Genomic DNA, 65,973 nt, shown 5'->3' on the forward strand with positions numbered 1-65,973 from the left:
CATTCCTTTAACTATTAGAATATAATAAAATAATTTTTCTCATCAGTTATTATTTATTTTACATTCCGTATCTTAAAAAAAATAAAAATTATCAAATATAGGCACGATAGTCAATAGTAATTAATATATAACAAATCTCAAAATAAAAAGCACATCCAAAATTAAAAACAAAAACTATATTTAAAAAAATAAAAAAGAAGGAAGAAAAGAATAAGATCGCTGTCCACCTCATGGAATCGATGGTCCGGCCATCCCAAGAGGAGCAGCTACCACTTTGTGGGTTGGATTCACCTTGGCCGGGGTAGACTGCCACCATCCCAGGTAGTCTATTCCAGAGTGGTTGGACCGACGACCGAGGGACCACCCCTTATAATCACGTGCCGGTGAACTTCTAGAAAGGGTCAAAGCTCAAGACGGCATCTTTATATTCATCTGCTTTATTATATGATATAGTTTTCCTTGCTCGTGTCTCAGAATCTGAAGAAGCCAAACAAGACTTGGCAATGGCATGTCGCCACGACCAATTCAGTCCAATCCCTCTTTTCAGCCACTCCATTCAACAATCTTTACTTTTCAGTGGAAGGCTCGAGAGTACCCATAAGATTTTCTGGCTCTCCTTGATTCCTTCTGAGATAAAAATCAAAACTTTAGAGAGACAGAAGAAAAGAAATCCAACCCATAAAGATTCTCTGGCTCTCCCTGTTGATTCATTTGGAGATTAGAAGAAACTTCCGAGAAAGAAGAAAAGAAAGCCGGAAAGAAGATAATAGAATGGCCTGCTTTGTGCCCTTCAGCAATAGAAATTTGGATCTGAGCTTCTTTGTCTTCAGGCCAACAGTTGTTTTGGTCGATGACGTTGTTGACGCGTTGAAGCAGTTCTCTTTATGCACTGAGAATCTTGGTTGCGTACAAAATTCTATTTTTAAGAGCATTCATGGAAATATGGTGAGTTCACCTTCATTTTTCACTTCCTTTCAGCTTAATATTACTTGTTTCTTACCTTTTCATTTTGTTCTACTTTTTTCACTTCACGTACGCTTTACTTGAATCGAATTTGTTTCAATTTCTTCTATTTCTTTCCCATTTGAGTGGATTTGGTTTTTACTGGAATTCTTTCTTATTTACACTCGCTATAAAGGATAAAATAACATATTTTTTATATTATTCTTAAGGTTAAATACACATTTCACCTGTGTTTTCACACCGTCGAAAATTAATCAAACTTATAGGTAAAAAGTACCATCATATTCAATCATAACCATTGAGATAACACTTGTTATTCAAAAAAAAAAAAAAAGAGATAACACTTGCATCTCTCAATTTTACGTATAAACAAACAGATAACAAAAAAAAAAAAAAAACGTGACATGAACTTACCATTGGTCTGAGAGAAAAGTGTTATTTGATAGTTGGTAGAAGTCGGTAATTGCAATAGTTTGTACTTTTCCCTATTTCTCCATTTCCCAAGAAAATTAATTACTTGGTTTGTGGTTTATTGCTAGAGTGTCACTAAAAGTATCATTATTTCTATTATGGGAATTGCCAAGTCAATTCTGATCACCGATTGAAGGTACCGAAAACAGTTTTAATCTTTTTTTAAATAATTTGTTTTAGTATTTTTTTTTTCAAAATACTAAAAATAAATGCACACAAATGCTTTAAGAAAAAAAAAACAGTGATCGGTATACTTTGTTGGTACCGATCAATCGGTTGGAGTATCATTTTCCTTAGGTAAATTGGTATAAAACATCTTTTTTCACTTTGAACTAATCAACCAGATTTTCAGGCACATAGTTCAATTGTTCATTGAGACTAAGAAATGACGCATGATCATGTCTTAAACATTTCCTCACAAACTCTCAGTTGTTCCCCCTTCTAGAAGTGCTTTTAATTTCTGTGATATTTCTTCTGTGTCACTTCATTCAAGTGAGAAAAATCAAGCATTCACATACTGGTTTTTGGAGATCTTAATTGATTAATCTTGTGTTCAGATTGTATGGTATGGAGCATGGCTGAAGAAACCTTCTGAAAACAAAGAGTTATTATGTTCTATCCTTGTAAGTTTTAGTTATTATAACCAACTTTCCTTTCCACTTGTGTTTTACTTCTTTGCTTTATTTTAATGCAATTCACTTCAAAAGGGACTATAAAAGATCATCTTAATGAAATTACATAACCTATAAGTCTACAAAGCAAACAGCAGGGCTTTAGGGTAATGAAAAGGTGATTATGACTCTTAAAAGTTCGTATATTCTTTGCTTCTTACTACATTACATTAATGGAGTATCATGGAGATTTTTTTTTTTTTTTTTATCATTAAGAAAGTTTATTGATCATCAAAACTAGGCATAGCCTGAGTACACAGGTGGTACACAAGTGAGAAATGCTTAATTCAAGCCTACGAACGAAAAAAGACGCATAAAGTCATTAAAATTACCCCCATCTAATACAATAGTCTTAGCCCAAAGTAACACAGTTTGGAAAAATGAATCTCTAATCCCCTCCAATGAATGTTCACTATTTTCAAACATCTTCCATTCCTCTCATTCCATATACACCACATAAGACATAAGGGTACCATCTTCCAAACATCCACTACTTGACGGTTTCCCCGTGTTTCGCTCGAACAAGCCAATAGGTCCACCACCTTTTTGGGCATCACCCAAGCAATGTCCAACCTTAAGAAGACTTCATCCTTTGCCACATCGCAATGGAGAAGAAGATGGTTTGTCAATTCGCTATTCTTTTTGCACATGAAGCACCAATCCATTATGAAGAAACCACGCTTCCTTAGCTTGTCTATGGTCAAAATTTTACCATGAGAGGCCAACCAACCGAAGAAAGCAACTTTTAGGGACACTTCACTCTTCCAAATGCGCTTCCAAGGGAAATTCTGAGAAGAGTGGGTAGACATAGCCTTACATAAAGAATGAACCGAAAATTTCTTGTTCCCAGGATGTGTCCACAACAGTTTGTCCTCCACACCATGTTCCAAATTCAATGCGTACAAGGTGCTTTAGAAATCAGAATTGTCTCCCACTTCCTAATCTTGAACTGCTCTGGTAAATGACACATTCCACTGCAGTAGGCCATTTGAAGAGTCCATTTAATCAGCAATAAAGGCGTCCTTATGCAATGCAATTCTAAAGAGAGAAGGAAAAGCCTCCTTTAAGGCAACATCACCACACCAAACATCAACCTAGAATCTAACTCTATTTCCATGCCCCGCCACAAATCTAAAATTACGAATGAATCCTAGCCTTTCCTAATAAATTTCCATACACCCACACCATATGATCCTCGCCCTTCATTAGAAATCCAGCCTCCCCAAGTACTTCCGAATTTGGCATCAACCACGGTCCTCCATAAAGGCTCGCTTTCTTGGTGGTACTGCCACAACCATTTTCCAAGTAAAGCCTTATTGAAAATACTCAGCTTTCTAATCCCCAGGCCTCCACAAAGTAGGGGGTGCAGTTCTTGTCCCATTTAATCAAATGGAACTTTTTCTCGTCCCCCAATCTGCCCCACAAGAAAGCACGGAAAATTCTTTCTATCCTATTAGCCACACCAGCCGGGGTAGGGAATAATGAAAGAAAGTACGTAGGTAGGTTAGATGATGTGCTCTTACTAAGATTGACTCTTCCCCCTTTAGATAAATACATTCTTTTCCAACCTGCTAATATATTCTCAATTTGGTCAATCACGCCATCCCATAGTACTTTGGATTTATGAGGAGCCCCCAAAGGAAGACCGAGGTACTTCATAGGCAAAGAAGATACCTTACAACCCAAAATTTCAGCCAAGTCTCCAATATGATTTACCAAGCCAACCGGAACCAGTTCCAATTTGGACAAATTCACCTTAAGGCCGGAAGTAGCTTCAAAACAAAGCAAGAGAGCTCTCAATGAACAGATTTGATTAGGATCCGGCTTGCAAAAAATTAAAGTGTCGTCAGCGAAAACAAGATAAGATACATTGACGCTCCCAGAAGAAGTACCGCCCTTTGAAAATCCAGATAAAAAAGACCCATCCCCGGTTGCCTTTATCATTCTACTCAGTACATCCATGACTAAGACAAAGAGAAGAGGAGATAAAGGATCTCCTTTTCTCAATCCACGAGAGCTGTTGAAAAAACCCTTAGATCTAGCAGTTGTGATGCAATACTTCATCCAATTGCGCCACCTCTCCCCAACGCCAAATTTGCATAGAACATAAACTAAGAAGTCCCAATTAACATGATCAAAGGTCTTTTTCATATCTAGTTTGCAAATGATACCTGGCGTGTTGGATCTAATTCTACTGTGAAACATTCATTTGCTATTAGTACCAAATCCAAAATCTTATCCCCTTAACAAAAGTATTTTGAGGCTTCAAAATAATTTTGTCCATGATCGTGCTCATACGGTTGGCGAGAACTTTGGATATGATCTTATACACTCCACTCACAAAACTTGTAGGGCGAAAGTCTTTCATCTCCACTGACTCTGCCTTCTTCGAAATAAGGGTTATGAAGGTTGCATTAAGGCTTTTCTCGAATTTCATGTGTGAGTGAAATTCGGCAAAAAATTTCATAACATCCTCCTTGAGAATGTCCCAACATACTTAAAAAATTGCCATGGAAAATCCATCTGGTCCCGCCGCTTTGTCGTTGTCCATTCCTTTTAGCACTTTAAGCACCTCTACCTCTTCAAACATCCTTTCAAACCAACCAGCACATGATTGATTGATCGTATTGAATGTCAACCCATCAACCTTAGGCCTCCACTGAAATTGTTCCATTAGTAGGTTGTCGAAAAACTGCACTATGTGGTTCTTAATGTCGGATCTGTCTAAAAGCACATTACCATTCGAATGCAGTACCTCAATAGCATTAAACCTTCTATGAGAGTTGGCTTCTCTATGAAAAAAGCTGGTGCACTTATCTCCTTCCTTCAGCCAAAGGGCTCGGGATTTTTGTCGCCAAGAGATCTCTTCCATGAGTAAGTTTTTCCAGATCAGCCACAACAACAATCTTTCTTGCCTTCTCCTAATCTGTGAGAACCCCGACACTCTCCTTTTCATCCAAACATGCAAGTTCCTCAAAAAGAATCTTCCTTTGATTGTTGATCTTCCCAAATTCTTTATCATTCCACATTCTCAGGTCCTTCTTCAAGGCTTTTAAGTTTTCCAGCCAACACAAAGTTGGGTGTACCAAAAAAATCATAAGAGAACCACCACACTCTCACCTTCTCCACAAAACCGTTAGCTTTCAACCTTATGTTTTCAAATTTAAAATATCTACGTCCCTCATGAAGGCCCCCACAATCAAGCAAAATAGGGAAGTGGTCCGAACAAAGTCTCAGGAGTCTCTTTTGGCATAAATCTGGAAAATGGGCCTCCCAAGACGAGGATACGATGAATCTGTCCAGTCTTGACCAAACCCTCCCATTGGACCATGTAAATTCCCCCCCCTCCCCCCCAGAGGTAAATCGACGAAGTCAAGTTCGAAAATAAGATTAGAAAATTCTGCCACTGCCTGATTGATACAGGAATCCCCCGACCTCTCACTCGGGAAATGGGTGACATTAAAATCCCTCCCAATACACCATGGCCCATCCCACCAGCTACATAACTCAGTAATCTCCTCCCAAAGGAACCATCTATTGCTGTCCAGATTAGGACCGTATACACCAGCAAAGGACCACTTGTAATCATCCACATTTTTAAAAGAGCGGGCCGCAAAATGTTCCCCAATATGCTCCTCAACTAGATTAACGATTCTCGTATCCCACAGCAGAAGAATTCCTCCCGATCCCCCTTTAGAAGCGAGATAAACCCAGCCCATGTGAAGGCATCCCCACTAATTTCTAACTGTTCTTCTATCTATGAACTTCAGCTTGGTCTCTTGAAGACATATGATATCAGCCTTCCAGTTTCTTAGTAAGTTTTTAACATAGAGGCGCTTACCCGGATTATTCAGCCCCTTTACATTCCAAGATAAAATTTTTGGTTTCATAAATCACATATATTCACCCTACCCTTACTCCTTCCTCTACTTGCACTACGTTCTCGATAATTAATAGAGCAAGCTAGTATCTTTAATTCCCTTTTTTTTGGCGTAGGATCTAGCCAAGTGAGGTTGGCCCGATTCAATAGCAATGGGGAGGGCTTTGAATTGATCTCCAAATCCCTCACAAGAAATCCCTATGCATTCTCGCATTTCATCCACTTTTTGGAAGACCCAATTTGACTGAGGGCTGGTTTGTTTTCATGACTAAAACCTAAAACTTTGAAAACTTTGAAAACCTCTCATCTCATCATTATAACTTTCTCAAATCCCCACACAATAAAATAAACAATTCAATTTTTTCAAATTCCAAAATAAAAATAATATTAAAAAATATATTCTAACAATATTTTATTCAACTTTTTAACTTTAATCTCAATTCATCTCAGAAAACAAACGAGGCCTGAGAATTGGCCCAATGTGAACCTGGCAGCATAGAACACAAGGGGCTTGGGTAGGAGCACCTTCCTTGGGTAGTCTCATAGACCCTTGGGTAGTGTCACAAACCCTTGGGTAGGAGCACCTTCCTTGGGTAGTCCCTTCCTCTAGCTCCCTACAAACCAACTGCATTTCATACTCCTACACAAACCCCTCATTCGCAACTTCCAAGATATTCTCAAAAGGGATAGGAGCACCTTCATTGGGTAGTCTCATAGACCCTTTGTTGGATCCATCCTAGGTAGGAATACCAACTAGGGGGCTACACCAATTGGGTGTGGATAATGCCAAGGTGCCAACCTCAGTTTGGGGTTCCATTTGAGGTTCCCGTGTAGATATATTAACAATAGGACTTCCCTCTACGTCAAACAGTGTCACCAGCTCATTCTGGCCTTCTTCTTCAACCCGAGACCCCCTCTCATGGCCACAATGAGCATCCTTAGCTTCTTCCTCCGTTGGCGACGTCGTCTCTGACAAACTGGCGACCAGAGGCCTACCCACTAGGTCGTCTGCTCTCGACAATGAGTTCTGTGTGTTCGTCGACTCCTTCTGGGTTGCCCGACGTTCATTCTCGGCTCCTTCCTCAGTCAGCGGCATCCACGCTGGCAAGCTGTTGACCAGAAGCGCACCCAATAGGTTGCTTGTTCCCAACGGTAGAGTCTGTGTGAGCATTGGTTCCTTCTGCCCCTCCTCCACAGCCCGAGTACCATTCTTGATTTCTGATTCCATCGGCAGCCTCAATATTGGCAGCTTGTCGCCCTAGGTTCCACCCATGAGGTCCCTTGCCCCCGACGATGGGTTCTGTGTGGTTGCAGGCTGGTGGTTGGAAGAGGACGGCCCATCTTTGCCGATGGGTCTGGGTTGTTTAGCCCGCCAGTGCTTGGGCTTTACCTTTCTCGGCCTATGTATAACGGCTTTGGCGCAGCCCATTTCTGTCCAAACCCAAGCCCAAGCCCATAGTTTTTTATCCACCCTCTGAATCATAAGATTGACCAAATTTCTCAATTGTACTCTTGCTTAAAAGAAGAAAGCTTGTCAAACCTCTCCAAGGGTCCTCTCTCGGTCAGGGAGTCTCTTCCCATTTCAATGTTAGTTCTACAGGCTCAAGTAGAGAACACACATCTCGGTCCTTCCTCCACAACGGCTATCTCCTTTTTCTTTGAAAACCCAGAATTGCCGCTCACCCTTGGTACCAAAGCTACTGCATTTCCCTAAGCATATACCTCCTTACCATCGCTGCCGGCAGCGAGCCCCGATGACCGGATCATCTCTGCATAGGACTTAGGAAGAATATTCATCGGTGCTTTCTGGGTTAGATTTTTGGATTTAAGCAACCTTGCTCCCATTTTCCAAACTGCCGTAAGCTTCCCTTGGTGTCTTCACCATTTTTCTCCACCCTCTCCCCTCTATTTCTTCAGGTATGAAAACAAAGTTTCTTCTGCCACCTCTGCCATATTCCACCAACTGCCATATAGCGACCTTGAGCATTGGAGCATATCTGCGCGATGTAGCTTCTGTTACCATCCGGTGAGGTTGCAAAAAACTCCTTGTCTCTAGTCAAGCATTCCTTAAGGGCTCTAATGAACCAGTTCAACGTAGACCTCTCCAAGATCAGTAATTTTGTAACCTTCCAACTTCTCTCTATTAAGCGAATCCATCGACTACCTTCCTCCGACAATTCGAATACCTTAGATTCTATAAGAATTTGGCTTGTGAAAACCATGATAATCACGTTATTACACACCGAGACTCATCATCAGTAAGAAAGTGTACGAAGAGAAAAAAGAAAGTGTATGAAGCTCTATTCAGGGAGATTTTCAACCTTTAAACTGGCCTTTGTGACTCAAAACATGGAGGAAAGGGAAAATTCATTAAATTGCTTTATTAATCAAAGTGGGAATTGCCTGATGATAGCTTCTTTTGTTAAACGTTTTGTCATTTCACATTTGCTTTCATTTCCCTGTTTTTTGCACATTCCAAGTGTCTGAATATTCTTCTGTTCTAATACCCACTTTTCTCTTTTCCTAGATGTCAATGTTGACAGATATATCAAACATGGCTATCTTAATTGAGCATGGCTTCTTTGATGCATATGCTGGAGAATCAAGAGATGCCGCCTCGGCCATAATATTTCACACAGGTGACACAATATCCATAAATTCAGCAGTTGGTTCTGCTGCTGATCACCTAGATGACCTCTCTTATGCAACCTTAGCGTTATTCAAATCTGCTTTTCTAAAGATGGAAGGTGTTGCAGCTGGAGTTTGCTTGAAATCCCAAGAGAGGCCAAGAGTGGTATGTCTCTTTGTGTGGAAGTCAATCCGATTTTGTTACTCATGGGTGCTAAACTCAGATCATAAAAGGTCAATGCTGCCTTATTTTAATCGCTTTTCTCTCGATGTCAAGTACGACATGTTTCGGGTTGTCTATGTTAGTGGTGACAATGTACCAAGTTTGCAATCTTTCCCTGCTTCTCAGATGTTGGAAAATGCAGGAGGAAGCAAAGAAGAAGGGCAGGTCATACAAAATTAAAAAAAAAAAAATGTTGTTAGGATGCAAACCCCTACTGCATACCTTGTTGCAATGTAGATAAATTTTGTTGGCTCATATCGTCCACTCGTGTTGAGAACTAGTGGAGGGTGGAAGGGTGACATATTACTTTTGTAATTGTATTAGACATATATGGAGAGCTTAAAATAGGCGATATTCAATCCTTCTTCAAGAGCGAAAGGCCATGCCAATAGCTTAAAATGGTGTCCATATTGCATCAATGAAATAACACGTACTCATTTGAGCTTGCGAGAGAGATGTCTTCCATAGGATAGAGATACCCTAGGAGTTCGGTCAAGAACTCAAGGGATCCAAATCGGTCTTCCATATGAGTTCTAGACCCTGGCATGATGGTCTTAATAGGGGTAGTGGGAAAAGTTTGAATTCTCTTAGAAGGCATTGGCGACCTCTCTTGCCTTGACACCTTGCTGATAATGTTGACAAAAGGTATAGATATCTAATAATTAGATTATATTTCATGAAAAGGAACAAGCTCTTCTGAAAGCTGTACTATCTAATTCGGATACTGCATCTAGGACTTGTACAACTTTAATAGGGACAAGCTCTATGATTTAGTACTTTTTATCTGCCGGCTCAATCAGATAAATAATCCCTATCTATTGTTTTGTTATCAAATAAATTACAGAATCTGGGATCAAATCCTCTACATCAAGGAATACAAGTTTATGGAAACAATTAGGAGGAGCCGTCTATTGTGTTTTTTGTGTGGAGTCTAGTTCTCTTTGTGTGCAATCCAATTTAATAACCTAAGAATTTGTTGTGGATTTTCAACGAGGCTTTTTGACCCATTTTGACTATTGATCTGGCTCGCTAATTATGATTTATTATATATTGTATTAAACCCATATACGATCACGTTTTATCTTTAATTTTTATTTGAATAAAATTCTCCGTAGTCATATTGCTGACCATGTTAAATTTATGTCATGAGTGGTTGATTGAACTTTTTGCTTTATTTTTTCTCTTATAGTTTTTAACACTGTTATCTCTTGCATGCCATGAGGAACATACGGTCAAGCATATACGCCAGTCAATGTGCTCACATATTTATAAAACCAACAAAAAGTTGAATAATACTCAAACTCTAAACCAGTGCGCATACACACACACACATACATATATATATATATATATATAGAAAAATGATTTATGCAACTGGCTTGTATAACTGCCAAGTAGTCAACTTAATAGTAAGTCTAATATTGCTTAAGTATGACTATTGTATTACTTTAACTTCTTATATAAAGGTTGGTCTAGGAGGCCAAGACAATTCAAAATACAACTATAATGAGTGTATATTCTTTTTGAATGTATAAATTTAAATTTATAATTTAAATTATATTATAATTTGATCTAAAAAAAAATTTAGACCCAAAAATAATTTATAGACTCAACGGATCATTAGGTTGAGCGGGAGGTGGGGCAGGGGTTGGAAACCCTCCCCCTGCATGCAAGGCAGGATGCAGGGGTGGGTCCACCCCACCTCGCACCATGCGGATAGTACCCCTAGTTCTTATTGTTTCTTTGGTCCGAGAAAGCGAAGTGCTCTCTCTCTCTTGCTGTTTGTACAAGTAAACTTTCTTTCTCAACCACACACAAACACTACCTAACAACTTGTGATGAATAGGAGCGTAATTATTCCTCTTTCTCTTATTCCTGCAAAAACCCAACAACAAAGTTGTAAAATAAAATGAAAAGAAAGAAAAGTCAGTGTTAAAACGAGTATTCTCATGTGGTTTGATTAAAAAGGAGAATAGAAGTGGATGTTGAGAGTTGCCTTTGTTAAAAGCAAAGAGAGATGTGAAGAAAAATACCCAGTGTTGAATTTATCAATAAAGAAACTATGAGAGTTGTAGAACAAAAGCTTGCAGAAACAAAAGCAGCAAAAAATAGAAAGAAGTAGAAGAATAAATTAAAACCGGCTCTGAAGCATGAGAATACCGGTTACCCATGAAAGAAGGTCGTCTTCTGGTTTTCCTTTGTTACCAGTCTCTTCTGGGCTTGGGACCTCGCCTTTTTCATTCAGATGGTCTTCTTCCCATTTTTCAAAAATGCAGTTTTTCTCATTTTTCATTTTATGTTATTTTTTTAATTTTTCTCAGATGTTATCACGTCACACACGATGACACAGTAGTTCCGCATGGGCGATTGTACCTGAAAGATTTATGAAAGGTATTGTTCAATGATACAATACCGTGGGCAGATTCTCATTATATACAGAGTTTACATTACAGAGTTTGGAAGCTAAAAGTTGTACAAGGAAAGAAAATCAGATTGGAAGCTAAAAGCTGTACAAGGAAATAAAATCAGACAGCAAAGAAAGGTAGCCGAATATACAAGAGACAATTAGAAAAAATTGAAAAAATCAAATCAGGTAATATTACGCCTTGAGTGCGTGTCCAGAGGAGGGCTTTAACTCTTCTCACTAACATCCCCCTGCAAGCTAATGGGAGGGAGGCCGACCAGAAGCTTGTCCTTGAGAAAGAAAAAACGAGTTGACGTAAGACCCTTGGTGAAGATGTCGGTAATCTGATCCTAAGTAAGAATAAACTGAACAGCAACGTCCTTGTTAACCACCTTCTCACAAATAAAATGGACATCAACTTCTACATGTTTGGTCCGTGCATGAAAGACGGGATTCGAAGCAAAAGCAATAGCACCCAAGTTATCACACCAAATAGTAGGAACATGAGAGAGGGGGATAGATAGATCCTTTAACACCATACGAATCCAATACAATTCAGCCACAGTCATAGCCAACGCTCTATATTCGGCCTCCGTGCTGGATCGAGCGACAACGGGTTGCTTCTTGGCACACCAAGAGATAAGACAGGGACCCAAGAAAATTCCAAAACCTGTAGTAGAGCGACAATCATCGGGATCACCAGCCCAATCAGAGTCACTAAAAGCTTGGAGACGAAGACTCCCTTTAGAAACGTTTAAAGCATGATCAATGGTACCCTTGAGATATTGAATAACATGCTTAGCAGCCGTCCAATGAGTAGTAGTAGGAGAATGGAGATATTGACAAAGTTGATTTATGGAGAACGCAATTTCAAGATGCGTAAGAGTGCAATATTGAAGGGCCCCAACAATCTGATGATATTCGATAGCATTAGGGAGAGGATTACAGTAGCTGAGAGTTTGGAGCCAGAAGTACAAGGAGCCGAATATGGCTTGGCGCCAAGCATATGTGCGCGATCCAAAACATCCATACTATATTTTGATTGGTGAAGATGTAAACCGGTAGAATCACGTGTAACCTGAATACCAAGAAAATAATTAAGAGAGTCCAAATCCTTCAATGAGAATTCAGAATGCAACTGTGTGATCAAATTCTGAATAAAAGGAGCATGCGATCATGTGATAAGAATATCATCAACATACACCAAGAGAAAAATGTGAATATCGACGTTGTGATAAGTAAAGAGAGAATGATCAGCAGAAGAGTCCTGGAAACCAAGATCCAATAAACACTGTGAAAAGCGATTAAACCAAGCTCGAGGAGCCTGTTTTAATCCATAAAGAGCTTTATTAGGCCGACACACATAGTCTGGATGGTGAGGATCAACATAGCCTTGGGGTTGAGAAATATACACTTCTTCATCAAGAGTCCCATGGAGAAAAGCATTAGAAACATCCAACTGTTTAATATCCCAACCAAAATGAACGGCTAAGTAGCGAGTTTGATAATCGGACTAAAAGTCTCAGAAAAATCAAGGCCGCTGATTTGATAGAAACCTTTGGCCACGAGACGGGCCTTCCGTCGGTCAAGAGAGCCATCCTAATTTTGTTTGGTTTTATAAACCCATTTGGTATCAATGATGTTGTGGTTGGGAATTCTAGGACAAAGTGTCCAAGTGGCATTTTTCACCAATGCAGCATATTCCGCATCCATCACTTCTTTCCACTCTACCGAAGTTATGGCTTGTGAGAAATTCAATGGGTCCTTAGGTAATGAATTGGTGGCTAAGGCAGAAATAGGATGGCGTGTGGAATAATTAGAGAGAAAATCCAAAAATTGTTTTGGCTTAAGGGAACCTGTTTGTGATCTTGTTACAATTCGGTGAGAGATATGATCTTGGCTAGATTTTCAGGAGAGATCAGGATTGATTATTGGAGGGGGATTGGCTAGTGGGTTGACTAAAGGAGATTGAAGAGAAGTATGTGTGGTTGGTGGAGAAAAATTAGGTGTAGATGAAATGGAAGGTAGATTCGTGGGATTGGAGAAATTGGTGCAATTTAAATGGAATGAAGAAGAATCGGATTCTAGTAGTTGAAGGGAAGCAGGTTCTAAAATATTGGGATTGAGATTGATGTTTGATGGAGTCGAAAAATGAGGGGCTGATTGGTTCGAAAAATGAGGGCCTGATGAATCCAAATTATTGGGCAATAAAATTGAATCATTTGCAGGAAAGAAAATAGGACTAGGACTATCAACGTGAGGATCTACTTCCTTTGGTGGAGTGAGGCGTGATTTATCCTGTGCTGGAAACAATCTCTCATCAAAGACAACATGTCATGACAAGTACGTTCTCTTGGAAACAGGGTCAAAACAACAGTATCCTCTATGATTAGAAGAGTAACCAATGAAAATACATTGTTTACTACGAAAGGCAAGTTTATGATTATTGTAAGGACGAAGAAGAGGATAACAAGCACAACCAAAGGATCGTAAGGAAGAATAATCGGGTGGCCTTTTAAAGAGGAGACTGTATGGAGACTCATTTTTTAGAATGGGAGTTGACAACCGATTAATGAGAAAAATTGCAGTAGAAAAAGCATTAACCCAAAATCTTTTAGGAAGATTACATTGGGCTAATATAGACAATCCAATTTCCATAATATGACGATGTTTTCTTTCCGCTACTCCGTTTTGATGAGAAGTGTATGGACAACTTAAACGGTATAAAATCCCATTTGAATTTAAAAATGAAAGAAATTGATGTGAAGTGTATTCCCCACCATTGTCGAATTGGAATTGTTTAATTTTGCATGAGAAGAGATTCTCAACCAACAATTTAAATTTTACAAAACAAGGAAACACATTTGATTTATTTGAAATAGGATACATCCATGTAAATCTCGAATAGTCATCAATAAAAATAACATAATACCGACAACCACTTAGAGATGAAACAGGAGAAACCCATACATTGGAATGGACTAATTCCAAGGGACTAACCGACATTCTATGAGATTAAGTGAATGACAATTGTTTACTCTTTCCTAATTGACAAGAAGGACAAACAGACTCGTGAGTCAAAGAACCAACAACAGGAAGCTTGAAAGAGGATAAAATATGCTTGGTCACTTGTGAAGAAGGGTGCCCAAGTCGAACATGCCAAACATCAAGAGAAGTTTTAGCGCCTAAAACTTGCACACTTGCACGACATGTGTTTTGAGAAACTTTATCCAGCGTAATAGGATAGAGACCACCTTCACTTGTCCCCTCCAGAAGCATTTTTTCTCTTTGTTTTGTCCTTCACACAATAATTAGAGTCGGTTAGGATGAAAAAACAATTATTATCCACACAAAATTTATTAATAGAAAGTAAATTAAGCATAACGTTGGGACAATGTAATACGTCCTTAAAGAAGAGATTTTTCTGTGGAGTGTGAATGGAAAAAGAACCGGTATTGGCAATAGCAAGACCCGATCCATATGGCCATAGAATCCTCACCACCATAGACTTCCTGCAAAGTCAAATTGGCAATTTCATTAGTAATATGCTGATTAGCACCCGAATCCACATACCAAGTGTTGGAATCTGCAAAACCAATGTTGCTTTGGGCAACCATTCCAGCAAGTTGAGCAGGTGGATGACGGCCTTGGTAGCTATAATCCATACGGTGATAGCAATCCAAGGCTTGATGATTGGTTTTACCACAAATCTGGCAGGGGGCGCGAGGTGGCGGATTACTAGTGTTGGAGTTGGGATAGAATCCTTGTGGCTTAGTAGGTGGTTGCTGTTTGATATTTTGAGGTATGGATTGGCCTTTCCGTGGAGGGTAATTCGGTTTTGAGCGCCACTACCTTCCCGAATTAGGATTCTTCCCAACAAGCATAACAAAATTCGGCTGTTCATGGGATGACCTTTGAACCTGATTTTCAATCATAATCTCATAGGAAAGCAGTTCAAATTCAAAGTCATCAAAATCCATGGGATAATGGCGTAAAGCAAAAGACACAGAAGTGACAAAGGGAGTAAAAGCCAAATTTAATCCACTAAGAACATAGGAAAGCAGATCACTCTCATCCACAGGCTTTCCTACAATGACCAATTGATCAGCCAGTGATTTTGCGGTAGTTAAAAATTCAGTGCAATTGGTATTTCCTTGCTGCAGAGTTTGTAATTTTCTTTTAAGTCGATTAACATGTGCAAGAGAATGAGAGGCATATTTCTTGGCCAAAGAATCACATACCTGTTTGGCAGAAGTAATACCAAAAATAGAAGAAATAACCTTGTCTGAGAGAGTAGCATTAAGCCAACCAAGAACAAACTAATCTTTCTTGTGCCAAAGAGCATATTCAGGATTCACAGTTTTTGTAGGTTATCCCTCAGAATCAAGAGTGAATTGTTGTGGGCAGGGCTTCGTACCATCCACAAACCCAAGCAAATCATTACTGCGAAGAACATGCAACAATTGAGAAACTCAGTTAAGGTAGTTCGAGCCATCCATCTTCACCGAAACAAGCTGAGAAAAATTCGGTTGAGAGAAAACCATAGGAGCAGCTGAACTTGCGGAAGCCATGGAAGAGTTGTAAAAATTTATCTAGTGTGAGCAAAAATGCTCTGATACCATGAAAGATTTATGAAAGGTATTGTTCAATGATACAATACCGTGGGCTGATTCTCATTATATACAGAGTTTACATTACAGAGTTTGGAAGTTAAAAGCTGTACAAGGAAAGAAAATCAGACTGGAAGCTAAAAGCTGTACAAGGAAATAAAATCAGACAGCAAAGAAATGTAGTCGAATATACAGGAGACAATTAGAAAGAAAAGAAAAAATCAAATCAAGTAATATTACGCCTTAAATGCATGTCCAGAGGAGGGCTTTAACTCTTCTCACTAACAGTACCTTTACTTGGAACTCCTTCGAGAAGCCTATAGGCTATATATATTATAAGGACTACAAGGGTTACTCTATACTCTATAGGAGTATTTATATTCCAACAACTACACGAGACAAATAGAGTAAGAAATTTAGGGTCCTTTTCATATAATATTATGGATAGGGTGAGTTTTCTTTTTTCTCTTTTGAAGAGTTGGCAACAATAGGTAGGGATTTAATCCCATTTACATGATGAATGATCAAAATACATAATATATTTCTCGATAAAAAGTTCAAAGCAAATGCATGCACGTCGAGTAAACAAGAATGGAATGTACAAATTAAAGGCAATATGTATGGATGGGAAGTGTAGAGATTGTCTTAAGCTATAATCCGAAATATCTACCTATTCTAATCATTAATTGCCATTGGAGATCATAAAAAGTGGAGGAAGATTGATGCGCAAATGATTGCCATCGAGACTGGGATATGCGTGAGAATGATGCGTGATGTGTGGCTTCCAATTATGCTTAGAAATAGGTAGATTCGAAACTATCTGACAAAAACATAAGGAAAAAAGAAATATTTTAGTCGAATTTTATAAAAATAAATTTATAAATTAACTTGGTTTAATGTAATATATTAGATCGTAAAGATATAACGTATCATATGAATACATGTCAGTTTGAAGATTTATTTGTATGACATATCTTTAAATTGTAGCACTTTTCAAAAGGAAAAGAAAAGGGAACTAACAGCGAGAGAAGGGCAGAGCCAAATGTTGAAAGTAATAGGAGTTTATTAAGGAATATCATTAGTTTATAACTTTTTTACAATTTTATGTTAAATAAAACATAGCTATTTAAAATTAAAATTTATTTTTAATGAAGTGATTGTATTAGTTAATTATAAAATGGATTGTAAACTGTTAGGTACAGTCCACTTTGCGCACGAAAATTGCAGACGAAGTTGATGTCGTTGACGTCAATCGGTTTATAAATTATAATAATAATAATAATAATAATAATAATAATAATAATAATAATAATAATAATAATAATAATAAAAGCAAGAAGAAGACGTCACCTGGAAACCTCTTCCAAAAAGGGATCCTAAATTTCTTACTCTATTTGTCTATGAGTGATAAGCTGTGCTATAAGCCAGTTTAACTCCCTACTACTTAAATAACTCTCCCCATAATTTGCTTGTGAAATTCTTTTCCCTATCAAACACGATAGAGTTGGGTAGGCCATGAAGATGGAATATGTGTTTAATAAAAAGTTGGGCTAATGTGGTTGCTGTATAGGGGTGGGATAATGGAATGAAATGGCTGCATTTTGTTAAACGGTCCACCACAACCCAGACACAGTTGTACCTTTGAGACATGGGTAAGCCCTCTATAAAATTCATGGTGATGTTGGTCCATGGTTTGAAGGGAATAACAAGGGGCTGTAAGAGATCACTGGGTAGTGTGTTATCTGGTTTTACACACTGACACACATCACAATGTTGAATAAACTCCTTCACATGAGATTTGAGTCACTGCCAAAATAATTCCCTCCTCACTCTGTGTAAGGTCTTATCAAACCCTGAATGCCCCCAGTTGGGCTATTGTGAAGTGCATCCAATAACTTCAGTTTGAAGGTTTGGACTTGGGCATGTAGAGCCTATGTTTATAATATAGCAACCCACTCTGCAAAGTGTAATGGAGATTCATTTCCCCGTTAGTCATCAACTTCTGAGTATTTGTGTCAACAGAATAAAGCTCCTTTAATTCATCAACTAACTCCAAAGTAGGGACTGAAATCATAGTTAAGACCATAGTCGATGTAATCCCTTCCACAAATCAACGGCCTTCCATCTTCCCCGTACTTTCACTTGCCAACCCTAGCCTTCGACAAACACTTAATTCTTTTGCAGCCGTTACTTTCACAACCTCTTCAACTCGCTGCATACAATACTCCTTCACAGCCCCCTACTGCCAGATGTGTAACACTTTCCCAGGCCCTCTTTGATGTCACATCAGCACCGTAGATAGTTCTTCCGCAACATAAATGGCTCTGATCATTTTCTTTCTAAAGTCTCTTTCATTTGAATCTAGTGGAATGATAAGGCAAAATGGAGTTTTATTTGAGTTTATGGAACTGTTAATCCCTCGTTCATTGTGCGTGGACAAGGAGATGGTCGAGAGGAGAACGAATCGCGCACTCGTAGGTGATTCGGGCGTTTGGGTTTTGGAGAAGGTGAGCAAAACGCACTGCATCACCTAGGCCTTTTACATGCACTGTTTCATTTTGGCATTCTTTTCTTTCCCGCCTATATTACAATGCACCATTTTCAGTTTTTAGCTGGCATGTCCTTGGATTCGTCTGCGAATTTGTCTGCCAAAATGACTGAATATAGAGTTTTTCAATTTTGAAAATAATTATAGTTGTATCATTCATAAGGATAGGTGAATAGAAAGAATAGGTAGGAGAAAGAAAATAATAAAGAGAAAAGAAAGTGTGAGAGGTGTGGGAGACCGTTGAGGGGATCCTCTCTCCTCTTTGAAACAGCTAAAATCATTAAAGAGATGACATCGCGAAGGAATAGTGAAAGATACATAACTATTTTCATAATTTTATATACTATTATATTTTTAAATAAATGTATGTTTGCAAAATGATTTTGTTGGAAATATTTTCAAAATAATTAATTATATGTTATATTTATTAATAATATTTTCGGGTTGATTTTGGAAGTTGTGAACTATTTTGGAAAGAGAGAATATATGAAAATTTTATAAGGTTTATAATATTTTGGGTATGTGGTCTTGACATCCTAGGTTTATCCATAGGGTTGGGGTTCAAGTCACCCCCATGACAAGAGTGGTTTTTAATTTTTCTCCATGCGTGCTGCCCAGCACCAAGGCGTGCATGTAGTGAAGCACTGCAATGCATGGGCTTAAGGGCGAGACGCACTTCATGCGGGAGTGCATGTGTGAGCAACGCATCAAGGGCCCCATGCACGAGGTGCTGCAATGCATGGGAAAAACTAATTTCTTGATGCACGCACGCTATGATTCTAACGCTTGAAGGGGAAGCAAGACAACAATTGGAGCAAGTTCAACTATTGTGTTTTATGGCAACAGACACAACATATATACCTATTCCGAAGAGTTTTTAGAAAAATGAAAAGTTTTAACTTTTTGTTCACATCATTTGACTATCTATAAATAAACCCATTGGCCTGCCATTTGAGTATTCCAGAATTCAATTTCAAAATTCTCTCTTTTCCAAATTTTTTACTTCTTCAAAACTTGTTAGAATTTGTTTGTTTTCGAGAGAACAGATTTTTAATTTCTTAGTTGAATAAAAAAATTTTAGGGTATTCGGGGTCTATTTTTATGTGTGCATAACATAGTTAGATAAACAGACTTATTCTAAATTTTATTGTATCTTAGAAGCAAATTCACTTGTAATCCTTGTGCATATCGTTATTGGTAGTGGCGAATATTGTCTTAAAGAAAACGATATTGTAACGTGCCTTGAAGCAGACTTTCTCTCACTATTTTTTGTTTTGCAGCCCCTTTTGATACCAACATATTTATCATTTATTTAAAATATAGTAACGTAACAAATTGTGAAAATAATTACGTGTTTATATATATACTAGGCGAGAGCAACGTGCAAAGCACGTTTGCCTAAATTTATGAAATGATTATTTGTAAAAAAATAGTATATATTTTATAAAAATGATTGATTTCACTTAATAATTTAAGGCATAGTGAAGAAAATAAAAATATTAGTTCAAAATATTATACAATCTAATACATGTTTATAACATCTATAATTTTAGCAAAACTTCTTGCGATAAGTTTAATAAAAGTCTAACAAAAACAGTAGTTCAAAATATGTCGTTTGATGTTTGTACTATGATTCATCATTTTGTGTCAAAAATACATACCGTGGTTGAAAAATGCTTTGGTTTTTGCAATGATAACAAAGGAAGCTATTATTGTAATCATAACCAGTTCGTTTTTTTACAGCCAATTCATAATATGTAAAAATATAACTGGTGCAAGTCAACCACCATTATTTTTACCTTTATCCAAAATTTTGTTTCCTATATTATATTATAAACACATTTTTAGATGAAGTGATTGTATAAATATTTTAATTTGTTAGTAACAATAAGATTTTACCTCCATTAATTACAAACTTTTTATCAACTCAGCGACATCAGAATTCTTACTAACAAATTCTTCTTGTAGCATCACCGATACAAGTGATTCATTATTAATCCAATGAAATGGTGCTAGGTAGCCCAGAAACTTGACATTTTAGTCTGTATTTTATTGTGTTGGACCGAATAAAATTCATAAACCGTGATCATTTATGTACCTTCTATTTGTCAAACCAATTCCTACTGGATTTTTATAACAAAAACAGCTTATGTACACAACCACTTTCTAAGGAACATAATTTACAAAAACTAAGAATTCTTTTTACAGAAGATGAATTAGCAGTTGGCAGCTTTAGTTTAATTCAACCTGAAGCTTAATAGACATGTACAGAAGAGTGAGAAGAGCACCTTGTGGAAGTGGGGCATACCTAATTCCTTCTTCAGACATGTACAGCAGCATCGCCGTAAACCATGTACGCAACCTACACCACTACGGCCAACTCTTCCTCTGTTTTTCTGCTACAAAATAGAGCACCGAAAGTTTTTCCATACTCCGAGCCACTGCCCAGCCACTACGATGCAGCCTACTACCTCTGAACATCCACCGTGCAACAGCAACGCCACCTCCTGCGCATCACCAGAAAACTTTCGCATGTCCTCTCTTCCATCATCCAGATTTCGGGAGGATAATATCCTGCTGCATGGACCTAATTCATCCTGCGGATGAGCTCATTGATGTAATCTTCAAGATTTCCGACTTCACCTCCTTCAACATGGTGATTTCTCTTCTTCTTCAAACCACCCAGGGGTGCCTTAAGCTTGAATGGCCATAAGAAATTATTTGCCTCCTTGAAGTGGGGTCCAACCGTCATAATCTCAGGGATAAGATCTTCCGTGCAAATGATTCCTTGCTTACCCAAAGCCTGTTCGACGATGGAATTATCAGTCAAAGCAATTCTCTGCTTGTTGAGTTTTCCATATCCCCTTTTGTAAATCAATTCTTTGACACTCTTCAAATTCGGATACCCGTAGGTCACATAAGGCTCAACTCTGTGCAGCATATTCATCGTTGCCTTGTTTACTTTTAAAAAGACACCATTGAATATCTGTCGCAATAATGCAATTTCCATACCGCTTGAGTTCTTTGCCAGTTCATGAACGAACGAATCAATGCACGCAGATATCGATGTCCTTAATAATGAATTGAAGTACATGCAGCATCTGCCAGCCAAACTCATGATCATAATAACTTCCATACACACGGACGGATGTTAACTTTAACGGAAAAACAACAAAAAAATCCGTTAAACCAAGAATTTCTGTTAAATAGCCACTTTATATATATAGAGATATATATTTGTCTAGAAGAGAATCACACGAGAGAATGGATACTAATAAAATAGTGAAAAATAACAAATGAAAATATAAAAAAGAGTCCAATGTTATTATGTTCACATTTTTATAAATCTTTCTCTAATATTCTTTATATAAAAATTATATAATTAAACAAATAAATGGAAAATAAATTGGATAAAAAAATAATAAACACACAATATTTTTTACAAGATATTTTTATAATTATATTTTTGAAAAACATATTATTATAAAATAATTTATAAAAATAACCTCATTTTTCCTCACTTTACAATTATATATTGTAAAAAGTAAAATTATATATTGTAAAAAGTGTTTGTGTCATGTGTAATGATATCCTTACACTTTATTTACTACTGCTTTACTATATAGTTTTTTTTTTTTCCTTTTGCTCTATGAATTTAGATTAAAAATCTAACATGGCTTCATTGCATAATTTAGAAGAAAATAAATTCAATCAACTAATATGATTATGTAAATTAATTAAAAATAATTTCAATTTTATAAAAATTGACTCGAGCAAAAGAATGTCAATTTTTATAAAATTGGATTTATTTTTAATTAATTTACATAATTATGTTAGTTGATTGAACTTATTTTTTTTTTTTTATAATTTATGCAAGAAGATTGTGTTTTAGAATTTTTAATATAGATTCAAATAATAATATAAAATTAAATAATAAAATGATAATAAAAAATGCGGAAGATTTAACTAGTTAATAAATTGGATACAGAACAAAAGAGAAAGGAAAAAACTACTTTGCCTCACAAAGCTTACCACTCTATTTGACCGTTTTGTGAATAAATAAATAATAATAATTTTTTTTACTTAATGATTAAGGAATTGATTTTTAATGAATTGATGTATTTTAAATATTTTTTAAAAATATTTAAAAATAATAAAAAAATGTGAATAAAAAAATTAGATAAAAAAGAAACACTAACTTTACACTAGCGGTCACTTGCAGCGGTAAGCTGCAAGCGGCACGCTAGCTTTATTCAGAGCATTAGCATTGGACTCACTAAATTTATTTTCAAATTTTAATGAAAAGTACATATTTTTCATATATCTAAAGCTTCCTTATCAATAACTCTACATTGAATTAACTATTGAGTTCATTAAAAAAATAATATTAATATTATTTTTTTAATAATAATAGTTTATTTTATTTTCATATTTTATAATTATACTAATCATATATTAATTAATAATTTAATTTGATTCTTACATTATTATTACAAGACGACTGGAGATTAAACGTGAATAAAAAAAATTATTAGAGATTAAAAGTGAATAAAAAATTAATTTGATGAGTGAATAGTAATCCTTTAAATTTAAAAAAATATATCTATTTATTGTAACTCAAAATTTTATATTTGTTTTTTTAAATAATTTAATGCATCCCTTTTAATAAAATTTATTATATTTTATATTTAATTAAATTTTTAATGAAATCAAAACCAATACTTTAAAAAAAAAAAAAAAAAGGAATGGGTCAATGGGCAAAACGTACTTTGGTCAGATTATAGAATTCCGAACCCCACGACCTCTCTCTCTCTCTCTCTCTCTCTCTCTCACTCGGCAGCTTCATTCAATTCGCATCAAAACAATGAGTCTGCGAATGTGATCTGCAAAAGCAATCTCTTTGACTGAAGTGATGACTACAGTAGATGTCACTCCCCTTTCACGTCGAAGTCGTCATTTTCCGTGCTAGTCATTGAAGCTAGGAAACAAAATGAAGCTGATTTGAATTTATTTATTTTTTATTTTCTAAAATCACTACGGTTAATAATATCTTCCTCCTGATGTATTTGGAAAGAGATCGCTCGAATTCTCGGCAATTCCTCGGCTGGTATGGGTGAGCACCGAGTGGTCAAAATGGGGTACAGTCACAGAACGTTCTGTTCTGCAGAAGCCCCACTGGATCATAAGCCAGTGAGCACACACGTCTGTCACTGTCAGTATGTAAGACTTGAAAAAAGCACACTAAAAACTGTACCTTTCACCCACCCTCTGCAATAAGATTTCTTTCTTTCCTTACTTGCTCATGCTAAATTTTAGAGAGAAAAAAAAGTGCAGAGACGGAGAGGGAGAAAGATCTAATGGAGTACGAAAGGATACACAAAGTTCAGGTACGGGCTTGTTCTTGCTCCTACTAAAGGAAGATCAAAGACCCATATCTTTATTTTTCTGTCTTCTTGCAATCATGGCTTTTTTAAAATAATTAAAAAAAACCTTTCCAAATTGGAAGTGCATTTTTTAAATATATAGTTGGTTTTGTAATAAGTAATGCATTGTTTTTTTCCAGTTTTGAGTGTTCTACAATGGGGTTGGACTGGGAATGACAATGTGAGTATAAAAGGTGATACTTTGGTTTGGTCTTGAAATGTTCTTGCAAAATATGAGAAGTTATGATTTTTTATGTTTTTATCAACTTTGAATGTCTAGTTGGGTCGATCATTCAGTTTTTCCGTTGGGGACTCTATGCAGTTTTGCTCCGTGCAATTCTTCATAAATTTAGATGTTTTTTTTTTCTTTTTCAAAGTTTATTATGAATGGAACGCTATCTGTTGTCATGTTTTTTTTTTTTTTTTACTTAATTTACCATTAATTTGTAGGTTTATTTTTGTGCAATCCTCAAAGTATTTTCCTTTTTGATACCATGAGCATGCATATACACACAGAATGGCTAAAACTAAAACAAAAATAAAGGGAAAAAAAGGTGGTTTTTTTGTCACCCCCGACTCTTGCTTTGCATATGTTTGTACACTTTGACTTTTAGTTTTCTGATCGGTAACTGTGACTCTGTTTTTTCACAGAAGTCGATCACTCTTTCTTTGTATTTGATTGGGAATAAAATGGTGCAAAATGGTTTAAGTAATTACTGGTTTTGCCATGCATAAATAAAGTTTTTGAGAGTTGAAAAGCTTTGGGACTTCTAACGAGTTGTAGAGTTACAATACAGCCATACAGGTTAAGGTGGTTTGGTTTCTTAATTGCAGACAGGTATAATTTCTCCAAGTAAGCTGAGGATGAAGCTCACTGGGCCTCACCATCATAGAAAAACGGGTGGATCAAATAGTAACTCTGCAAGAACTTCTCCTTCCAGGCTTGAGGATTCCGACTTTGCGAACAACAGCCTGTTAGGCTCCAATAATGGAGGTTTTGATGAAGAAGGTCTGCTACTGTTATTATTCATATTTCTTCCTTTATTGATAAACCAGATATAATTTGGTTCACGCCGGAGCACTAACATCAAATTAACTCAACTTGCTTTATGTTTTTTCATCGTTGATTATAGATAGATTGTGTATGCAGTGAAGAAAACATTTGTATATACACTTCATTACTGATTTAGATGTATGCCCTCCAGTTACATCTCCCATCTTAGAAGTTTCGTGGTTGAAGTTATCCAGTGAGCCAGTCTTCAAACAGACTTCATGCCAGCAGAAAGACTCATTGCAAAAGGAAAATGGTGTCTTGGGTCGTATTAATATGCATCAGTTTTCAAAGTTTGAAAGTGGTAATTCAAGCACAATTCATCCTGTGAGATCCATAGAAGAAGACAATCTTGATTATGATAGCAATGCTAGCTCATCTAGCTTTGAGTTTCATAAGGGTGAGAGATCGGTACACAATCCCTATACAATATCCTCATCGAGATCCATGCCATCAAAGTGGGATGATGCTGAGAAATGGATAATGAATAGGCAAAATGTACAGGCTCAATCTTCTAAAATCTCACAAAACCAAGCAAATCAATTGCCACTGACAAATACTGTCAGAGTTGCTCCAGAGTCTGCTAATTATGATCATAAGGATACGGTAAGCAAAACGGCAGAGACAAAGACAGTTGATTTCTTTCAACATGTTTCACATATGGGGCTTGGAAAGTTCTCTTTCGTTTCCAATGGGAGTCGCCCCATTTTGGATCAAGCAGGTGGGAATGCATTAACTGATCCAGGCCTTCTAAGTGAGAATTTGAAGGAAGTTGGTCATAGGGATTTATCATGCACAAAAACAGAAGATATGACAGGTATGAAAAAGCTTTGATTGTTCAGTGTCTAATTCTAACTAGCTGTTTTTCGTATATACGACATTTGGGCTATGCCTATTGTTATTACCAATAAACACATTATCTTAAAAAAGCTTTCATTTTGATTATATTAAATGGTAGATTCAGAGTTACAAACTAATCAAAATGCTGATTTATTATAGACTAGCCTTGCTTTTGACAAATCCCACCCAGAAGCACTTCTATGAATGGTTTCTCTTTTAGTATATGCAGGACATATCTACAATGTGCCCTTAAACTTGTCTCACATGCATCGCATATTTTCCTAGGTGCATAATAGTGGGTGATGATGTTCTTACTAACATTCATATAGCTTGGCACTTATTGAAGAAAGTTATCTATGCCTTAGGTTGGTGAGAAACTTAGCAATTTGGATTTGTTCCAAATAATTCTGGCAGTTATTAGACTAAGGGCTGACCATGTAGGTCTGATCTGGTCTCATTGATATGGTGTTCCAATGCTACACCTAATTGGTGATCTCAAGTTAGATACAACTTGTGGTTCTATGTATTTGCAGATGCATAGTGTCAGATATATGGGGAGAATGATCTCAAACTTGTAAGTGTTGCTAATACGTTTGTTAATCTATATGTGCACTCCCTTGTTTCTTCCAGCTTGCCTTACATTCTTTTCAGTCAAGTTTATATATTCATTATATGTAGCAGAAGAAGTGTTTGATCAATTTTTCATATTGCTCGACTATATAGTTAATGACTGAAAAGTTCCTTCAGTAAATTGGAACTGAAAAGGTTCCCTAGCAAAGATTTATTCATGTACTTAACTTCAGGATTTGATGATCTAACTATGCAGGCTCTCCTGCCATAAGATCAGTCTCAATGAGAGACATGGGGACAGAAATGACCCCTGCCACAAGTCAAGAACCTTCTAGGACTGCTACTCCAGTAGGGGCTACAACTCCACTCTGCAGCCCAACTTCCTCAATCCCATCTACTCCTCACAGAGGTGCACCTGCTCCCACACCTGTGGAGAACACTGATGAGGAGTCACAGAATCCAATGGAAAATAGACAAAAGGAATTGTCAGAAGAAGAACTGAAGCTCAAGACAAGGAGAGAAATAGTAGCCCTTGGTATCCAGCTAGGTAAGATGAATATTGCTGAATGGGCAAATAAGGATGATCAAAAGAAAAAACCTCGTGCTCAAACTATTAGTATAGGGGAACTTGAACGGATTGAATTTGAGAAACGTGCAGCTGCATGGGAGGAAGCTGAAAAATCTAAGCATATGGCAAGGTTTCTCCTACAACCCACATGCTTTTTTATGCCAAATACAGTTCTTTTGAAGCCAGAAGACGTGCATATTTTCCTCTAAATGCTATATTGATACGTTCTAATTTGATGAGATGACGTTAAATTTGCTCAGATACAAGAGTGAGGAAATCAAAATCCAGGCATGGGAAAGTCGGCAGAAGGCAAAAGCAGAAGAAGAGATGCAGAGAAAAGAGGTACTGAAATTCTCATTCTTCTTGACTATATTTACTGAACCGAAAATGCTTTACCTTGTGTGTTGAGATCTTGACCTGCATTCTTGTATGATGGAAGTGTAATTAGACCAGAAATATGGTTATTCAAGCTTGGGAAGAATGTAGGTGGTATCCAGTTGACCTAATACATACCATGATTATCTAAAATCCCTAAAATTAAGAAAGAAAATCTTTTAAACTCCCTAACTTCAATTCATGCCTTAATCTTATATTCCTCTGATGGTATGCTTTTTAACTTGGGCAACTGAATGATCAAGATTAAAACAAAAGAATTTGAGGCATATTTGACTTATTCACTGCTTAGCTTTTATGATAAAACTTCTTAAGACACCTATGAAAGATTGAATGCTAGACACTCCACCTTGTAAACGTTCAATGTAGAGAAAATACCAGTCAACTATTAAAGTTGAATCATTCATGACTTCATTGGAATAGTAATCTTTCATTTAAAATGCTTGTTAGAGAGTGTGACATGTAACGATTTTCAGTCACAAGTTCAACAAATGAGAGCCCAAGCTCAAGCGAAGATGGTGAAGAAGATCGCAATGACTAGGCAACGATCAGAAGAAAAACGGGGGGCAGCTGAAGCCAGAAAAAACCGCGAGGTAGAAAGAACTGCAGCCCATGCAGAATGTATGCGACATAAAGGGCGCTTGCCATCTACACATTACATCTGTTGTGGTTGGTTGTCATGAACCAGAACTACAAATAGAATGTAAATGCTTCATATAGTAATTACTTTGCATAGAATTCTTGACCCCCTGAGAGTGTAGTACTGATGTTTGCTGCTCAACCTTGTATTTACCAAGTAACTTCAGTGTGTAAGCTACCATATGAACGAAATTTGTAATGTAACCATGGATCTGTCATATGAAAGAAATTTTGGAATTCAACCGTGGGGCCAAGGAAGTTTCAGTAGCGAAGGAGAAATATTTACACAATTCACTTACTATTTTGCTTTTATGATCATTTGGTTATACCAATTGGTTGTAATAGGAATTTATTGGGTGGGAAACATTAATGCAATACACTTGGGAGCCCAACAAAGCTGGCATTCTGTAACATATTCTGCAAATAACTTTGGTTCTTTTTTTTTTAAAGGACTGTATTCTGTGCAAATAACTTTAGTTGTTGTTTGATCCGATCGAGTCATCTGTCCCCTCCAAGTGTCCATATAGGAGAGTACAAGTCTCTCAGAAATTCTCTTGGATGCGTTACATTAATGCACCTGCTAAAGGAAGCACCAAAGTAAACCTTTGTTATGGTGTCTTAAAGCAAAACCAAAGTATGCAAGGCTACGCCATATTCTCATAATACCATATACCCATTTGGTAAGAAACTGTTGCAACATTTTCGTTACTGATTTAGTTCACAGACGTAGGACGACCCTTTCCACAGACTGTACGATCTGAATCGATGCCCGGATTTTGCAGCCTTTGGTACGTAATTAGTTCATTGTTGAGGGCAATAGTTATAAAACCAGTACTGAGTCACCCTCTACCACAAGCTTCTTGCTACTTCTTCAACTGCAAGAGGTGCTGGCTGCTGCAGCTTCTCGTAAGTTGGCAAGTTGCATGGGATGAGTACTGGAATTGAGCTTTCATGGTTTGCCATGGAAATAACTATCTTTATCAACAAACAGTAGTTGTTGAGCCAAGATAAAAATAAATTATAAACCAAGAAAAAAGAAAAAATATTTGATAATTTTTTGATTGATTGTTGGTTTCGGTTGTTGTTGGTGTTGGATATATATATATATATATATATATATATATATATATGTTTTTCAACTTTTTTGGCCAAATTTCTGCAGACTGCATGTCTTAAGTTATCTTTAGCTCAACCTAATTAATTCAGTACTTCTTGCATGGAGTGGCAATATCTTTCATTTTTGGTGTACGTGTCCGGCATGCCAGCCTATTATGCTCTATAAATAATTAATGTTTCGAAAACTGTACTTTCAATAGAAATTAATGAAGAGAAATCTTGCGTTATTGGCTGATACTCAAGTTATATATATATATATATATATATATATATATATGTATCAATCTGCATGCTGCAGGTATTTGCTTATTTTTTTACTTTGGAAGTAAACAAAATTATGCTCGTTAGCACGGCCACTACGTTTTTATAATTTCTTACATCCAGTCCAGTCCACTTTGCATTTTACTATGCATCATCACACTGACACAGTTTCCCAGCTCCCAAACATTAATTTATTGAGACTGCATGAATGCCGGTGCATGTGCAGATCACTGTTCTTGGAATTGTTATTATATTTGGCACCCAAACTCAACATAATCTACACCCCAAGGAATCCCTTATGCATCACTAATCACAAAGCAAGATATATGGATTAAGATAAAACTGAACTCGAAACTTGTTTTACTGATCAGTTCAGTTCAAAATAAGCTCTTAACTATCAATCTGCAGCTAGCTAGCTAGCTAGATTCCCAAACCACAGTTTGAGATTTGGTGAAGTACTGCATCTCTCGCACATGTTAAACAAGAAAGAAGGGTTTCTGGTGATGTTGTGCTTTGAAAGATCATCATGCATGGGTTCTTCAATTAGATTATTGTAAAAGTGACATTCAAAAGAAGGAAAGTTCAAGAAAACGTCCCCACCAATAATAAAAAAAGAGGGTTTTGGTGGGGTTGTTGGAATGCTAACCCTACCTTTTATTGGTACTATTCTTGATATATAGTGCCTTACCTTGTCACCATTCCATCCATCAGAAGGTCTGTCTATTGCTCACAGCCACACAGCCACAAAGCATACCAAAAAAATTAAAAAAAAAAAAAAAAACTCCATTCTTTCATTATTTTATCTATATATTTTATACAATTCGAAGAGAGATAACACAATATATAAACTTCACCGCACAACATTTAAAATAATAAAATTTATATTATATTATATATATATATATATATATATTTCTTTTCGAATGGTAAAAAGTGTCTAAATCACAAAATTATAAAAAGTCATGATACTTCAATTTCACCTTACATGCAAAGGACAGCTAGTGAGTCCCACATATCTAAATGCAGATCTTGACTGAACTTTCCCACCTTCTCTCCCCTTTCCTTCCCCAGTGTTTGATTGGAATTTATCCTCAACAACAGAAACGAAAATATCAAGGAATCTATTACAATCAAGATCGAAGGGTTGAGGAAAAATATGAGGGAAACGATGACAAATGCCTCCTCACCTGTCATGTCTGCCGACTTCACATTGACCCATATATTAGGACCCACAATTAATACATAATATTCCAGCTTGTGTGTAATTTAACATACCCCTGAAACAGCCATGGCTACAAATAATGTCTTTTAATTTTATTTTCAAAATAAAAGGAAAAATAAAATAAAATTGGGCCTAATGCTAATCATAATCACATTTGGTCCTATAAAAGGTCATATCATCACCAATTAAATCATTCTTCTTAAATCATATATCAGAGTTCTCTTTGTCAGCAGTCGCCATGTATATTCTTGCAAACAACTAATTAAAATCATCACAGTCAGCATTTTCTTAATTACAGTTTTAAGAAAGAAAGATACATGATGTATAACTCTTTCTATAATTCTTTATATAATATGTTTTAAATTGAGTTTAAATTGAAGGTATTGCGGTAAAACGATGTTAGTTTTATAAGTTATTTTATAAAAATATCTTTCATTTAAAATATAATTGTGTAAAGGGTTGTGAAAAATATTGTATCTGTATTATTTTTCTCTTAAAAATGGGTCTTGTTATTGATCCATTTTTTCAAAAAAAAAAAAAAATGCTAAATGTGCGTACTTACAAAAGAGTTTTGTTCTACATCCGTCACTATTTACTCCGACACCCTACACCTGACAGTTTTTTTTTTTTTAGTGAGATTTTTTTATAAGGTGCGGGGTGTGAGGCAGAGAATAGTGACTGATGAGAAGAAATATTATTCCTCACAAAAAACTTTCATATCCATGTAGCTTTTCATCCTTTTTTTTCTTTTCTTATATTTTATTTTTCTTAATAAAAATAATGTACAGATGAGAAAGTCACGTTTCTTATAAATTTTTTGTGAGTACACTTATCATTGCCCTTCTTCCAAATGGATGATATATAGGTGTGATAGACTTGTCAATTTCAATTTTAAGAGAAATATCATTAGTAAACCTTTTAACTATACTTCTTTTTCTTGAACAGCAATCCTTATCTTATCATAAAGACGTTCTCTTATCAAACATTTCTATCTGATCTAGTAGGAGGGGAAAACGACATTGAAATGGAAAATTAGTGCTTGTGAAAGCATGTACAAAAAAGCCAGTAATATGGATTGAAAAGTCTCAACACTCAGGTTTCCCAGTGAGTGAACTTTCAAGATTAACCAAACAAAAACCTCAAAGCTTTATCGATGGACATTCATATTAATGGAAAACAAAAAAAATCTATTTGCAAACATGTTTTTTTACACACTCAATGCGCCACTGATGTAGATCATACCATAATATAAAAGTAATGGTGCTCTTAACTTTTTTTGTAATCATAATACACAACAAAGAGTTCTGCTATATATAGTCACTTTTACGTACTCTTTACGCACTTCATTGATATGATTGGCCAAAACAGTTATTTTATATTAAGAAAAAAGTGATGCAGCCAATCACAATAATGGAATGCGAAAAAAATACACAAAAGTGACTGCATATAGATTTTTTGCACGATAAATGATGTGTCGGTGTATCAAGTTTGCAAATAGCACAACTCTATCAATATAATTCGAACCTTCAAAATCAATGTCATTGGATGTGCATATAAGCAAGGGAAAGAGTTGAGGAAGAAGATTCTGAGTACTCGGATATTTTCTAGCAACATAGACTGATGAGAAGAAAAATCCAACGCAAGGATGGGGCTTCCAAGGCATGTTTTTCAAACTCGAAAACCTAAAGAAGCAAAGACTGCTGCAATATTAATGGAAGAGAACATAAAAAGGGGTTGTTTTCCACACCAAACTGGTATAGGGACCCATAACATGCATGACACTGGAGTGAATGGGTTTATCCCCCACATATTCAGAAAGTAGTCGCCAAAGCACAAGAAAATGTCAGTTAAATTCAATATCAACATTAGGTTGTGAACAACTGCAGTAACATATACCAAAAGGATTGCAAGATAATAAAAACAACGTTAATCTCCTAATATATATGTATAGTATGTATTTCAAAAGCTTAGAATAAAACATGAAAATATATAATCTAATTACAGTAATTGCTTATACATGCGAAGATCAAGCACCCCTGCCAGACCTCATAAGGTTGGTAGAGATGCTAATAATACTACAGAAGCAGATAATGGTTTTTTCACCGGTTGAATAATTCGGTACTCGGAGACCCCACACATGTTATCCCACTGCTCAAATTTCTTGAGTCCTGCTGGTTTGCATAGTCGTCACAGCTGCTACTGGACAGCCTCTGAATTGGTACTGAGTTCAGAAGCTCCAGGCGATGCTTGCCCACTTGGAGCACTTCTTGGGGTGACAGGATTTTGATACACCACACGCTGTTTACAAATTCCCTGAGTAAAAGGCCTCAACTTATCAGGCTTTGTAAATTGAGAGTGACAGTAAAGAAACTTCCAGATAAAAGAAGATATTTCTATTGAGCTGCTTGACCACCATTTACAGCACATACACTTGTAAAATGCTCTTCAACCATCTTACTTTTGTCAAGTTAGTTTGTTATTCGATTCATTTTGCTCCAATTTTCATATGAAAGATGCCAGAAAAGTTTTGACATCAGATGGTCCACAAGATTCAATTCAAATCTATAGTTTAAAACATAATACTAGGATTATCACACACTTTTATTTCTTAAGGAAAATAACAACAGAAAGATGGAAACTCACGGCCAGGGGTCATCACCGAGGAGAAGAACATCATTCTCCCGGTCAACAAATACAAGCTGCCAGCCTGATCTCAGAGGGTCCTCCAAATCACCTTCAAGGCCAAACATACGAGCTAGCTCACCACGCAACTCATGGTAGCTACTAAATTTGGTGATATCCAGTGACCTCCCAAAGGACCCTGACTTGTAAACCTGTCAATATTTACAAGATTCAGATCAGAGACAAGTAGATCACGTGTATAATAAAAGGACTACAATTACAACAACTCATAACATAAACAATAAACTCAAATGACACAGCACCTTAACAAAGGTTCTTGCTGGTGGATTTAGTTGGCCCACATTTTCTGGAGACTGCAGGAAACCAGATTCATCAATGCAACTGTTAGGTGCCAGTGCTGGATTAAGTGTGAAATCGGTGCCTGCAGTACTCATATAATTGGAGGAAGGGAAGGATATGGTTGTGGAGTTGCTATCACTGGCAACTCCCCTAAGACCTGACACCCCATTTTGCATTAGAAGAGATGACGGCTCTATGTTAACGCCAAATAGAAGATGGCTCTGAGGATCAGTGCCTCCTTGGTCTATCGAGCATTCCCTACCAGGAAAAGGTGGCAATGAAATAGAATTAGGAGACATATTATTCTGGGGCAGGCCCAACTTCTCCACTTGAGGCAAAGCATAATGAGAAGCTGCAGAAGAAAGAAGAGGATCAACTGCAGCTCGCTTTGATGGCCAAGCAGCAGAAGGCATCAAGGGGTTAGGTCTTGAAAGGTTGAGCAGGTGGGATGATTCATCCTGCTGAAATGAACCCAAAAGACTGTGTAGAGGAGAAACAACTGCGCTGGTCACAGGGTTCCCATTTGAATCAGAAAAACTCTGCTGTTGGCATAGTGAAGAAATTGCTTGCAAGGATGGTGGCTGAGATTGAGAGGATGAAGTAAACTGAGGCATTGTAGAAACAGTACTTGAAATCTGTTGGTGGCCAACAAGTTTCGGTTGCTGCTGCTGACTATTGAACAAGTGCTGATGCTGCAACTGTTGCTGGAGAAGCTGTGATTGAGTTTGATCCTGAGAGTGAGATTGATGCTGGTTTTCTCGAACTTGCTGAAATGCCTGCTGAGGTTGAGGCTGCTGCACCATCTGAGGCTGCATCAAAGCAGTAGACCTACTCTGGAGATTCTGCAGTTGCTGGAATTGCAGAAGAGATGAATGTGGTGGTTTAGAAGGATCTACAGTTCTTATCTCTTGAAGTGCAGCAGCAGCCATAGCTTGGTACATATCAGTATTCAAGCCAAGCATGGAAGCCTCAAGCCTTGGTTGCATCCATGGACTTACCCCAATTCCCTGAAAGTTCAATGGTTGGATTCCACGATCTCCTCGTAACCACATAAGAGGTGAATTAATTCCCAGGTCATCATCCTTCATGCCTGGGGGAACAACAACACCAACAAAACAAATTAGAGAAATGAAATGAGAGTTGAAACTTCAGCTGTGACGTTTAAATGGAATGTGCAGCGCAGGGGCCGGGGAAGGAGATAGAAAACAGGAACTATAAACTATTATAGGATGCCAGCATACAATTATTACCCATCTACAGCCCTAGGTAGAAGTAAATTGGCATACCATGGAAAGATGGAAGTCCTGGTTGCCAAGGCCGCTTAAGTCTGAGTGGAAATGGAGATGATGGATACATTGGGAATGTTGTCAATGGTTCAATCTCCCATAGGGACACCCTTGGCTGTCTCTCCCCTGCTGTGGATTCATCCCATCCAACCTGCAATCATCAAGTCAAAGACATTCTCGATTTGATCCAACAATCTGAAGGAAACTTGAGCTACACAACGAAATATTTTAAGAAATTACTAGCATCTTCATACAATAAAATTTGTTTACTCAACAAACCTTGACAGAGCGCCAATGTGAATTTGGCCACCGGACGGGATCTAAGTCACTTATGCCGGTTATCGTACCCATGTACCTGAATAATGTACAACGGTCAGTATATATTTTCACCTTTATATGTTTGGGTCTTCTGAAAACATTTTTCAGATCAAGAATACAATAAACAAATCCAAAAGAAGAAAACAATCCACGGATAGTGAAGGCATTAAATGGGAGCTCAATCAAAAGTGTAACTGTAAACTCCTCACCTATCAAACCATAATTACCCAAGAGCAATAAACAATTGAAAAACCAAATAAATATTCATCGCATTGTTTAATAAAAAATTTCACCCTTTGCAGTACATAAAAGAACACTCTTGACAATCTTTTTTTTTTTATAGGTAATTTAACTTGGTGATTGTATTTCATAGAAAATCACAGTCTGGCCAACACAATTTAGTGATGTATTAAAGTCTAGGAAAAGATAAAGGCACAAAAAGTGACTAACAAGAGTTTGAGACCTACCGACGGACACTTGATTCTTCTGTTTCAAACAGCATCCTAAAGCGCATGCCAACAGAGACACGAGTATGATAGACTGCTTTAACGTATTTGGCCAGCGGGATAACAAATTCTGAAGGGCTAGCCCTGAATGAGAGTTGATGTGAATTTAAAGGAAGCTGATAATTAAAAATTTTCAAAAAAAAATTTTCAAGAATCCTACCTTGGGTTATAGAATATGGTGAAACGGCTGTTTGTTGCAGCTGCATGAGCAGCAGCAGCAAGAAGTCCCAAGTGCATGCTATCGCTGGATAGAACTGATGAAGGCATAACAGTTTGCGGTCGATTAGCTCGCCGGATACCAAGGAGTAATTGATTCTTTTCATTCCTGATGAAGGGAAAGACATCAGTCAGACCACAAAGCACAAATCATAGTTATAAATATTCAAACATGTCTCTATGCCTAATTACACATAATGACCATGATGTGGGTACCGGAAATTATTCTCAAGAAGTCTATAAAGGGAAGTTTTAGCATAACATAGCATTCATTGGGCTTATCTTTAAACCTATTGCCATATATGTGCTGACTGTCCAGGACAACAAATAAGTTACATAACATGGAGCACCCAGAAAATTTTTAGGGCACAGGAATATTAACAGACAATTGTAAGAGACAATGGGGGAAAACATGGAGGAAAAAGTCAATATCAGGAGATTAGCAAAATGCCCACCAGATAAAAAGCACGGAATCGCCAGCAACCAGTCTTTTAGCACTTACAAATACACTCCATCCTGTCGTAAGTAGGTGCCTTTTGGGTTGGCCTGCATAAAGAAAAGGCAATCATTGTTGTTTAGTTTAACTTGCAAACCAATCAAGTTTCTTAATTATGGAGAGTACATACTCACTTCCAAGATACAATAAACACTTTTCTAAAGACCACATTAGCTCGAAAAGTACCACAAAAGTAAAGAAATGTGGTGTATATGATTAGAAAGGATTTAAACCAATACTCACCATCTGCCGCATTTCTTCTCTTTCATACTAGGAACACAATTTCAAAAACTGAAAAAAAAATACAGCATTTTTCATAACAGTTTTCCAAAAAACTTACCACGAAATATATGTCTAAATTTCCATTCATTGTCATGAAGATCCCTTGCGATCAACTCTTGAGCCGGAGGCTGCAGGGAGAAGTCCTGACAGATCGAAACTATGTCATTAGAAACTAAATTAAGAGATTCTAAAGCCCATAATAATAACAAATTGATGGTTAAACTCCATCATTCAAAAGATTTACCAGTGGAGGGAACACTTTTTCAGCTGCTCGACGAGGAACAGAGAAGCCTCCATGAGTGCTTGTGTCACTGGCTGTCAAAGTTTTACAAAAATAATTTGTAGGCTGCTTGCTGTGGGTGGCCAACTCTGCTGGAAGGAACGCATCCTTTTGCTCTTGCTGCAGATTAAGGTCAATATCAAAATAGGAAGCAATCAACAAGTCCAACAAATCAAAACACCAACCAATTCACAGTAGCATACCGGATTCAGTGGTTGCAAAGTCATCTGAGCGTATACTTCATCTGTATCAATATCTGCCTGAAGTTACCAAAATTCAGAATCATTAGGCACTGATGAAATGTTCAAAAACCAGAACCAACCAAGCTAAAATGACTTACATGCATCGTCACATTGTGAAGTTGGCAAATAAGTTGTGGAAGTAAACTTGGGTAATTAGGAATTTGGGTGTCAACTTCCTTGTTGGTTGATGCAGCAACCTGCATTGCAGCATTTAGATATGCTTTAGATAATTTTTAACATTATGTGTATGGATCATTCAACCGATAATGAAGAAGTTGACTTTTAAAGAAAAAAGTTAGCAAGTCTATCTTCAATAATTAGCATGCAACAATTCTAACCTATGGACAGACAAAAAATGAACATATGTGGTCATCAATTACAAAGATTCATTACAAGCAAAAGAACACAAGATAGGGTACTTGAAATTTACATAAGCTCCAGAGGAAGGGAAAAATGATCAGCAGAAGCAGTGTTGGAGAAGGCTACAGATCATGCAAATACTCCTATGAGCTATTCTCAGGACTTGTTCAACTCTAAGGCAAGCAGCGATATATGGCAAATGCAGTTAGGACACCCCCCTCCCCCTTTGGTTTTTTGAACCATCCTTAATGGTAGTGTACAACTAAAAAACTTACAATTTTCCCCCATTATTTACACATTGCTGACTATAAATTTGTGAATCCTTTAATAGTGATATTTAATTTACGATTGGCCCCATTATTTTCATGTAAGGCACCTCTTGGTTTTCCATTGGTAGGTTCTTTCTTTATGATGGTGACACCTCAATCTACATACAATCCCTCCCTATAACAAACCTCTCTTTCAAAGGTAGTAGTTAGTAATTAACGTGGCTCAATAATTTTAAACTCCAAACCACTATATCAGTATGAGGTGTTGATCAACTAATGCCAACAGCTATATGCGTGTAAATACAAAGTGCTTATTAATTTTATAATTGTGCAACCTAGAGAGGAGGTGAATCAACTTGAGAGATACAATCTTGTTGCTCAATTGTCACTCGTACTAGCATTTCTCGCACTAACATGTAGTCTTCTGCCTTTCCAAAACTTTTCTCACTCTGCTGCCAAGTAGAAGCATTGATAGATACACATGAGAGAGAGAGAGAGAGAGAGAGATCAAAGAATTGTGAAGAGTGATCAAATTTCTCCTGCATCCAACCAAAAGACATAAGGGAGGTGGCAGACAGGAAGAACCAGAAGACTTTTCAATCTCAAGCATAAATATAGCACTGGGGGTGCTTTGAGTACCGTATGCCACCACTCATTATATACATAATTTCAATGAAAAGAGGGGGCAAAACATTTTAAAAAGTTATGTAATGCAGATGAATCATACAACAGAACTTTTGCTTGCCTAGAAAGAGGATAAGAACATTATGCAATCTTTATTTCAAGCACAAGTTGACACATTGTGCCCATTTAAGAGGTTCAGCTTCAAAACACTAATAGAGTAACTACAATCAAATTTAAGCCTACCAACCTGCTCACTATGACCCTGGGGGAAATAAACAACACGACTTCCGACAGCCGGTAGCAAAACAAGAGGACCCGCACAAGCATGCCAAAGTTCAGAATTTAGAACTCTCTTCTCCCCTGCAAAAACCGTTTCAGTGATACAAAGTTTCATGAACAATACATGTAGTTGTCAATCTGGATATTATAATTACCAATTACATAGAATAATTCCTTCCCATAAGTGTAAAGGAATATTTTATCAGTGTGGCTTCATAACACTCATGGAAAATGTATCAAGTTGAGTTACCAAATTATGGGTAGAACACAAAACCAGATCCGAGAGGACGAGAAGCAGACAGAAATTCAGCTAGATGCAGCCAATTACCTTCTGTTGCTCGGAATAGGGGGGAAAGGAAAGAAACTATAGCAGTAAAAGCCTGGTTTCGGGCGCTTTTGGGGTCCCAAGAAGCAAAAGAAAGGGAGAAAGAAACAAAAGCCTATCATAAGTGGAATCATCAGCTATCTTAAATTTTCAACATTTTTACTTTGTATCCTTTTCCTACCCTTTCTCGGAAGCAACTGAGCCCCCATGGGCATCCCCAACTTCTATAAATAAACCACAGAAAAGTCACCCCGGAACTCAGTCTAAACACCTAAGAAAAGAAAATTGAAGTTTCAAGATTGAAAGCGAGAAAGAGACTCAAAATAGAAGCACTAAATCTGGAAGAGAAAATTTAGCATACCTTCCTGGGTTTGAGGACTAAAACCAGCTAAAGAGAGCCTCATTTTTGCAGATGTTCCAGAAGTACTTTAAACCTCAAACTTAAGCTCACGACTACTTATCCAAACCCACTCTTAACAAAAAACCACTAAGCACCAAATTATCCCTAGAAAAAACCCCGAGAGCGCTGAATAATCCCTTCACCTGTTTCCCCTTCACTGCATAAGACCTTATATTTACCTTTCCCTACCCTTTAACAGCCAAAACCCATTAAATAGGACAAAGTTAATTATAGAGTCTGAGCCTTCATGCAAAGAAACGGAAGCCAAACCCAGACTACACCTACTCCTGGATCTTCAACCGAAACCGGTTCCACTACAAAGCACAATCGACTTGAGCCTCATCCGCTCCTCACAGTCCAGGCCCAGAACCCCAAAGATTCCAACTTCGAATCGACAACTTCACGCAACAATCTTCAGCAAATGAACCTCAACATTTCAGCTCCAAGCCCCAAATCATCTCGCTCGACCTCTTATACAAAAGCTTGGGCTTGCAGCTCGCGAGTTGTCCGGTTCCCCAATCAAACGCAATCTCAGTTAACCGAATAATTATGGCACAAAACCAAGAAAACCCACAAATCAGAATAGCTAAATATCCACAAGAGACCAGATCTCAGCCTCAATGTCCCAAACCTGGCTTCAGTTTGAGAACCAGAATGGACCAGATCCCAATACAGAATCAACCCAGAACATAGTTACACTCAAACAGGCAGCACAAGTATTTTTTATAGCAAACTGAAGCTACTTCATATTAAACTGATCACTGTTCCAGATATGTTTACCCCAAATATGGCCTGGCTTCAGAGGTATAGCAAAAATGGATGGGTGTTCGAGTGTTTCTGCAAATGGAAATGAAGGGCCGCTGAATCTCGTGGAAATGGTATCGTCCTCCACTCCTACTACTGCGTGGTGGCTCTGCTATCACTGTTGCTTTACCACTCCCTCTGCTCTCTCTCTCTCTCTCTCTCTCTCTGCTCCAATCAATCAACAAACAACTGCCATTATTTTTCACTGTCTTTTTTATACCAGGGAAAAAGAAAAGCAAAAACTCATGAGACACAGAGAGAGGGTGTCAGATTTTTTTTTTTCCCAAACAGAGGACAGTTTTACATTTTTTTTTTTCCCAAACAGAGGACAGTTTTACATTTTTTTTGCTTTTCCTTCTTTTGTTTATTGACTTTTCGTTCTCATTTCAGAGTTTCAGACCACTTCGGAAAGATATAGAACAAGCCTCTGGGTTGAACAATTTTACTATAGTAACCTTCTTCAACAAATTTCTGGTCTCTTTTATTTTCTTTTCTTTTGAATATGATAAATTAGATAGAGGTTAATCATTTCGTCTTCCTTTTTCCCCCTCAGGAAAGGAAAAGCGTATGTAATTTATTTTTGAATTTAACATGCCTGAAATGATTAGCTACCACAGTGATCTTCATCGTTTGGTGATGGCCGTTCGAGTTGGTACTCAAGCATTATAAAGATGGGTCAACTCAAAGAGTCCAACTTACAAAGAGAGAAGATTTTCATCATTATTCCTACAATTTACAAGAAGTTCCTAGGAAAACAAGCTAATTGTTTCCCAATAACATCATCCATCTTGAATTTTGACTGCAAGTTAGGTAGTGTTATTAAGTCAACTTGGGGTATTGATTTTTGGGTGAGCCATATATATCGGATGTCTTGGGTTTGAAAAATCGAAAAAAAATGAATGATTCAATGTATACTTGTTAGAATTTTTTTGTCTAGAGTTTGTGCACTTTTAAAATTAGTCGAGATTTTATTCTGAACACTCAATACCAATAAAAAGGTTTAAAACAAACTCTGCATGTCGATTTTTATATTTAAGGCCCCGTTTAGATACACAAACGGTTTCATCTCATCTCATCATTATAATTTTCTTAAATTTTCACATAAAATATAATAAACAATTCAATTTTTTCAAATCTCAAAACAAATCTTAATATTAAAAAAATAATATTTTAACAATATTTTATTTAATTTTTAACTTTTATTTAAAATCATCTCATCTCACTATCCAAACATGATCTGGTATTAAAAACAGAAATAGACAATCTTTTGAAATGGACAAATAAATAGTGTTGAACACACAAATCCTCATTTGATAAGAAGGGGGAAAAGATAGTGAATGTGGGTGGGAACCCATTTTCATCATGTTGTGGTCCAAAAATTCTAAACCAATGGATGATGAAAAAGATGTAGGGATAGGGAGGTTCCATGGCAATAGAATGGGAAAAGGTATTTGCTAGGTTTACATGAGAGTCTTTTTGGCTTTTAACCTTTCCTGTTTCTTGATATGATTCGGGCATAAAATTTAGATAAAGATAGCGAAAGAGCCAACATTGAGGAACATTAATATTGGAGAAGAAGATGCATGCAAACGAATTACATGTTAACTAGCTAGCTATAGATCATACATGGGGATATAAATGAGATATTTTTATTTATTTGGATTTAATGATTGGTGATAGAATTTTCCAATTCATTTTTCGTTAATTTGGTCCACCCATTATTCCATTTGGGACTACCCAAGAAGAGACTTTAATTGGAGGTTGAAGTGTCCATTTCAATTAAATCTTGAAGGTAGATTGCAACATTTCATGGGACCATATTCAATTAAATCTTAAATAGGAATTCCTTGATTTTATTTTTCTCAATATTTTTGGAATTTTCTTTATTTTTTTATTTTTTTTTATTATGCTAAAATTGGGTTATAATGATCTTCCTTGAAATTTGTTACACACAATTATAAGCTGCATTAGATAAGAGTTTATAATTAAATTAATTAGTTTCAAATGATCTTTTTTTCTTTGTTCTTAGTACCAAAAAAAAAAAAGATAACTCCCTGAAATTCTTGCAATGATAATTCAACTTTTTGAAAGGAATGGTCATGTCTGTATATTACTATATTCAATGCTGTGATTGATCTGTAAATAAAATGACATTTTTTTTACTAATTAAATGTAGGATATATTTGGCAGTACTACTTGGTAGTAGCGTATATATATATATGTTGGGAAGCACGAAGGAGGTGTAAATCCTACGGTATTTTTATCAAAAGTGAGCTTAGGAATGGGATCACATACTATGCCTTATATATATATAAGCATGCAAGGGCTGTCCACATGCACTATTGAATTAGTTATATCTATTCGATCCACATCTTTTCAATTTCTAGATCACTCTTATGCGTCGTGTATTCCCCTTCCCATCATGGATTTAATAAAAAAAATTATTCAAAAATTTAAAAGCTGTTTCTATCCTTAAGTTAAATATATATTTCCTTTTTTTTAAAAAAATTATTTTCACTTTCCAATCTATTGCTTTAAAATGCATGATCTTCTTCATGACCTTGCTCACTTTGTTGTTTAAGAAGAGTGTTCATAACTCAAATCTTAGTTCACATACCGCTTTAATGGACGAACAACCCAACCTTTGGATTAACATATTACAGTTTCAGGTGGCGAAGAGCCAACATCGAGGTGCCAAATCTTCTCGTCGACGTGAGCTCTTGGAAAAGATCAGCCTGACTACCCTAACTGAACATGTCGTTAGTTGAGTCATGCATCCCGATATCTAATTCCTTCCTTGTTAATCTTAAATATTATACAATCAGCTAGCAATAAAAGGCATGCAAGCCACCTTATCATTTTTTTTTTCTTTTTCTATCAATATTTTAATGAAAGTTGCAAATCGACATATATAGAAATTGCACATTGAGATAATGTATCGAAAAACTCGAAATAATAGTTTGATAGGGTTCTCTCTTTTGGTGGTATCTTAATCTAACAAAATAAACATTTTCTTTACTTTTTAAGATAAAATTCAACAAAAAGATTTTCACTTCTTTTTAATAGGGACATAAATTTTTCTACGTCAAGGAGAAATATGGACAAAAGAAAATATATATGCTATGGAAATTATTAAATCTTTATTTGACTTGAATAAAAAAAAAAGAGAGAGACTAGAAAGATGGATATTTTTATTGCCTTGCTTGTACGATAGCAGCTGGCAATCGAAGGTTGTATTTTTTTTTTATTAGGGGGCATATCTTTTTAATGAAAAGTGATATGTCACATACAAATCTCATAAAACTAAATTCATAGACTAATCACTACAAGAAAAACGAGTTTTTGTGGCCATTTAATTGCAGCGAAAAGACTATTTGTGATCAAAATAGACTCATTTTAGCTGTAAATAGTCATTTTCCTAGAATTAACTGGTCATAAATAAGCAGTTTTCTTGTAGTGAATATAATTTTATGTGATTTGTTAGATTTACTTTATAATAAAAATATATTTATAATATGATATACAACATAAATACGTCAATACACGTCAGTTTATAAGTTTACATTTATGAAATCACTTTATAGCTAAAACGTTTTTCTTGAATAATTAATGCTAGATACAATATTTTTAAGGTGTGCAAATTTTACGCACTCTTTTTAAAAAAAAGTAAAATCCATTATTAAAAATTAATTCTTTCACGTAGGTTTCAGATTTACCTATTTTTTTCAAAGAGAATAGGTGGGACTTACACATTCTAAGATGGAAAATGATAGATACTATGCCGCCTAAGTTTGTCTCTTCAATTTGACTGCTTATGTATTTTATTTTATTTAAAAAAAAACTTACTTAATAGTTAAAAAAGTGATTATTAATATATTGATATTGTTTCATATCTTTTTAAAAATGTTTAAAGAAGTTTTAAAAATATTTAAAAAAAAAAAATACAATTTGCACTATGGCCAACACCATGCAAGTGGCCGGGCAAAAAGCTTGGATGTAGGCATAACAACACTACCCTTCGAAAATTGCAAATATCATTTTCTCTTTTCCTTTTGCAATAAATGGATGGTTAATGCATCGTGTCATATCAAGTAATCAAACACCACAATTCATTAATTACGCACTTAAAGCATAAAAAACACCTTAATTATAAGTACAAATTAATACATATGCAAATATAAATGCGCTATTATTTAAGAGCGGTACAATATTAATTGATGATCATAATATCCCATTAATTTTTCTGTATTTTAATATATTATTGTCTTAATTACCATAATATGATATATCTAATCTTACAATGATGTTCGATTAATACATGAATGGAATGATCTTCAAATGAAGGAATTAATTGTGAGTTGGAATTACCTATCAATAATTTACAATTTAATGAATGATCTATATATGAACCCTACCGGCCGGCCAATGCTATAAACTCTCAAAGCATCATGTTTTCTTCTTCTTTCTCCTTCTTTTTTTTATTTTCCATAAAGAACTTAATATATATCATAACGTCAATTCTTCTCATCAACTACTGTTCTTTGAAATTATTATGGTAGGAAACATGTTACTCTTATATATTAAATTATCGTGTAAGTTATTTTCTTTTTTTTTCAAATATCTTATCCTATGACAAACAATTAATTAAACACAAGCTGATGCAGGTGATTTTGTGCTTAATTATCTTGTTTAATCATTATATAAAAATGTTTATATGTGCCTAGTTATTTACGGCGAAATAACTTGCAAAAACTTAGGTGCTTATTATTTGCCAAAAACTTGGAGGCTTCGGTTTTATTAGTACGTAAGATAAGATAAACTCGTAAATTGACGCGAGTTTAGATGATATATATGTTAGATTTATTTTACAATAAATACAAGTTTACAATTTGAAGTACCATACCAAGTTACGTCAGATTGTAAGTTTGCTTTTGTAAAATTCCCTTGTGGCTAATTATGTGTTTTGTTTTGATCTCTTTCAATCTCCAAGAAATTCACGATCATATGTAGCTAATACAATTGGATTGATGCAGCTTCATGCTATTGGAAGCAACTCTTTGATATGTTAAATTTATTTTACAATAAATACAAGTTTACAATTTGAAGTACCATACCAAGTTACGTCAGATTGTAAGTTTGCTTTTGTAAAATTCCCCTTGTGGCTAATTATGTTTTTTGTTTTGATCTCTTTCAATCTCCAAGAAATTCACGATCATATGTAGCTAATACAATCGGATTGAAGAATGGCTCTCCTTGCAAATTAAGACATGATAACCCATGATACTATACATGTCTGCTCTTATTTATTATAGAAACCCTCCCCGGCCCTCCCATACCCTACGAAATAAAGACACATTAATCCCCAACTTGTAGGACTCGCAATAAGTATTGATGACAGATTCATTATTATTAGTGGACAGCTTCCATTAATTAACCGTAAGTAAATTAATTATATTTAGAAACCCCAAATTAAGTTTAAGATATATATATATATATATATATAAACCTACGTAGAAATAAATATATAAATTAATGCCTTAGAATATTTAATTTTGTATTCCAGCCATATTCTAAACCTTATATTAGTTTAAATAAAAAATAGATGTTGCACGGTCTATTTCCAACAATATTAGGAGATTCACTAGCTAGCTAGGACCATTTGTTTTGCCAATAATTAATTAATATCCATATATCATGACAATAATGTATACACACACACATATATACAAACATACAGATATATATATATATATATATATATATATATATTCTTTGGACAGTACCTTAATTATCTGATCTCCTCAAGAAACAAATGTATCTTTTCTCACTTAGCTATCATTGTAATTTTGAACAAGATATATATGGTCAATTATATCGTCTGAAGATATTGATGAGTGATGAGTGGTGATCGATCTTTTTCCTCAACCACGTTATAAAGAAGAAGCTTGTTTATAACAATATATAAAAGCTTGTTTCGAATAATCGAGATGGATATATATATATATATATATATATATTTATATCATTGGCATGCACATGATGATGGTATATTGTAGCTCACAGATAGCTAGCCAAGATCATGATATGTGTAGACTCAAAATTATCTAATTTGTTTATTAATTTCAATCTCTGTGATCAAGATCATTTTAATTTTTCATTCAAAACTTACCCACATGTACAATTTTTTTAATCCTAGTTCTATATATATATATATATATATATATTTCTATCATGTAACTTAATTAATTAGTTGGAGCAAATTCTTGATTTTCCCAATCCTTAATTGAAATATACGCAAAGGGCTAATGGGAATATTATTGGCGCTCCCAGCTTATAAGAGCAGGGACGCATGATGAATAATCCAGTAGTACTTCAGAGAAGAAAGGAACTTAAATGTAACCACAATAATTTTGTAAGCCTAAAGTCATAGACAATATTCATAACATGATGATGAAATGAAATGCATGTCAACATTTTGGCCGTCATAATTATTTTTGTAAGGATGATATATAGATCGATGTGTTAGAATTATATTATTTTATATATAATTCGGTTGAAAAAAGGGTTCGATTCATGTTGATTCATCTTATTCAAATTGAATAGGTCAGCTTATTTTGGACTGATTCAAACCAATTTCAACCTATTCAAAACTATATTTATTCTTAAGTTGTCTAACAACTGAGCTATTTTTTTTAAATTTCTTGTACAAAAATATAATTGAACTAAACGTATACTAACTTCTTTATCATTGTATTCAATAAGAATCGTAGAAAAATTAAAAGAAAAAATATGTAATTCTTTATTTTCTTTATAAGTTGAAAAAAAAAAAAAGGAAATGAATGAGTATTTATATTTAATTTTTCGTTGTTCATGCACATGAACATTATTTATTAGAACAGTACTCTCCGTTTCGACTACAATGAAAGGTTGCCTTTCTTTACTCGTAGGTTTGAGTCTGGGTACATGATCGGAATAACGACTCTTCCTACCCATAGCTTTCACTTCTTGTGGTTCACCACCACCAAAATACAATATTTTTCACGTGCTTATAATTTAATGGTTTTTATCTTTTTCGTGTGATGCAAAAACATGTCGACATAATTGATTTTAGATATATAAATTACATTTTTACTGAAATTATTTGGATTCATATCATATTTTTATTGAAGTTAGTCAATGAATTTATACTTTTTTATACATGATATTAAATGCTTAAATTGCGTTATATATGATTTCTAATACTTTTTAACAACATTGAAATAGCCGATTCAAAATTGTTATGAATCGCCCGATTTAGTTTGTTGAATCACCTGAGTCGACATTAAATCGGCTCTTACCTGATTCTGATTTTTCGAGCCTTAGTGGTGAATAAAATCAATCGTGAATTAAATTGAGGATTTTTGCCTTAAATGTTTGACCTAATCTCCAAAGTTATTAAAAAAAAGTCATAAAAGTAAACTCACAAACTAACACGAGTTGAATTGATATATTAGATCTACTTTATGGTAAATTAAATTCACAATCTAACACATAATATCAAGTACTTATATCAATTTGTGAGTTTACTTTTGTAAATGAAACATTTCTCTTTTTTAAATTAGAATATTTTTCTTATAACTTAGGACATTTTAGATAAATTCTAGTGAAAGATTGCAATGAGAAGAAATAGATAGTTAGAAATTAAGTAGAGATTTATGTTCAAATAAATCAAGCTAGCTATATCACGTTGTGTAGAATAGCTTATAAGGTTTTGCTAGTAAAAGATTTTATAGAAAATTAAATGAATCATTTTGGAATGAATACAATTTATTTAATATAAATTCCTATAATAATATGGTTTGGTACTTATACATTATAATCGAACAAATTTATAAGATCTAAGAATGGTTTAGTTCTCCTCTAAAATTATACTTGTCTTAATTATAAATATTTATAAGATCATCCTTTACGATTTTTGGATCTAGACTTTTTATAATTCGAAAGAATAAACACAATTTTAAACTTATATTATTAATGGTTGTCCATGAAAAATGTATAAATAAATATTAAACAATAAATAGTAAGATTTACATACATATATATGAACTATAATATCTCTCTAAATTATAAAAATGTAAAGATAAAAAGTTGTCGGAGAGAGGAGTGTAAGACTGTCGAATAGCAGATGTGTAATGCATTCCGCAAGTATAAGGCAATGTGTCACAAGCATTACAAGAAGAACGAGAACAGAGAAGATGCACACCAGCATCATTTTCAGAATATCCGACCTGAAGATTGGAAAAAACTTTGCGACATGTTTGAGGATCCATCATATAAGATAAATTAATTATTAAATAAATTCTTTATGTGTCATATTTGTAATTTTCACTTACTATTTTTTACAATTTCTGTGCAGGTGCGAAGTTCTGTAAACAAAACATATAGATCGAAGTTGAAGATTCATCATCATTCAAGCTCAAGATGTTTCCATTACCTCTCTCAGAAATTGGTAATTTTTTTTTTTTATTCTATATAGTTTGTTTTTAATATTGACTTTTTATCTTAACAATGTCTCTTGTAGAAAGAGTTAGACACCAATTATGATCTGAAAAATTTATATGATGCATCACATATTAATAGTAATGGAGAGTGGACTCATCCTGATGCTCGTGAGAATTATTTAAGTATTATAATTTGTTTTAATTAAACATATTTAAATTATTGTGTCAATATTAATTTTATATGTTGTGTATATAATAAAATGGTTGCCCTCCATACTGATGTTGCATCATATCATAATTCATCAACAATAGATGTCGAAATTTTTACACAAGTTTTTGGTCAACATTCAAGATATTTGAGGGGTTTAGGTCGCTGTGTAAAGCCTTCAGACTCTTCATCAACGTCAAGTACTACTGTCATTACGCTAGAGAATGCAAATTTTAGGATCGAAAAATTGATTGCAAAACAGCATGAATTAAAGACTCAATTGACGAAACAAGCAGACATAGAGATGCGCATAAAATAGCAAGAAGATCAACAAAGAGAGATACAACTCCAAATGCAAGATCAACAAAGACAGATGCAGCTTCAAATGCAAATGCTTATGTAACAATTCAACCCTCCAAGCAATTGATTTTCGTTAGAAGTGTTTTTCATATTGAACAATTATATATGTACTAATAACATTATTAGTATTATTACTATTTTATTTATTTAGTTCTGACTTATTAGATTAATTTTATTTATAATGAACAATTTATAATGCATTTTTGAAATATAAATATCTATTTAGTTTCAAATTAGTATTGTCCATGAAAATACTAATCGTGCGAACTCTCATCAAATGTTCGAACATATATACATCAGACACAACCATTCGAACCTCACACGTTAGAGTTCGAACGGTAAAAGAAGTTGTGCCTCGTTCGAACATGCAATTCACTCTTTCCGTCTCAAACACGTTCGAACGGCTTAATTTACGTTCGATCATCAATTTGTTTATTTGAATGTTTCTTCATGTGTATTTGGTCAAACAGACTGGTATTAATCGACTGCCCATGAATTACCCGTTCGAACAAACATATTGTTCGAACGTTATTTCCGCCATTCGAACGACTTTCTGAGACAAATTTCATTCGTTCTAGAAAAAAAAAATTTCCAGCTAAATTTCGTCTAAAAGATATTTTTTGTGACGAATTTGTAATTTTTATCCCAAAATGCCTTTTGGGACAGTTTTATTGGGACAATCTTAGAACTTTTTTTTTCCTTCCCAAAATATATTTTGGAATGAAATTCCAGTCTTTTGGGACAAAACTTTTTATCTCAAAAAATCTTATTTGTTGTAGTGCCATGAAAAATATATAAATAAATATTAAACAATAAATAGTAAGATTTACATTTATATATATATATATGATATATAATATCTCTCTAAATTATACAAATGTAAAGATAAAAAGTTGTGCATGCAATTAATTGTGAATAAGTACTACGTACGCATTCCTAATTAGATAGATCACTACGTACATATATAAACATGATGTGAACGTCGGATATAGTTGATATACATGAACGTGGTGATTTGAAAGTTGAAGCATCCTGCATGCATATATATCCAAAGAAAGTACTAGACCCAGATGTTCCAGAAAGCTGTTGGCCGTAGCAAATGTTTGGATATTTCGCGGTGGAAAAATAATAGACGTACGCATTATCTCTCTCTCATTGTCAAGTCATAATCAAATCAACATCAATCAAAACCCCCCCCCCCCCCCCCCCAAAAAAAAAGAGGTAGAATATAGATATATAAATTAATTATAATGAACTCGATCGGCCGGCCAGGATCCACAAGTTTTTGGTTGATATCCAAACCTTATATATGTCTGATGCAATTATGGCGTACGTAGGGCAACATGACATTTTCTCTAATGGCTACATGGCGGCTTGGGTTTCTTAAAATATCCGTCCTCGTCTACGGCTAGGGATCTTAATTGAAATATTATTGGGAGAAACTACTATTTATAGCAGTTATTTTTGTATATATTATATGTCAAAATCTATATTACATATTTTTTAAATTTAAAATTAGAGATAGATGAAAGAGATGATGAGAGAGAATGGAAAATGACTAATATTTTTGCAATGCCCACAATGCCATTGTGATCAAGGTTTCCCATATTCCCAAAAGAGTTTTGGAATAAAGATCGAGTGTGCAAATATTACCCAACCGGCAAAGCTCCTGTGATGGAAAGGAATGCAAAACGTCAAACTTATAAACAATGGAATATTATTTTATAAACAATTTTATTTTAAAAAATTAAATAAATAGAGTTTGAATTCTGCATCAACATTTTTTTCATAAAAAAATATTCAGAACATGTAGGCTTTGATTTAAAAAAAACAAATATGGTGCAACCTAGAACCTGGGTTCTGGAGTTTTAAAAACCGATTTCAATCTGGGTTCTAGCCTAGGTTTGACCCGAGATAACTCGGTCCGGTTTCCGGCCTGATTTTGAAACTTGAATTCCGGTCCAAATATACCCGAGTTTCTGGGCCAGAACCCGGATGAACAGTCATGTTCATAAGTGTTGAGGATCATGATTGAGGATCCTCTGCCTTAATCTAAGACTTGCTATTTATGTATTCATTGACCCGTAATTGTAGTAGCTAAATATTCCTTTCATTTATTTGTAAACATTCCATACATGTAATTACCATCTACGACTATGTAATTACTCCTATATATGCAATGTCTCACTACTGAAATAAGTGGTGGTTTTCAAATACTTACATGGTATCAAGAGCCCTAGTGGATTAACCTCCCCCGATCCCACCTCCCTTCCCATGGCTGTCGAACCTTCCTCCACTCTTCTTCCTTTCAATACTCTCATCCACATGGTTACAATCAAACTTTCCTCCTCCAACTATCTCCTATGGAAGAGTCAATTGCTTCCCCTCTTAGAGAGTCAAGAACTCATTGCTCATGTGGATGGAACTCTTGAACCCCCACCCCGTTTTGCTCCTGCGGATTCTCAGACACCAAATATCAAACACGTGGCATGGAAACAGACCGATCAACGTCTCCTCAGCCTATTGCTGTCCTCCCTCACCGAGGAGGCCATGGCAGAAGTGGTGGGACTCTCCACGTCACGAAAGGTTTGGATTGCCCTGGAAAACACCTTCAGCCACCGCTCCAAGGCCCGTGAAATCCGACTCAAAGATGACTTGCAACTGATGAAACGCGGCACTAGAACTGTCTCGGAGTACGCCCGCGCCTTCCAGGCCATCTGTGATCAACTTCATGCAATCGGACAGGCTGTTGATGGCACTGACAAAGTGCACTGGTTTCTCCGAGGCCTAGGCTCCGAATTCTCAAGCTTCTCCACAGCTCAAATGGCTCTCACCCCTTTACCCTGTTTTACAGATTTGGTGCCCAAAGCAGAGAGCTTTGAGCTCTTCCAAAAATCCTTGGAGCCTGCTGTGCCATCCGCTGCAGCGTTCGTCGCTTCCAATCGCACCTCACAAAAACCGAATCAGCGCAATGGCTCCTCTCGCCACTCTCAAGGTCGCGCTGGTGGTCATGGTAGAGGAAATGGACGCTCCTTTAGTAGACGTCCCTCGCGTTGCCAGATATGCCGTGTGGAAGGCCACTATGCAGATCGCTGCAGGCAACGGTATGATCGCCATGTTCATGCCCCTGAAGCTCAACTTGCCGAAGCCCTCTCTTCATCTTGTTCCATTTTTGGAAATGAGGCTTCCGATTGGTATTTAGATACAGGGGCTTTGGCCCAATCCAATTTAGACCAGTACACTTCCTATACGGGTAAGGATTGTGTTATTGTCGGAAATGGTGCGTCCCTACCCATCACTCACACTGGTACCACTTCCCCTTCCCCTGATTTTAAATTGTTAGATGTTTTGGTTGTTCCTTGTATCAGTAAAAATCTTTTGTCCATTAGTAAATTAACAAATGATTTTTCGGTCTCCGTTACATTTACTAATAATTTCTTTTACTATTCAGAATTGTCAAACGGGAAAGGTGGTGGCAACCGGTAAACAAGATGGCGGCTTATATGTGCTAGAACACGGAAACTCTGCTTTTGTCTCTATTCTCAAAAATAAATCTCTTTCTGCTTCGTATGATTTATGGCATGCTCGCTTTGGACATGTGAATCATTCTATTATCTCATTTTTGAATAAACAAGGACAACTTCATATTACCTCTTTATTGCCATCTCCTGTGTTATGTAGTACATGTCAAATTGCAAAAAATCATCATTTTCCTTATACTCGTAATGACAATCGATCATCAAAAGTGTTAGATCTTATTCATTGCGATATATGGGGCCCTTCCCCTGTCAAGTCAAATTTGAGCTTTGCATACTATGTTTTATTTGTTAATGATTATTCCCGTTTCACTTGACTTTATCCATTGAAATTGAAATCTGAATTCTTTAATATTTTTCTTCAATTTCAAAAATTTGTGGAAAATTAACATTCTGCTCGTATCAAAGTTTTTCAAAGTGACGGTGGTGCTGAATTCACCAGCAATTGTTTTCAAGCACATCTTCGTGTCTCTGGCATTCATCATCAACTCTCTTGCCCCTACACACCCGCACAAAATGGTCGCGCTGAAAGGAAACATCGTCATGTCACTGAAACAGTTCTGGCCCTCCTTTTTCATTCTCACATTCCCACTCACTTCTGGGTGGATGCTTTTAGCACTGCGGCTTACATCATCAACCGTTTGCCCACGCCGCTTCTCCGAGGTAAGTCTCCTTTTGAGCTTCTCTATGGCTCCTCTCCGAATTATGAAAATTTACATCCTTTTGGTTGTCGTGTTTATCCTTGTTTACGTGATTACATGACTAACAAATTTTCTCCTCGTAGCATTCCTTGCATCTTTATGGGTTATAGTTCCTCTTATAAAGGCTTTCGTTGTTTTGACCCCACCACCTCTCGAATTTATATCACCCGCCATGCTCAATTTGATGAGCACCAATTTCCTTTCCAAAATACTTCCCAGGCTCAACCCATGTCCTCCCTTCAAATCTCAAATTTTCTGGAACCGAGTCTTCCCCATACAGATATGACCCTGCCTTCTCCTGCACCCCATTCTCGACACATTCCTCAATTCAGATCCACCCCGTGTATTATTTGTACTGATCTTGTGGATGAGTCTGTGCAGGTCACTACTTCTCATGCAGGTCCCTCTCTGCCATACTCGAACTCCAGTTCGTCTTCTCCTGAGCCCGTCACTGAGTTGCCTATTATTGCTCGCACAACTATTTCCGCTGCTCCGTTAAGCTCTCATCCTATGCTCACACGAGCCAAGGCTGGTATTTTTAAAACTTGCCACCCGGCGCATCTCGGCCTTGTAAACTCCTCTAGATTGCTTACTGCTCTTCTTGCATCCACTGAGTCGAAAGGATTCAAAACTGTTGCTAAGAATCCTGCATGGCTTGCTGCCATGGATGAAGAAGTTCAAGCCTTGCAACGTAATTGTACCTGAATTTTGGTTCCTCGACCTGCCAACACCAATATAGTGGGTTCCAAATGGGTCTTTCGGACCAAATACTTGTCCGATGGTTCTATCGAGCGTCTCAAAGCTCGTCTTGTTGCCAAGGGCTACACGCAGGTACCTGGTCTTGACTATACTGACACTTTTAGTCCTGTCATCAAGGCTACTACTGTCCGTGTTGTTCTCTCTCTTGCTGTGACCAACAAATGGCCTCTTCGCCAACTCGATGTCAAAAATGCATTCCTCAAAAGGCATCTCACTGAACATGTTTATATGGAACAACCTCCTGGATATATTGACCTTCACTTTCCTGACCATGTTTGTCAGTTGAAGAAAGCTCTCTACGGCCTAAAGCAAGCCCCTCATGCTTGGTTTCAACGTTTCAGCTCTTTTCTCCTTCAACTTGGCTTTTATTACAGTCGTGCTGACTCATCCCTTTTTGTCTTCCATAAGAACTCTGATCTGATCTATTTGCTTTTGTATGTTGATGACATCATTATTACAGGCAACAACTCCTCTATTCTTGACAGTTTTACCTGCAAGCTCAATTCTGAGTTCGCCGCTAAGGATTTGGGTTCTCTCAGTTACTTTCTTGGTCTTGAAGCTACACCCACTGCTGATGGCCTTTTTATCAGTCAGCTGAAATATGCCCGTGACATCCTCACACGAGCTCAGTTACTTGATAGCAAACCAGTCCACACTCCCATGGTTGTTTCTCAGCATCTGTCTGCTGATGGTCCTCTGTTCTCGGATCCCACGCTTTACAGGTCCCTTGTTGGTGCTCTCCAATATTTGACTATTACACGACCTGATATTGCTCATGCTGTTAACTCAGTCAGTCAATTCTTACATTCCCTGACTAACAACCATTTTCTTGCTGTCAAACGCATTGTTCGCTATGTTAAGAGCACACTGCATTTTGGTCTTACTTTTCTTCCATCTGTTGCTCCTGCTGCATTAGTTGCTTATTCGGATGCTGACTGGGCTGGGTGCCCTGATACTCGCCGTTCTACCTCCGGTTACTCTATTTATCTTGGTGATAATTTGGTCTCTTGGAGTGCCAAGAAACAACCTACTGTTTCTCGCTCCAGTTGTGAATCTGAGTATCGTGCTTTGGCTCTCACTGCTGCTGAAATTCTTTGGCTCACTCATCTTCTTCGTGACCTCAAAGTTTCTCAAAATCAACGGCCTCTACTCCTATGTGACAACAAGAGTGCAATCTTCCTGAGCTCCAATCCCGTCTCTCACAAACGGGCAAAGCATGTTGAGCTTGACTACCACTTCCTTCGTGAACTTGTTCTTGCTGGCAAGCTTCGCACCCAGTATGTGCCTTCTCATTTGCAAGTTGCCGACTTTTTCACCAAAAGTGTGTCCCGACCTCTCTTTGACTTCTTCCGATCCAAGCTTCACGTTTGCTCCAATCCCACGCTCAGCTTGCGGGGGGGTGTTGAGGATCATGATTGAGGATCCTCTGCCTTAATCTAAGGCTTGCTATTTATGTATTCATTGACCCGTAATTGTAGTAGCTAAATATTCCTTTCATTTATTTGTAAACATTCCATAAATGTAATTACCATCTACGACTATGTAATTACTCCTATATATGCAATGTCTCACTACTGAAATAAGTGGTGGTTTTCAAATACTTACAATAAGTACTACTGCATGAGTACTGAAACATGATGAATGGAAGTTGTATGCATGGGCTCGTCTCTTGAGCATATTATATATATAAAGGCCGAACTCATTATTTCCACAAGAGAGAATGAACCTAATTACGTATGAATGACTATATATATATGTATATATATATATATATATATCAATGAGAAAAGCATATATGCATCATTAATATCATGCACTGCAGTTAGATAATTAGAATAAGGATGCTGCTACTTGACCGCCCAATCTTTACCGTTAAGTATGCCCCTAGTGCAATTGCACTTTTTTTTTTCCTTTCAAATATTTTTTAAACATTTAAGAAAAAAAACACACACCACTACAACATATTTCATTTATTGTAACGGACGAAATTGTCACAAAAAATAAGCAAATCGTCACAAAATTTTTTTTTGTGATGGTTTGAAACCGTCCCCAAAACCATCACGAAAAAGACGTCCCAGAAAGCATTTTATGACTGTTGGAAGTCTGCATGAGTTGCAACGTTTGAACATGAAGAGATTTTGTGACAGTCGAATTCCATCACAGAAAGTACATCCAAACGTCTATAATAACGTTCAAACATTTACCCGACCGGTTAGCATTCGAACTATAAATATCTAACGTTCGATATTTTTCATTCATACGTTCAATTTTTACGTTCGAATATTTGTGATGTGATGTTTGAATTTTGCATTCGCATGTTATTGGGCAATTGTTCGAATGCCAAAGATTAAATGTTCGGATGGTTAATACATACATTCAAATGCATCTTTTTTAATCATTCAAACATTAAGAAATATTTGTTCGATTGTAAAAGAATAAATTCAAACGTTTATGGAGTATAAATGTTCGAATGTAACGAATGTATATATCGCACGTCCGTGTAGTTATGTTCGAATGTAAAAGCAAGTTCGAACGTTCTTTGTTTATATTCGAACATACTGATCAAAACTAATAATTTCATAAAATTAAAAAGCATACAAATTGTATCATATTACACCACAAATAGTATCATTTCATGAACATAATTTAGAGAGTTGCAAAATTAGACGACAAAAGTTTTGAATAGTGATAGAGTTTATTTCTTGTTCTTTCCTCGCCCATCTTGCTGCAGTGACGTAACATGTTCCATTTGGACCAGCATCTCCCTCTATACTTGTTCTTGAACTTCAATGTGTATTCTTTCCTTTTGATATCTTTGTCGCTCCTGTAAACGCATCTTTAAATCGGACTATTGCGATAAGAGAGCCTCAATCTCCTACAATCTCGACTTCATCTACTTAATTTCTTGGCGTGCGGTGTCCAAATCTTTGTTAAGATTATTAATTTCTGAAGTCGAGGCCGTAGAGGATGAACCGACACGCTTGAAAGAATGTCCCAAACCTCTGACCAAACCAGACTTGCTCCTGAGGACCTATGTAAATATGTAGATGGTACTAGGAGAAGATTCCTCATAGACAGACTACATCTCAATCATTTTTTCTTATAATAATTAGGAAGAAAACCATACAATAAGTAATATATTAAAAGAAATAGTAAGAAAACATAATATACATTCACATGTTAGCATAATTTGTCCTACATATAGTGTGTGGAGTTAGTTATTTGTTTTATTTGTTGTTGTTACAATTTCCTAGTATTTTAAAGTTTCCATTAATTAAATTAGATATAGTTATTTATCAATTTAAGATTTAGATTTAAATTAGATATGTAAGGTGAGTTTAGTGTATATTTGATTCCAAATAAATAGCGTTATAAATTTAAATAATATATATTCATACTAAACTTCTTCGAAATCCTCAGCAAAGAATCCATTGTTAGGTATTAACTGAGGATTCCAAAGAAGTTCAATATGTTTTGTCCTAGGCATAGTATCATGTGGAGTTAGTTATTTTTTTTTATCAGTTATAGTTTTAGTTTCCTAGCATTTTAAAATTATTATTAATTAAATTTATATAGTTATTTATCAATCTAACGTGCTGATTTAAATTAGATATGTAAGTTGTGCTTTATATTATTGCTTTGTCCTAAGTTTAGTATGTTTTGTTCATTGTTTGATAAGTTTAGTATGTGGATTTAATCTTAGTATAGATTCTTAATTAGTTATTTGTTTTAATCTAAGTATAGATTATTAATTACTTATTTGTTTTAATATTAGTATAGATTCTTAATTAGTTATTTGTTTTAAGAGTAGTGTTACATGTACTTATACTTTTACTTACAATTTTACTTACAAGATTCATTCTATTAGTTTTCTTTTGAAATTTAAATTTTAAATTTCATAATTTTCAACCTATAAATAACTTACATTTAAAGAAGTAAGTTTTTTGAAAGTTTTTCTAAAGTATATTTAACATTTTCCTTGTTTTAATCATAGTATAGATTCTTATTTGTTTTGAATTTTCTCATATTAAATTAGATATGGATGGCTAGGTATCTACAATTAGCATGTTATTCTTATTTAAAATCTAAGAAATTATGTATTCTAATTATTCAAAATCTCTTTATTCAAAAAATTAATTTATATATAATCATAAAATAAATCATAACATAATCATGATATAATTACAAAATAAATCACAACATAATCACAATATAATCCAACAAATCACAATATAGTCACAAAATAAATCACAACATAAACACAATATAATCTCACAAATCATAATATAATCTTACAAATCACAAAATAATCAGAAAAATCACAATATAATCACACAATCAAGTTTAGAAATATACCTAGACATGACCTCACATTGTCGGAGCATTGGACAAGGAAAGGGATGTCCTCGGCGTGAGCCTAGGCCGCCATCAGATCTTGTTCCTCCGATCTAGTTTGAGGCTGGTGTTGCTCTCCATAGTGGAAGTACTAGTTAGCAGCTGATGGGTATATCTACATGGGATGCGCGCCCTGCTTGGATCAATGCAATGTTCTCAGATATTACTGAGCACATCAACCAACAAATTGCATCAGTACAACAGAGTGTCACTGAAGTTGGCCATGATTTAGATATCCTAAACGAAAGGGTCAACACATTGACTGAGGAATTTCAAAACATTTGTAAACAACTCGTTCTAAGCTGTGCTGCACTTTTATCGTATTTTGTATTTATATTTTAATATATTTATTTTTCTATACTTTATGTAATGAGTAATATCATTTAATATATCTAATGTTTTTGTATTTCAATTCTCAATCTTTTTTAATTTGAAATTCCATATTTAATTTTAAAACAGTTCACGTTCGAATGTTAATGACGATCGTTCAAACATAAACTAAATCATTCAAACTGTAAGATAAAATGTTCGAATGAATAACTTACACGTAAGTCTGCTTAATGTTCGAACGTGTATGAACTATTCGAGCATAACAATTTATACGTTCGCATGTACTCATTCCAAAATAACATCGTCTGAGTTACGTTCGAACAAAACAATATTATTGTTCCAATGTATAACCATTTCTTGTCCATCTTTAGTGATGATTTCCTTCAACCGTCACAGAAAATGATTTATGGTGACGGTTTTAGGACTGTCACAAAAACTCAATTGTGTTGTAGTGCATATACTAGTAGTCACTTCCTTATTCTAGGGCTGATACCCGCATGGTGCGGGGCGGGAGTACCCTCCTCCACACGCCGCACCGCACCATGCGGGGGTCTAGTAAGTCTCACATTGCTTAACGATGACTATTGTATTGCATTGGTCTCCTATGTAGAGGTTGACCTAAGAGGCCAAGGCAATCCAATGACTTGAATACAATTTTTTGTTTTTATAAGAAATAGACTTCATTTCATTTCATTCCATAAAAGAAGTTACATCTATGACTCAAATTACAAGTCAAACTAACATCTGTTGTAAGCATCCCCGTACACAAAATATTTGCGACAGGCATTGTCTAACTTCATGAAAACTCTAAAAAAGAAAGTATCATTCTCTGTATTAAAACAGAGGAAAAAACACCTCGCATCAAAACTCCATACTCCAAAGGAAGAGAAGTAAACAACACACCCATTCTCCTAACACGGAGAAGGGAGGACAACACTGCTATGGACAAAAGTCCAATAGTCTATTTCACTTTATTTTCCTACGAATAAAAAACCCAACAAACAAACTTCAACAAAAACAACACCGGCATAAAGTCAGAAATACAGTATCGAAAACAAATAAACCCTACCAAACAACACCAAACAGAATCAGAAAACACAAAATGGAAAGCATCGGTGGCGATGCGCCACACTAGGAAGGAGCCGCTCGGCTAGTCAAAACGTTGCCGGAGTCATTGGGCCCTTAGCTATCTCGCATGTCGTTGACGGAAGATGAATCGTGGTAATTTGAGTACCCCACATGTTTCCTTTAAACCACGTGTTGGTGAAATTCACCGCTCCAATTGGCAGGTGAGACTTCTCCTGTGGTGCTCGTGTCGAACGATGGTCACCAGAGAAGCTCGAAAACTTGAAAAAAATTAAAAAAAAAACCAAACAAAAATCACCAGAGACAAAGGGCCGGCAAGGAGAGGAAGAGGAAGAAGGAGTCGAAGCTCCTCTTTCCCCCAACCAGATACAAAAAAGACAATTTCAAGTCTTTAATAAATTGTATATATCTATATACAATATATTTATATGTATATATAAATATATACGGAATGGAGCGGGGGGTGGGGCAAGGCCCCGCTGGGGTCATCCCACCCCCCGCCCTTGCTAGGCCTTCTCCATACGGGCGGGGGGCCCCGCCCCTGCCATACGGAGCGGGGTAGCCCGCCCGCCCATGCGTCGGATGGGAGCGGGGTACGGGGCCCTGTTGCCCACCCCTGCCTTAATCATTAAAAAAATTGAAATGCATGAGCAGTCAAATCTAGACAAAATGAGAGGACAAACCAACATTTACTTAGAATAATTAGGCTAAAGATCTCAGCACTGATAATTAGACTCAACTCAATTCTTTCATCAGGGATGCATGCAGTCAAATTGCCATCAATCGCTAGCTTTTTTTCTTTTCTCGATATCAAAGCCAATTAAATTTGCCAAATTTGGAACAATATATATCACTACAACAAAATCACTCTTTAGGGTTGAAAATTTTCGTCCCAAAAGGTTTCAGTTTCGTCTTTAAAAGTGTTTTGAGACGAATTTTTTTCATCTCTAATTTGTCTCAAAAGGTTTTTTGAGACGAAATTTTGATTTCGTCCCAAAAAGTATTTTTTGAGATGAAATTGATAATTTTCGTTCGAATAGATTTTTTTTTAGACGAAACAAATTTCATCCTTAATAATTGTTCGAACGCCAAAAATACCGTTTGAATGTATGGTTATCTTACAAACAATAACTTTTTCCGGCGACCTCTTATCACGGGAAAAAGTCTTTTTCAAAAATAAAAATAAAAAATTGTACTAAACCATCACTAAGGTGTCTTTTATAAGACATACACAAAATAAAAAGCGTATTCATTCAGTTTTCTTTGTGAACCATTACAAAGCTTGAATTAATTCTGATGCAAACTGTGGGCAACATGATGAACCCATCGTGGAGGAGGTGAGTCCAAGTGAGGTGAATAAATCTGAAAGAAAAGTATGTATCAATAATTCAGAGGTTAGGGGTCACTAAGCAAAACACTTCTTTACACAACTTTCTAATTGATCAACAAATCATCAACTAGATTTTGTATAATCTAACAAAAGGTTGAAACTAAAAGCAGGAGAAGAGATCAACTCCAACTCACATAGCCAAGAAGCGTAGAGATGACTAAGCCAACTTAAGCCAGCAAGTTGGTGTTGCATCATGCTCCCCTGTATACCTGAAGATTTGAATCAGCCATTGAAATGTTAATGGATAACACAATTGATTAAACCAAATGCCACATCTATATATATAACACAACTGGCACATGTGGCTTATTATATTATATGCAACATATATTTACTAAAATAGAGATGTCATTGAACTTTAATTTGGTCTCTGTTGAGCCATTTACTAACTTAAAAATACATACAAATAACAACAAAAATGCAAATCATTAGATATGCAAGGAATGGCTATACTAAAATTGTTGTAGTGGCTAATGGCCATTGTTATGAGTAATAACAAGAATGTATGTTCTGTTTCAAACAAACAAAAAAAAAGAAATTCCTAACCGGTCAACTATACCTAGAAAAATTGATCAACCATACCTAGAAAAATATTGAGTATAAAATATCATAGATATCATGAAGACCCTAAGCAAATTAATTGCACCATATATTGATAATCAAATTATAATTAAATTATTTCATCTAATTGCACCAATTCAAGCAAAACATACTACTTTCATTTAATTCCAGGCCATTGAATTATATCAACCCCACACTAGTAATAATTATATAATCCAACAACAACTCTAATTTCAAAACAACAACTCAAAGTGATTAATAAACAAACCATTGAAAGCCTTTGTAGATTTGGCTTCAAATAAACAACTAAGCTAGGAAAAGGGGCACAATCGTACAGATAGGAATTCATAAAATAAACAATTATGGAAGAAGAGCTTTGGAGAGACTAGTCTAGCAGCTTCTATAAGAAGAGCTTTGCAGAGAAATGAAGATATGGAAACAAAGGTCCAAGTCTTTCATATGATTTTGTACTCATACAAACTAAAACATATAGTCTCAACCACAATACTATCAAAAACACATTCGAGGCAACTTAGTCACTACTCAAATTATTTCAGTTAACATAAAAGCTTTGCCTTGAGCCATTTACTAACTTAAAAACATATAAACAACAACAAAAATGCAAATCATTGGATATGCAAGGAATGGCTATATTAATGTTCACTAGGCATGCTCGTGATGATTTCAAAATCACCTGAAAACCATCAAATATTGCAACAATCATAACAAATCAATTTGTTAGTTTAGGATTGAAAAAGGTTTAATGGCTCAGCTTCTGCTACATACCAAGATCAATAATGCTAAGATAGAATACTCTGAAATCGCAAATCATAAAGTTCAACTCTGGGTAGCCACATTATTGACCTCCAAGTGGCATCGTTGTTATTGATCAAGCTAGGGTCAAAACAATTTAAAATTGGAACTTCAAGATGGTATAGATTTCTCTAAATTATGAAAAGAAAAGCTAAAATACACACCACTCCACTAGATTAATAATGTAAAGAATAAGAATTTTTTTTATTTTTGAAGTGGAACCTCACCTAGGCAAGGAAGCCCTTCAAAAACCTCTAGAGAGTGAAATCCCGCATACACGACCCCACCAACTACAACCATGTATAGATAAGATAATCCAAGGGAACTCCTAGTACAAAATGAAAATTAATAACTAGAAGTTTCAAGATACTATCAGATATAGGAGGCTTAAAGAGATTTCATGTAATACTAGGATTTTCTAGGAAAATTGGTTAAGGTAGTAGATGACGTATCTGGAAAATGTAAAGTTCTTATTTTTTTTTAACTTAGGGTTAAAAAACATACCATATGGTCTTCCTTTGCTGCTGATGATTTCAAATAAAACCGTAAGCACAAAAATCCCTAAATCCATGCATAGCCCGAGCATACTCCTCTCATTCTTAGCCCTAAAATCTAGAATTTATAGTTGAAAAACACAAGAAATTCTCAAAAGCAAAGCAATAACTTCTGTTTTGAGGGGGAAATAGAAGAAAATGATAGAAAGAACAAAGCCTATTGTAGGTGACTTGGTGAACGCGGACGATGGCGGTGGCGCAAGGAACCAGTGGCAATAACAGAGTAGCCTGTAAGCATAAAAATCCCCAAATCCACGCATAATCGGCCGAGCATACTCCTCTCATGCTAAACCCTAAAATCCAAAATTTATAACTGAAAAACACAAGAAATTCACAAAAGCAAAGCAATAACTTCCGTTTTGAGGGAGAAATAGAAGAAAATGATAGAAAGAACAAAGCTTACTGCAGGTGACATGGTGAATGCAGATGATGTTGGTGGCGCAAGGAGACAGTGGCAATAACAGAGTAGACCGAGACACAGAGAGTGAGAGTGGGAGAGAAGAGAAAGATACGAAAGTGGCGTGGGAGAATGAGAGAAAGGATAAAAGCTTACTTTAGTGGTTGGCTGGACGTTGGAGACGAAGGTGGTGACTAGAGGCTAGAGCATCAGCGATGACACTAGAGAGAGAGGAAAATGGAGAGCGGGAGAACAAGAGTAAAAAACAAAGGAATGAGGGAATAGCTTGTTTTATTAGGGATTGATTTTCACGGTGTTATTTGAGAAATTTACGTTTGAATTATGTTCAAACAACAAAAAGTTTGATTGTCGCATTTTTTAGAGCAATTATTTTTAGGAATGAACTATTTCGTCTTTAGATACTACCGTTCGAACTATAAAATGGTAATTCAAGCTATATTTTTAATAACTATAGTTTTTGAGACGATGTTTACGTTTTGTCTCAAAAAATTACTTTTAGAGACGAAAAAAAATTTGTCTCTAAAAAATTTTGTCTCTAAAAATTAAATTTGTTGTAGTTTACGTGTATATATATAGATATTCTAAACTCATGTCTATACGCTGAAAGAGGATGAAATAATAAGTGGGAAGTGTTGGATGGCAAAGACGATAATTAAGCTGGGAGTCGCATGCCAAGTTTGACAATATTGATGTCTTTGAGGGTTGTCGGGTCATAAGCCTGAGATAGAGATGGCTGCAAAGTGTCCTTAATGCCTTCCCGACCGAATTAGGAGAGAAAATTTTATAAGGTGACAGCCAGTACTATATATATATAGATATTTGTGGAGCTTTTTTTCCAGAAATTCCGGCAGATTAGCAGCTTTAACTGTCTGGTTAAGGTAAATATATAGATCATCAAATTAGTTGAGGAAATTGAATATATATATATATATAGATAGATAGATAGATAGATATCCTTCGGGGTGGAGTCATCTGGGTGCTGACTCGAATGGCGTACTTAATTGTTGTGCACAGCGCAGGTTGCCAAGTGCTTATCTCAACTAAAGACATGATCGATCATGCATGCATGCAGTCATGCTTATGCTGCATATTTGACTCGATCGGTTAACTCCGGTCCCTCCCGCTGGCTGAATGGTATCCATCATGATGTATTTGCAAAAAAGTAGAAAAGAAAAGGGTCATGCAGCAAATAGTTGAGGTTGAGAGGCTAGCTAGCTAGCTAGCTAGGGATCGAGAATTCAAGCCAGTACTTATTGGAGTGCAGGGTGTTGCAATTCCGGTTCTCCTAATTGGAGTCACTGTCGTCAAAGGTGCATGGAAGTCCTCAAATTAAGGAAGACTCTGGGGGATCATGGCTTTGTCATGCTACTTTCCATGCATAGGAGTAGTTTTAGACAGGAATAGATAGTTTTGACTTCCTGAGTAACGTAGACGTTGGAACATGAGTTGGTAGCGGAGAATGAGATTGAGCCTGGGGTACTTAATTGAGATTTCATCAGTTGGCTGATTAATTAATTGACAGCGAATTGTCCTATGTGGTCAGGGAACTAGGCTAAGGGTGGTAAGCTTAATTTTGTGCCAGGTCATGTGGGATCGATGGATCGTATGGCGAGGATCGAGTTGTTTATTCTGACATGGTCGTTGAGAGATTGGAGCTAAGACTTGTTCAGTGGAGACCCTCATGGCTTGAAACCAAAGAGCAGTGATCAAATCCCAGTCAAGTTTATTAAAGGTGGTGAATTTTGTGTGCTCATGTACCGCATCGAGAGAAAAATATACTCTCGAATTCTTGTTTGAATTTGAAGATTTTAAATATTATGAAATGTATTGTATGATATCATTACTATTCTCAAAACTACAAGAATCTGATTTTGTAGACTATGATTTGGTCGTCATCATCAGCTTCTGCAAAATGGAATAGGAATGTCATGTTTAGGGCTATATATAAATGTAATTTAATTTTGCAATCATTGGAGGTTTTTACTGATATATAAGAGCTTGATGACCAGTAAGCGATCATAGGCTATTTGGTTTGGCATGTTTCAACATCATGGAACAGTTTTGGTAGGTCTGATCGATGTTTGGTTAATCCAAGTTAGAATTTCATCGTCACTTGGGTTTTGGCTGTAATTAATTTGGATGGGGATTGGTATATAAGGAGAGTAGCCAGCTAGGTCGATCGTGACTGGTTAATTGGGTGGAATTAGCTAGGGAAGGGTAGGAGGCTGTCAG

General features: G+C 35.9%; 4 protein-coding genes across 6 annotated transcripts; 2 read left to right on the forward strand and 2 right to left on the reverse strand.

Moving 5' to 3' along the window:
• The first annotated feature begins 227 nt into the window (after positions 1-227).
• On the forward strand, positions 228-9,479 carry LOC108990181. The gene is made up of 3 exons (XM_018964064.2): positions 228-945; positions 1,992-2,057; positions 8,513-9,479. The coding sequence occupies exons 1-3, from the start codon at positions 772-774 to the stop codon at positions 9,014-9,016; spliced, it is 744 nt and encodes a 247-aa protein (XP_018819609.1). The 5' UTR covers positions 228-771; the 3' UTR covers positions 9,017-9,479.
• Positions 9,480-20,476: 10,997 nt separating this feature from the next.
• LOC109019287 (60S ribosomal protein L7-2-like) lies at positions 20,477-21,625 on the reverse strand. The gene has a single exon (XM_019001557.2). The coding sequence runs from the start codon at positions 21,532-21,534 to the stop codon at positions 20,986-20,988; it is 549 nt and encodes a 182-aa protein (XP_018857102.2). The 5' UTR covers positions 21,535-21,625; the 3' UTR covers positions 20,477-20,985.
• Positions 21,626-23,613: 1,988 nt separating this feature from the next.
• LOC108990232 (remorin 4.1-like) lies at positions 23,614-28,119 on the forward strand. Of its 2 annotated transcripts, XM_018964123.2 has the most exons (7): positions 23,761-23,785; positions 23,962-24,015; positions 24,656-24,830; positions 25,027-25,689; positions 26,539-26,980; positions 27,111-27,192; positions 27,720-28,119. In XM_018964123.2, exons 3-7 carry the CDS (start codon positions 24,686-24,688, stop codon positions 27,924-27,926), a joined length of 1,539 nt encoding a protein of 512 aa, XP_018819668.1. In that variant the 5' UTR covers positions 23,761-23,785; positions 23,962-24,015; positions 24,656-24,685; the 3' UTR covers positions 27,927-28,119. The 2 variants fall into 2 exon arrangements, with proteins under 2 accessions (XP_018819667.1, XP_018819668.1); XM_018964122.2 differs by lacking the exon at positions 23,962-24,015 and having other exon boundaries at positions 23,614-23,785.
• A 4,266-nt stretch (positions 28,120-32,385) lies between these two features.
• On the reverse strand, positions 32,386-40,406 carry LOC108990244 (auxin response factor 6-like). 2 transcript variants are annotated; one of them, XM_018964139.2, is made up of 14 exons: positions 39,308-40,406; positions 38,590-38,702; positions 37,188-37,286; positions 37,051-37,107; positions 36,812-36,967; positions 36,626-36,710; positions 36,245-36,335; positions 35,734-35,898; positions 35,535-35,657; positions 35,029-35,104; positions 34,750-34,900; positions 33,427-34,553; positions 33,125-33,315; positions 32,386-32,794 (listed from the first exon to the last, which is right to left on the reverse strand). In XM_018964139.2, the coding sequence occupies exons 1-14, from the start codon at positions 39,348-39,350 to the stop codon at positions 32,581-32,583; spliced, it is 2,691 nt and encodes an 896-aa protein (XP_018819684.1). In that variant the 5' UTR covers positions 39,351-40,406; the 3' UTR covers positions 32,386-32,580. The 2 variants fall into 2 exon arrangements, with proteins under 2 accessions (XP_018819684.1, XP_035545280.1); XM_035689387.1 differs by lacking the exons at positions 38,590-38,702; positions 39,308-40,406 and adding an exon at positions 38,054-38,151.
• Between the last annotated feature and the right edge of the window lie 25,567 nt (positions 40,407-65,973).

This window comes from Juglans regia, chromosome 4, assembly GCF_001411555.2.
Source record: "Juglans regia cultivar Chandler chromosome 4, Walnut 2.0, whole genome shotgun sequence".
In the NCBI taxonomy this organism is placed as follows: Eukaryota; Viridiplantae; Streptophyta; class Magnoliopsida; order Fagales; family Juglandaceae; genus Juglans; species Juglans regia.

Coding starts and splice junctions, on each gene's coding strand:
- LOC108990232 (XM_018964122.2), top strand. CDS start 23,756: ATGGAGTACGAAAGGATACACAAAGTTCAG. Junction 23,786..24,655: donor AAAGGATACACAAAGTTCAG/GTACGGGCTTGT, acceptor TCTTAATTGCAG/ACAGGTATAATTTCTCCAAG. Junction 27,193..27,719: donor AAGAGATGCAGAGAAAAGAG/GTACTGAAATTC, acceptor AACGATTTTCAG/TCACAAGTTCAACAAATGAG.
- LOC108990244 (XM_018964139.2), bottom strand. CDS start 39,350: ATGAGGCTCTCTTTAGCTGGTTTTAGTCCTCAAACCCAGGAAG. Junction 37,108..37,187: donor TTCACAATGTGACGATGCAT/GTAAGTCATTTT, acceptor TGGTAACTTCAG/GCAGATATTGATACAGATGA. Junction 35,658..35,733: donor ACCATATTCTATAACCCAAG/GTAGGATTCTTG, acceptor ACTCTCATTCAG/GGCTAGCCCTTCAGAATTTG.
- LOC109019287 (XM_019001557.2), bottom strand. CDS start 21,534: ATGGAAGTTATTATGATCATGAGTTTGGCTGGCAGATGCTGCATGTAC.
- LOC108990181 (XM_018964064.2), top strand. CDS start 772: ATGGCCTGCTTTGTGCCCTTCAGCAATAGAAATTTGGATCTGAGCTTC. Junction 946..1,991: donor AGAGCATTCATGGAAATATG/GTGAGTTCACCT, acceptor TCTTGTGTTCAG/ATTGTATGGTATGGAGCATG. Junction 2,058..8,512: donor AGTTATTATGTTCTATCCTT/GTAAGTTTTAGT, acceptor CTCTTTTCCTAG/ATGTCAATGTTGACAGATAT.